This window comes from Ziziphus jujuba, chromosome 1 (genome assembly GCF_031755915.1).
Source record: "Ziziphus jujuba cultivar Dongzao chromosome 1, ASM3175591v1".
NCBI lineage: Eukaryota > Viridiplantae > Streptophyta > Magnoliopsida > Rosales > Rhamnaceae > Ziziphus > Ziziphus jujuba.
In genome coordinates this window covers 21,409,534-21,481,622 of record NC_083379.1, presented here as the reverse complement: position 1 = coordinate 21,481,622, position 72,089 = coordinate 21,409,534, and the positions used below count along the sequence as shown (strand labels likewise).

The window sequence follows — 72,089 nt, the reverse complement described above, 5'->3', positions numbered from 1 at the left end:
GACAAAAGTAACAAGTCCAGATATCTCCATGATTATTTATGTAAAAACAGCAGAATTAATTAGCTCATTCTGTTCACAAAGTACTTGTGGCAAAAGTTCTACATTACTTTAAAAAAAAAAAAAAAAAATCTTCAAGATTTACTGAAAAATTAAGTGTATAATTTACATCATGGGTCCCCTGCAAAAACTGTCCAGAGTCCTCTGCAACAAGATTAACAAGAAGGAATTCATTGAATCTGGGTTTCCGTCTTCCGATATAGTTTATGAGAGTTTGTATAAGTTTGCAATTCTATTTTTCCTGAGAGTTAACATTTTATTAGTGTTGTTACTCTGACCTTATGATCGAGTTCCTATTTTTAAATTCCAGGGTTTTAGTTTTAGCTTTCTTCTGAGTTGTGCTATACCTTGTTCTCCTTGATACACGAGGAGTGCAAAAGAAAGAGCGGCGTGTCCTGTGACTGCGAGGTCTTGGACTCCATTTTGAAGCAAACACCACAAGAGGTAATGGTATGAAGCACTGCCAGTGGAGGGCATCTCTCACTCGCTTGTGAAAAATGACTTATTCTGATTTCCTTCCCATCATCGATAATCTTCTTGTTGTCGTTCTCTCCCGGGAAAATCTCTACCTCACCAAGAAACTCCTCCCCTTTATACACCACCGATTTATACATTTTCTCTTCTTCTTTCTTTCTCACCAGCCAAACACCCCCTCTTCCCTTCTCCTCCTCCTCCTCAAAGCCGTTTTCTCATCAAATTTCCGCATCATAAGTCATTAAACACCCCAAAAAATCAAACAACTCATGGAATTTTAATTTTTTTTTTTTGGGTACAAGTTTCTTAAGAAATCATCCTCATCATCGTCAAAGATGCTTTAAATTTCATCCCAGATTTTTTTTTTTTTTTTTGCTTTTTTAAAATCGCTGATCCATGAAAGAAAAACCAAAATATAAAAAACCAATTTAGGGTCTTCTCTTTCCTAAAAAAAATAAAAAATAAAAAAACCACAATTTTAGATCCCTGATAGATGATCCAAACACACTACAACTTCTTCAGCGATCAGATCGCTGGTAAAATCAAGCTTCTCAGTGTTTGTCTTTTTCTTTTTCTTTTTTTCTGTTTCACTGAATTTCAGTACTAGGGTTTGGTGGTGGTGGTGGTGGTGGTGGTGGTTTTTGGTTTCGATGATGATGATGATGAAGAACGAGTCGTCAAGAAAAGAAAACCCTAGATCCAGATAGCGAAAGGTCAAAAATAGCTCCCCAATGCGCAATAATTTTAAAAAATAAAATTAAAATTAAAAATTAAAAATTAAAAATCAAAACCGAGGAAAACTAAAACAAAAGAAAGTGGGGCTCTTTTATAATTTACAGATTTTTTTTAGGTCATAGTGGCAAAATTGCAATTATCATCAAATTTTTAAGGTATCCGATTTAATAGCTTCCTTCTAGATTTGCTGCTGCGTAGTAGTACGTGTTGGAAAATTAGCACAGGGGCACCAATGAAAAGAAAGTTAGAAAAACGTAGAAAAATAGTAAAACCTGATAAATTACAGCAGTTTGGAGATAGTTTGTTACGTGGCATGGTTTTATTGGTGCGCCGTATATTTGATTGTGGTTTTTCAGATACTGCTCATTTTGACCGTTCGAGCTTGGAGTTTGCTTTCGTGGGCGGCTTTTATCCACCTTTTTTTTTTTTTTTTTTTTTTTGGCCCTTTTTTCTTTTGGTTGTTTTTGGTTTGGTTTGGAGGCATTTTCAGTTTATCCACGCTGTTGTACTGCACTTTGCAAAAGTCTGTCCTTTTACACAATAGATCTAAAAAACTAATTTTTAAAAGTGTTCAAATTTTGTTTTTATAATAAAAAATCTAATATTTTCTTAAGTTTTCTTTCATTGACTGGTGGCTTCTAAAATTCTTGGCCAATTTTAGATATTCAAACTCTAAATTGTAAAAGGAGTTATGTCCCAAAATATATATATACATATATGATGCAAGCAACTTAAAATAATATTAAAATGTTTATTGAGAAAAAATATAAAAATTTAATTACAATTTAATATATTCTAATATGAAAATATTACATTTTGATCTTTAAATTTAAAAAATTTGTGATTAAGGGTTTTTTAAATTTCATTTGTTATGTTCTAGTATAATTAATATTTTTCACAAACCGAAGTTGAAGTTAATACGTGAGCATAAATTAGAGAATATCAAAATATAAATTTATGAAATTAAGGAGTTACATTACAATAAATTAAAACTAAATTGTCTAAACTGCAATAAATTTGAACAAATTGCATTTTAAAACCTAATAAAATGAGATAAAATCGTTAGCTTTCATAGTTCAAAAAAAAAAAAAATCAACTTTAATTAAAAGACAACAAATTGAAACTTTGAAAATCCGAAAAACAAAATCTTTATGGGTCCCATAATATTATCAAATATAAAATATCATCAATTGTCAGCTAATAAAACAAATAAAAATTACAAAACTTCAATTAACTTTAAAAAATATGCATTAAATAATCATCTAATAATTTACACAACATTCAAAAATAAAATAATAATAATAATAATAATAGTTTACCGGTGCCAATCATTTCCAAAATAACAATTTGTCTTCGCCATTTAAAGTGCAAGGAGTTCTTGAACTAAAACTTATGGTGATATAGATATATTTTTTTCAAAAAATTAAGGCAGTAGTCTTTCGGCATCAGATTTAAAATCAAAATTTGAAATTATCACTAATAATCATAGCTAATTAGGCTCTTTCAAAATGTTATAACATTCAATACATTAATAAAAAGTTGATTATAATAGAGATCGATACTAAATTGTGCAATAAATTTTAAATTTTTTGAATACCTTTACGTTTAGACCCTTAATATAATTTGGAGTTTTTATAAATTTAATATTTGTTTATTTAAATATTATTTTGATTACCGGAGAAAAATGCATTATCCTACATTGTTTGAAGATTAAAAAAAAGGATTAGGATTTTGTGCACATATAAATTGAAAGGCAGGAAATTGGAATTGACATGAGTCGCACATAAGAATTGCAACAAGCATAGTAAGAAACTCCTCACCTGTATATTAAAGTTTCTTTAACATTTGAAATGATCTCTTTCTCCACACGTAACTAAAATACAATAAACAATCTAGTTAATTCTCTTTAAAATTTGCTATAGTTATTTAAATGCTTTTAGAAATTTTTAATTGAAATTTTGTTTTTAAAATATTTTAATTATTAAGGTAATTGAATCTTGTTGATTATTTTTCTACAATAATCAATAAAATCGTTTAAGTAGGTTGATTAAATTGACTTATATTTTTCTGTCTTTAAATTATTACCAATTTGAAGTAGCATACCGGCAAAGTAAGGAAACAACAGATAGTTGGAATTTTTCTCAAATATATATTTTTGGCACATCCAATGAAACAAATAAATTTCAACCCAAAACAATGGTGCAGACTCGATTAAAAACAATCTCAGCAACCCAACACCCATGGCAACAATAGAGCCAAAATGTATTGGGTAAAGATAGTAGGAATCAAACAATACTCTAGACACAATGGAGATATCCATTTAAGATTCGGCCCTCTAGGCTGCACCTTAATGTTATGGAGTAAAAGCTGACAACTAGTCTTATGCCAACCCATATGCCCGAAACTAAATTCATGGTAAAAAACATACTGAACATTTTAACTAAAACTTAAAAAATAGTCACAATGAGCCTTACTATTATCAATTGATTAACACCTCCCATTATGTTGGGATGGACATAATGTCCATAATTGGATGAACAACAATGAAGGCATGGATAGAAAGACCTTTGAGACCATCATCTAAAAGATGATTAGATCAACCTTGCACATAAAAAAAATTGTTCAACTTTTTTACACAAAGCTTTACCTCGATGTAATTGACCGAATCAAATTTCCAAAAAGATACAAGTTTGTTGACTTCACAATTCTTAGGTGAAAAGAGTCGGTCCACCAAGGAATACATTGGCCGATTTACTATCCAATATGTTGAAGCATCAATCGTGATACATCAAAGCTTCATTTGTTTACTAATTCTTTAATGAGTTCGGCTTTCCTTCAAACATCAACTTACAGCCAAACTAAATCAATAGATTGTAAGAACTGGAGCAAAAATTCATTGAGCAATTTTACACAATTGAGCCAAAGATCTCTATGGCCAGCTTATTGCGTCTTCAACAGATGAAAAGAGAATCGATGGACTACTTTATTACTCGATTTAAACTAAACAGGATAAAATGTTAGCTGAATACACTAAAGAGCGAGTTCATCAAGCTAGTTCTAGATTGAGTTACATGCTTTAAAAGAAGTTCGAAAGACAAAATTTCATGACTTATACAAGTTAGTCTCTCGAGCCATTCAGTATGAACACATCTTGAAAGAGGAATATCATAAGAAAAAATCATCTGAGGGGTTATAGTATAAAACTCCAATACAAAAATTTACTTAGTTGAGTCTAATGACCAACGAGGTGAAGAGGAAGTAGCTGAAATAGATACCAAAAAGGTAATGAAGACTTGACCATGCATATATTTTGCTAAGCCAATAAAAAATCAAAGGATTCTTTAATTGATCATGGATATAAAGAAGAATCAGCTGAAAAAAAAAATCTACGATGTTGACATCTCCAAAGCCAATCAAATCTTTTACCACCTGTTAATTGATAAGGTAATCAAATTATGTCTTGTCTACAACTAAAGAAATGAATAAAAAGCCATATAATAGATGACATGCCATATGAACGTATTAGATTATTCAATGTTGGTCTTTAGAAAAGCCATCCAAGCAATGATTTACATGGGAACTATAAAGTTTCCCACGAGAGGAGATAATAGCAGTTTATAGCAACTTTTCCTATTAGCCAAAATAAATATTGCTTTGATCAACATCTCAAGATTGACCAAACTTAGGGTAAAGGCTGATTCAAGAAAAATTTCATCTTAAAAGGTCTGAAAAAGAAATGTCACATTTAGAAGAGAATGTTCTATAAAAAAGACCAAACCACTCATTAAAGTGATGGGATATTGGTAGACAAGCACCTCGAACTTTATTGGGGTTGACATATTGTACCTTAAACTTTTTTTTTCCTGAAATTTTGCACCCCAAACTTCTTTTTTACTTGTACCATTGATTTTTTTGTTAAAAATACACGACAGAATGATCAGATACCTCACACGTGCTCATCAAACGAGGGTAGATCATGTAATTTCAATGTTTCCAATTTAGAAATTAGGATTTTATTTAAGAAATTTTTTCATCAAAACCCTTTCTTCTTCTTCTTCTTATTCTTCTTTCTTCCACGTCCATGTCTATTCTGTTTTATTCCTCACCTTTTTCATTTCTCACAAACTCTTTCAAATCTAAAACCCCTTCTTTTTCTTTTTCTTCTTCTTCTTCCAAACCACCACTCTCAGTAACACCAACAATTTCAAAGCTGCAATAGAATGAAGTTCTCTCTCTCCTCTTTCTCTGTATCTGTCCTCTTTTTTTTTAGGGTGGGGTGGGGAGTGTACTCTATCTTTCTCTGTAACTCTCTCTTCTTTTTTGGTGTATTCTCTCTTTCTCTGTAAGTCTCTCTATCTCTTCTCTTTCTCTGTCCTTTTTGTTTTTTTACGTACTCTCTCTTTCTTTGCAAATCTCTCTGTCTGTCTGTCTGTCTTTTTCTCCTCTTTCTCTGTCTTCTTTTTTTTTCTTTTTTTTTTGTACTATCTCTTTCTCTATAACATTCTTTGTTTGTCTCCTCTCTCTAACTGATATTTAGAAAAGCAAAACTCCATTTTAGCAATGGATCGAAGCTTCCCCCTCCCCTTCTTTTTCCCTTAATTTTTTTTCTCCATATTTTTGAATTCCAAACACAACCTAAAAATTGTAAAATTACTTGATCTACCCTTGTTTGAAGAGCACGTGTGAGGCATCTAATCATTCAATTATGCATTTTTAACAGAAGAATCAATGGTGCAAGTAAAAAAGAAGTTTGGGGTGCAAAATGCCAGGAAAAAAATTTAGGGTGCAATGTGTCAACCTCGATAAAGTTTGGGGTACTTGGCTGTCAATATCTCTTAAAGTGATTTATATCCGGTGTAAGCATAAGATCAAGGAGGAAGAGAAGAGATGACTTGCTAAGTCTCGAGAGATGAATATTGTAGAGTTGCTTCCCAAAAATGGCAGGCTTTATAGTCCTAAATCAGTATTTTAGCTTCATGGGCCTAAGGTGTAGAATGAAAGTGTGAGACCAAGCAACCAAAGTCAAGGGAAAACTAAGCCTAAGATCCAAGTCACAGTTTCTAGATACCATTGGATAAGATTGGTTTCATAAAAAATCAAGAAGCTAATGACTTTTAGGCCATCAATCACAAAGGTAAGTCATTGGTACCGTTCAAGATATAAGTCTTAATAATCATTTACTAAAATCCAAAAGAAGAGTATGCATTTACTAAGATCCAAAAGAAGAGTATGCAACACCAGCATACCAAGATCAAGAAATTGGTTGAGGTAGTAAAAACTTATAAGAAGGTTGCTGAAAAACAACTTATAGTGACAACTTAACCAGAAACTGAGAAAGATAACAATGTGTTGAAGTAATTGGGGTTACATCTCTGCGGTGCATAGGGGAGATCAAAGAATGTAAAGAAGTTTGTTAAAGCCTTAATTAAGAAGGTGGCACCTTCATTAGGAGCCTACACTTCTGGAGTGATGAATGACTTAACGTGTAGTTTAGAAAATAAAGTGCAAAAATTATCTCATGTTTGAAAGACTTGGATGATGATATAATGGAGGAAGACATGATATTTTTTTTAATCGACAAACTTTGATGCTCAAGTTTGGGACTATTGATAAGTAGCTTGCAACATGGTTGTTATTTTATCTTTGATGTTCAAAGCTCATCTCAATCAAGTAATTATGATGGAAAAAAGATATTATCTAAATTGGAGACATCAAGGCTGAGATCTTAAAGGTGTCTGAGCCTTTAAAATAATTAGATTGTTCTAGCCCCTAAAGGATAATGTTTAGGAAGCCAACCAAAAAGATGATGCAGCATTTGAAGCCTGTTTAAATCAATGCTCATTTAGATAGGATGCCTATAAACAAAGTTCTAGTGGACAATAGAGCTTAAGTAAATGTACTACTAGTCTCCATGTTCGTTAAACTATGTAAAAGTGAACAACACCTCGTTCCAACAAAACTAACAACCAACAACTTTTAAGGTGAGGCCACAAAAGTAAAAAGCATTTTACCTGTAGAGATTACCATAGAAGAAAATCCACCATAACCGTGTTTGTGGTAAATTCCTAATCTAGCTATAACACTTTATTTGGTCAAGACTAATGCATGCAAATTTATTTGTACCTTTATCATTAAACTAAGATTAATGGCTCGGGAGTGGTAAGAAAGTGAAGGTAGTGATCATTTTTAGTTAACACCAATGCAGTTGAGATTTGGTACTATGAGGATAAGATTAGTCTTGTCTTCTTTTTTTTTTTTTTTTTTTTAGCAAAGATAGACACGGCTATGCTATAGACAACGACTTGGAAAGATATAAAGGGCCTTCACAAAATGATAAGAGAAGTATACGAGTTAGCTCGACCACTGACAGCCCAGATATTAGAGTTGAATTCAAAAAGTATCACAGACATCTCAAAATACTCTACTTGGGCATGATGGTTTTTCTAAATAATTGTTGTCTTTGCTTGCTAGTGTAAATTGTGGATTAATGCTGGCAATGTAGTAACTATCTAACTTGCCTGAAAACTATTTTGCAATACCATTTGCCTGTGGATGAGATATACTGGACCCAGAAGCTCCTACATCATTAAGCACTAGAAGGTGACACTCCATCTTGAAATGGTGAAACTATCCACAATAACAGCATCCATTGTCTATCTAACAAATGTCAAAGTCAAATATGCTATAAGAACTACACAAACATAATAATCTCATCTAGCTTGTCCATATCTAGTGTCTATAGAGCTGTCAAAAGTGATGAGAACACTATTGCAACCAACTAAGAATAGACTAGTATCATGCACGTAGGTACTCCATAATTCTACAACCACTAACATCAATATTATCACCTCTAGTAATGTCGTTACTAGATAACTCATAAACTATAGTAACTCCTTTGGCGATACTCATAGAAGCACCAATAAAAAATTGACATCAAGAACTAAAACTTGGATAATCATAGTCAAAATCTCAGCTAAACAATCTATAGAATTGATCCTAGGTATAATCTCATCTTCACCCTCATCTATCTTAAGTTGATTTTTAAATCTTCCACGTCCACGACCAGGATGCATCTTTAGATCAATATAAAAGAAAGGTAAGTTCAAAGTTACAATAGAACTAATCAATATAACCGAAAAAGCATATATATATATATATATATATATGTACATATATATATATATATATATATCTCAGAAGAAAATCAAACATCGAAAGACAAAAGGTTGTTGCTATTCAAATATAGTAACTTAATCAAAAAATATTAACGTAGAAGACAAATTTCCATAATGATAAAGCAATATCAAAAGAAAAATGATGATGTAACTCAAATATCACATCATCGTCAAACCAACATTAAGAATGATAAAAAATGTTGAAAACGATGACACAAATATCATAAAGAAAATGACGCATATGTAGGTGTGAGTCCACAAGAATAAGAAATCTAATGTTCTAATACCAAGTTGACATAATCGCTCGTGGATCCTTTCTAGATGCTGGAAGTGGTCCAATTTAAGGAAGTCCTACCAAATTTCCTATCAAAAATCCAGTAAAACATTCCATAATTTGGTTGTAACCCAACAATATAGATAAAATATCATAAGCATTTTTAATAGAATTCTCACAAAATCATTAATAAAAAAATATATAAGTCATACATATTATATTAATCTACCAGAGCAATCTAGAGTATAAATGAACAAATATGAAATATCAAAAATGCTTAATATATTTATGCATTAGGATCAGTAAAAAAAGAATATTTACTATCATTAGAGTGTAAAAAAAAAAAAAAAAAGAATAAAACATCAGTGTTGTTGCACAAATGTGTCCTAGGGATTTTGATTTTAATGAGAAGAACATTCATAAAAGGTTGCTCGCAAAAGAATAGAAAATATAAAAATCTTGCGTTACCAATGTAGTACCAGCCAAAGACGAGTCAAATGCTCAAATCTGTATATCATCACAAAGTTGATGTTCTTTGTAAACTAAATATATGCGTAGTTGTAAGACGATCTTTTATAGATTGCCTTCTCGATCTGCAAGATTCATCACTATTAGGAAAAAAAAAACTTTCTTTACTCCAATTACTTGATACCTAACATTCATATCCTACCCCGAGATACTCTGGATATGGTAATGTTTCCTTATATCGATGACTTAATTTGTAAAGAGACAATCTATTCCGCATTCTCTTATAAAGCATAAGATTAGAACCGAATAGATCAGTGAAGTTGGAACAGATATATAAGTAATGAATATGAATAAATAGTTGGAATACTTTATTTAAAAAGGATTAACATAGCATTGGTTAGAATTAACCATAGTTTGGAATAGGATAAAAGTTGGAATAGGATAAAGGTTAGAATAGGATGAAGGTTAGAATACGATAGGTGTTAGAATTGGATAATGGTTGGAATACGCTAATGCTTAGATCTTTCTCGATGTTTCATCATTATAGTTAATAGACATTATTATCCAATCATAATATCTATTTCTGAACTAAACAAATTCACTTATTCAAATAAGAAGGATAATCCAGAAAGGATTCCCTACTAAATGGCTTTTTAATTCATTTTTTCTTTAATAAATATTTTATTCCATAAAATTAGCAGCGGAATAATATATAAACTACGAAGATACTTGAACATCATGAATGTAACTTGTCAGTTAACGCCTAAAGAAACAGTTTAAATTAAAAATATAAGTCAAACTCAATAAGTGCAATAAAATAATAATATGAAAAAAATATTTATCTTCAAAATCCTATTTTTACTCTTTTAAAAGTTCAACTATTTTAGAAAAAGTCTTTCACAAAACCTATAAATTTTCTCAAAAATATAGCAAATTTTATATTTCATATGAAAATATATGTAAATATGATACCAGTCATAACCTCATGTACTTATATATAAGTCAGAAGCAAAATTAATAGTTTCATAACTATAATTCACATAATACCAAAACTTGTATGCTATTCCCAATAACAAATCTTGTTATTTAACCCTAGTATCGTAGAGCATCATCGAGCCAATCGAAGAGAAAAAAATTGTCGTATGAGCCTCAGTATAGGCATCCTTGAGGTATCGTAGAGCTTTGACCTCTCAACCAACCTCTGGATCACATGATGATAGTATGGGTTAGGTAATATATATATATATAATTGTAATTGTATCCTTAATTAAATTTATATTTATATTTGTAACCACGGTATTTCTTATTACACAATATCACAAATATATATCCCATATATGTCCACTATTCTTTTATATCCATATCCAAAAACTCAAAATAACTATTTAGCATATCATATACAAATCATATATAAATAAGTTAAATAAAATAATCAAATCATAAGTTTATCTTTAATGCCAAAAATATTATCATAAAAGTTATATAGTAATAATCGACCCAACTACTTAGACTTTTTAAATACCAAGATTCAAAATTTTACTATGAGCATATTATAATTTGGAAACATTTAAAAAACTTGCCAAAAATCACATGAAATGATAACTTTTATATATATTCACCTATAATAACATATATAATTTTATAACCAAGACTTATATAAAATTTTATAAACTTCAAAAAAATTATGAACCATCAATTTAGCATGCCCCAAAAATACTTAGGATAAATAAATCGATTCACAAAGATACAGCTCTTTCATGATTCATTGTTAGATCATCGATAGTCTCTATCTAGGTGCTTTGGTCCAAAAGCATCACCAATGATTGGAAAATGCCTTCAAAGTTTTGATCAAACTTGATTTCTTCGTATCTCACAAACCAATTGGAATTAGGTAAAAAATATTGGAAATGGATTCAGGGATTCAAAAATGATGGGTAAGAATGGGCATATGACCTGAGATTGCCAAAATCTGATGAGATTCAAGATCATTAGAATTTCACACCTCCATTGGAATATGCCCCGATTCGGGTTCAACCAGCAGTCTTTTGATCATAAAATTTGGTGGTCTAATTAGAAAATTGAGTGTTTAAAATAAGATCTGGCATATGATCCTTTATTTGGCTCGGAAGAGCTTCAATTTAGATGAAAACTCTGGATGCATAATGGATGTGCAAATTCTAGTGGTTGTTGAAATTTCTTCCAATCTAGACATGTGAGTAAGTAAGCTGGCCTGAAATTTTGTGTGTGATATCGCCAAGGGATGCATCGGTCAAAAGGCTAGCTGACTCATATAGTAAGAATTGGAGAAGCATGGGGTCAATTATGGTGAAACCCAATGGATGGTGGTGGTGGTGCGAAAATCCGGCTCATGGCACACTTTACAAGGTATATATAGACCTTTGAATCACTAACAAATAAAAGTTTAGGACTATTGGATACAAATAAAATATTAATGCTCAAAATTTCTCAGAATCATAATTTTTTAATTGTACTTCAAAATTAGAGTGCCGCCAATTTATAAACTTATATTGATGAGCTCTACACAATGATATAAAAGTTAAAACAAATATCCATCTCCAAAGAAAAATCAAACTTGATCCTACTTAAAAGTCCAATTTGATTAAACTTAGTCAAATCATCTAAAATTTTAAATTTCAAATGTTTTCTCAATATGGGTCATTATATGTATACTTTTCGAAGAGGTATACTAGTAACAAAAGGTGAAAAGCTCTTTAAGGACCAATTTTCTAAGAATAACAGCAATAAAATGGCAATGAAAGATGTCAACTATTCTTTTACAGTTGGTAGTTTAATATACACCTAAGTTTGCGTATGGTTTGATATTTATGTTATGGATATATTTTGTAGATTTATGAGTAATCTTAGTCCCTATTTATTATCAAGTAACTAAGAAGGCTTTAGACATTTTCAAGGTGTTAAAGATCATAAGTTGATATACTGGCACACCAACTCTCTTCATGTAGTTGACTGTAGTGGTGCTAATTATCAAAGTTATGTGGATGGTAAAAAGTCTAATATTGGATATACATTCATCATGGCAGGAGAAGCTATGTCTTAGCAAAGTGCCAAGTAGTTTGTGATATCATTTTCAACTATAGAAATAGATATATGATGTTTTTTAAGACAACTTGTCATGTAGTCTAGCTTCGGAATTTTGTTAATGATTTCAGAGTGGTAAACTTCCTTGAAAGGCCTATCACGATATATTATGATAATACTATAGCATTATATTTCTCTAACAATTGAACAATTTGAAAGGTATACAAAGTGCAAGATACATCAATGTAAAATATTTTATTGGAGGAGAAAGTTGCAAAAGGCCTCATCATTGTTGTGCGCACGCCAATTTACAACATGCTAACAGATCCATTGACCATGGGCTTGCTAGTAAGTATTTGAAAAGCATGTATCTTGCCTAAGATTATTGAGCAGTTGATCCTTTTGTAGTCTAAAATGACATCCATGTTGTGGATCTATTTGAATCATTATTTATATATGAGATATTCATTGCATATATTGGACTCCTTAGTTTTTACAAGCTTGTTTTAAGACTTTTAATATTCATATGTGTATGTTTATCCACATGCATCATGAGGAACCATTACTATCTAGTTTGAGTGTGCTATACCTTGTTGGTACGCAATGTGCTAAAATGAAATGGTATAGTGTGTGAGAGGATTGCACATTATAAGGTAAATTTCTATTATCTAGTCTAAGTATAAAGCATACAATATGCTTATTTGGAATGGTATCTAGTTTTAAGAGATTTAACAAAATAATTTTACTACCTATTTTGGTATGTTATTGTGCCCTATAGGCATACAGTATACTTAGATGGAATTTTATTTCATTGTAGGAGATCTTGTAGTAAGTGAATTTTTATGCGATGATTATGGATCTAAGTGGGAGAATGTTTGATATTTCGTGTAGATTATCCATAATTATATGATTACTTGAAAGCTTATTAGTGTTAGTAATGGGATCGGTTTGTAAACTGACTTATACAATAGGGCCCTTAGGCATACACTCTTTTTAATACTTTAGTTGGTTTATTAGGCTAAATGAATAGCTCTTTTTAGAAGCCTATTTGGCTTGTTCTAGTTTTTTTTATTATCATTATATATTATTATTAATTATATTCTGGATGTATTTAAAATTATGGATAAATCATGTGACTTGCACATGACATTAACCTTTTGAAGGATTGAGATTTGTGTTGCAACAAGTGTGTGAATACGATAAGCTACATATCACAAAAAGCTTTCGGATCATATTTTCTAGTTTGTTTGGGAAGCCTAATATAAAGGGGTTAGAAAGCAGTGTATTTAGTAGGCACTAATATTTTGTCACATTTGTTTTCTTTTTTTTTTTTTTTTTTTTTTTTTTTTGTGGCAAGATTTAAGGTTGCTTGTATATGTTAATGGTTCTAATCTATCTTGTTTACAAAATGTAGTTGATATTGTATGTTAGATAAATGGGTTCTATAGTATCAAAATTGCGAGGGAAATTAATTTCAGGTATTTGGTTTCTTAAGAATTAGTTTTTTGAGAATTAATTTTTCTCTTGTTATATTTAGTGAGTAATAGTAAAGTTGAGACTTGTAAGTAATTAAATTTAATATTGTATGATAAATTGAAGACAAATATATATTTTTGAAAAATTCCAAAACTATTTTATCCGAAATTTTTAAAATGACATATTTATATGTGGGAATAACTTTTTCATATATTTTTCTGCATTGATGAAAATCTAATTTCCTGGGCTCATACTTTTCTACCTTACATTAAATATCCAAACAAAAAAATTCACCACTTTCTTAGAGAATTAAATTCCCATTAATTTTACCGTTATCCAAATATATCATAACAGTTTGAGAGATTTTTTGAAATATCAAGAGTTATTTTTAAGTATCAAATGGTTTAAGAAGTTTTCTTTTTTCCAATAATATATATAATTTTGATACAATAAAGAGTTGTACCCTTTTTTTTGAATAAATATAGTAAAAAAATTAATAAAAAACTGATAGAGAGGACATTTTTATTTTTCTATTAAGATATGAAAATAAACATATTGTGTTAGCTGCCACTCATGAACAAACTTTTTAATCAATTTGCCCACCTAAATTTTAGTGGTTATTGTGTTTTTATTTAGATTTTATTTTTAATAAAATCAATAAGTATTTAATTGATACATTTTTATTTGAATGATGTGCTTTAACGCATAGATGCCGCTTAGAAATCCTTTCTCATAAATTTTTTATCAAATAAAATCCCACTGGATATTATTCAAAAGATTTTTAATTTTGGTAAAATTATGTATCATTTATAAGTTTGGTCAAATAAATATTGGCTTTTTTTTTTTTTTTTTGGGGTGGTTGGGGGGTGGCTGAGAGTCAAAAATGTGTTGTTTTTGGATGTAACACAATATAATAATATATAGAAGATGATTTCCGAAGTAATTATCCCTCAGCTCGCCAAATGGAAAAAAATATTATTAATGCCAGTAGAGCGGCTTGAAAATCAATACCATTGCTGATGTCAGTCAAAACACTACTCATTACTCATTATTTAAGCAAGGGAATATTTAACATCATAATTTGCGTTTTCACCTAAATTTTTTGTGTATGAAACAGTAAACCTAGTTCACAGTTATACATACTTCATTAATGAAATTATATAATATATATATAGAACAAACTTATATGTTTCAATGAAAGTTTAGACTTTGTATATATGAGAATATGTTATTTTCTGATATTTGAAATGACATAATGGTCATGCTAAGGGCATAAAGCTTACTATTTTCTAAAACAACATCAATCATTTGCATAAAACGGTTTTAAATTTGGAGAGAAAATATATAGCAATGGCATATATTTTTAGTAATTAATCTTACTATTAGTTTAGCCTGCAAAGTTGATTTAGAAGAAATTCATTACAATTTAACATTTGTTGGATTATATTAGGTTTTTTACAACGTTAGCATAAAAAATAAATAAATAAATAAAATACACTTTATGTTAATTTGTTCTTGCTTCTTGCTGGATATCTGCAACGAGCCAATGCACCCACAAAATAGATAAGCTGAAAGATGCTATCTCTTTGTATCTTGAAAGGCTTTTACTAATTATTTAAAAAATTAGATTTTGGTAATGGGATTAGTTTTTAGTTTTATTTTTTAAATTTGTTTACATCAAATGTTAGTTAATAGTAATTATAACTTATTAGGATAATTAAAATAAGTATAAATATTTTTTTAAAAGAAAACAACTATAAACTTAAAAACAAAAGGGAAAAAAAAAATTTCCAACCACATTACAATTTAAGATTGTGTTTAATTTATTTTTTCCTTTAACTTTATAATCAATTTATAGATCTAATAAACTTTTAACTATCATCATGTTACCAATTGATTTATTTATTTATTTATTTTGCTCTAATTCATTAAGTTAAAAGCCCATGGCTTGGACGTGTAAATTTGGTTGTCGATTTATAAAGATTAAATAAAGATCGATACTGTTTGGTAAAAGTAATCAATCCATTGCAAATTTGAGATGGTAAATTGAAAGGGAATAAAATTATTAAAAAAAAAACAAAAAAAAAAAACACACCGATTACTTGGGATTGATGCCAATTAATCTTGATGGGCAGAGCTAAACACATCATTCATTTGGTGAATACCCAACCAAATGCTGGATGAGTAAGCTGGATGAGTTGATTTTTACAGATCACGTAGACTAAAAAAGAGGAAGGCTCTGGCAGCCGGGGAAGAAAGCCTAGGCAAAACATCGCTAAAAGCTTTCAGAGTAAAAAAAAAAACTAAAAAATAAAAAAATAAAAAAGGAAAAAAATAAAATAATAATAATAATAAAATAAAAATTGTTAAAAGCTTACCTGGATTTTTAAATTTCATTTGTAAATAGCAATACGTATATCACTATTCCGGATATATTACCCAAAATAAATAAATAAATAAATAAAAATTGATTTTGGAAACATAGTGTATTAAAAAATTGCTCCTTGTCACATCATCTGCCGCCGCCATAGCCATATGGAGAAGATGTCGCAAATTTTTTCCTTTTTAAGAAATTTTCAAATTTGGCTTCATTTTTCCAATTGAATTCTGTATGTAATCTTAATGCATGGTGAATCATAGCATTTACATATCATATGAAAAATATTTTAATAAATTTAGTATGTTTTAACTCTTTGCATTTTTTTTTATATATAAAAAATGTAAATACTAAGCATTGCCATATAACATATGCCATTTGTTTTTATTTTTGATATTTAATTTTTATATCTAATTATATGTAATTTATTTATTTCAATCTATCAGATATCCCAATTAACTTAAATTTTGAAAAAAAAAAAATCAAACACAAATTTTATTTTTATTTTTTATGTTGGAGTTGAAAGATTCAAATTCAAATTATTATGGGAAGAAACAATGGCTTTTATCAGTACTCTAGTTTTTGCAAATGGTTTTTTATTTGATTATTAATGTTTAAAAAAAACTTTTGTATCATGCAATAAAAATTTTGACAATAATATGCTTAGCCACACTGATTTTCTGTTTCATTAAATAAAATTTTTTATGTCTACTCTTTTAATGGTGTGGATTTTTTACATGTTTTTATATCTGGACATATATAAAATAATATATTACTTTATATATTTTCTTAAGCAATATATTATTTGATATACATCTGCATTATAAAATTTTTATTTTTATATCTTAGATGGTTAAGAATATCTTGAATAAGATATGGGCCGTTATTTGTTAGGCTTTGTAATATGTTATTTAGAAATTATATGGGGGAATGATCCTGTGTTTAAGTAACCAGGTTAGCTTATTTGGAGCTGCTCGCATCTCAAAAATAAAATTAATAATAATAAAATTGAATGCCACATTGAATACAAACCGGGTCCAGTGTTTTGTGACCAGCGGCGGTTTACGACACCATCATTCTTCAGTACCATTAAAATTAAAACGTAATTCGGTATACTTTATTTCAATATAGCTTTTTAATTATAAGTTGTTGCAATTAGAATTGTTTAGTTTTAAAAAGTTGCATTTTACTATTATTCAAAAATTTTGATGGAACGAAAATGAAATAATTGATTTTTTTTATTTATAATTTTTTAATATTGAAGACAGATGGATTCAAGTTCCAAATAGTCAATTGAGAGAGTAGTGATTTTGTTAATAAATTGTTTCTAAAAAAGATTAATAAATTAAAACTGAAGTGTTTAAATTGTAATATTTTATAATTGTGAATTGAAAATGTAATTCCCTCCTATAAATAGATATTAATTTGTAATTAACTTTAAAAAAAATATAAAATCATCAAATTTTTTTTTGCATGTTGGATTAGATTATTAAAAAGGTTAAGAATTAAATGAGTTTCAATAACACTCCTTGAAGTAATTTTTTTAATAAACAGTCCACTGTTATATATATATATATATATTTTTAATTATAATAAACAGTTCAGTTTTTAATACTAACCAGATTTTGAACCCCTTTACTTGTACAAATGCAGTTAATTAATTTTTATCTAATTTCTGATTAAAAAATTAGATCATCAATAAATATTTTGTTTTCCAATAAGATTATTTGAACTTGAATCAATAAGATTATTTGAACTTGAATCCGAACCATATAAAATTTTTAAAATTAGAGTATGTTATCAAATCGATCGTAAGTTTATGTCAATTTTTCTTTAGAATCTGTTTAAAAAGTATTAAAATTGAAAAGAAAAATAATTTTTATGATTTAGTTTTTTAAAATTTAATTTTTTGAAAATTAATTTTTTTTAATTTATTTGATAAATAATAAAAAATTAAAATTTATAAGTAATTAAATTTAAAATTATATAATTAAATGAAAGATAAATATTTAATTTTAAAAAAATTTCAAACTAATTTCTAAAATAACACCTATATATATATATATGAATAATTTTTTTATATTGATTGAAACTTAATTATCTGAATCTATAGTTTTTCCATCTCTCAAAAAAAAAAATTTGTTTTTTCATTAATTTTACTTTTGTTCAAATATACCGTTAGGGTTCACCAGTATAGCCTAACTAGCCGATCCGGCGAGCACAAGATCCCAAATTCTATGTCAAATGACGAAACTATCCTCACTTCGGATGCAACCGAAGCGAAAAGCTGATTGGAGGAAGCAATAGAAACAGGGAAAGATCGCACAGAATTTCAGAAAACAAACCGGACCTTTTGGAAATCGAATCAAATCGAAACCACCCACCCAACCGAAAACCTTCCCACATCGACACACAAAAATCATCTCTCTCTCCCTCTAAACCTTCTTCTTCTTCTTCGTCTTCTTCTACAGACTACAGCTGGGTTTGGGAGAGAGAGAGAGAGAGAAAGAGAGCTCAGCTACTGTCTCTCATTTTCCCAATTCTATCACCAATTCCAGTCCTTTCATTCCCAAAAAAGCCCCTTCTTTTTTCTCCAAATGCCCCTCTCGTCCCCTTGGAGATAAGGGAGGAACAAAAACAAAAAAGCCCAACACCACCGCCATCATGATCGTCAGGACTTATGGTCGTCGAAACCGAGGCCTTCCCAGAACTTATTCGGATACCCTAAACGACGCCGTTCACGAGGAGGATTCATTCAGAGATTCTTTCTCCTCCCAAGAGGGTGGTTCACAGCAAGAAGGTCTTTACAGCAGCCTCGGGTTCTCTTCCCAGGACTCCACTTCCCAGTGGGCCTCCTTTGAATCGGACCCGTACGGTCTCGATTCGTTATCGCAGGGGTCGTTGCCCAAGAGGGTCTCCTTTGACGATTCGTTGAACGGCAACGGCGGCGGCGGAGTCGTTAGGAAGTCCAAGAAAGCGAGGATTGGGAAGAGGGAATTGGAGGCGCCCAGGAATCACAAGCCGTCGATTCAGCCGACCTCGACTCTGATGGAGGCCCAGGAGTTCGGGGAGATGATGGAGCATGTGGACGAGGTGAATTTCGCGCTGGACGGGCTCAGGAGGAACCAACCGGTTCGGATCAGGAGGGCTAGCCTGTTGTCTTTGTTGTCTATCTGCGGCACGGCACATCAGAGACGGCTTTTAGGGTCTCAGGGGTAGGTTTTTTCCTCAGTGAATCCTTTTTATGGGCTTTCAATTTAAAGCGGGATTTTTGGAGATGTGGGTAAGTGTGTTTCAATGATATTCTTGGTGGGTTTCTAATCTTTTTGAGATTTGGGTGTCTGAATTTGCAAGTAGTTCTTGATGGGTTGGTGATTGGGATGATAAATCCAAGGAGTTCTTTATGGGTGTAATTCAAAATGTGGTTTTTGGAGGCCCTTTGAGTTAAGTAGGCTTTTTTAGGTAATATTTTGATATTCACACGCATTACTTCTTACTTTATGCTAATGCGTCAGTTCAGTTGTGGATTTGCCGCTGGATATGAAAGTGTTTAAAAAGTTTCTTTTATATCAAAGATGGAGCTCTGATTTTCGAGTTGAATTTATGGTTTACTATGTTTAGAAATGAAATGTTACATAAATAAAGGTACAGAATTTTGTGAAACTTATCATAAGAACAAGTTGGGTTTTTATGGCACTGATTTTTTCAAGTTGTTTTGTTTCTAAGTACCAAAACCTTGCTAACTACTCAAAGTTCTGTTTGTTCTTTCCCTTCTAGAATGTATATTGGTCATTTGAAGCACATTTTTCTTATTTGATGCCTCTTTACTTCCTGTCTGTGTTAGTTTGTGAAGGTATTGGTATAGGTAATGGGCCATGGACTATCATATCTTAGCTTAAGTACTGTCAAAGCATCGCTTTTATACTTGTGGAAGTGTTTTAAGTAGGTAAACTACTAGTAAAGGGATGGTGCCAAGATCTATTAAATCTTATGCACATGAAGAATCCTTAGACTGGATGATTTTTGGTTGAAAAAATCTTGTAGTTCATCAGCATCTATGAATTACATAGGTTTTCTAAGATTTTGAGTAGTTTCTTGGTAGCAGCCTCTTTCTATCTGAGGCAACTAAGAGGCTAGATAGTGGCTCGCGGTTACGGCCTGATTAACTGAATCCCTTATTTTTGTCCTTTTTTATTAAGTGGGTATACTCTTCTTCCTAATCAAAGAGTTGGTTAAGGTTTGTGCTTGTGTTGATTTATGAATTACCTTGTTTTCAGGATGGCAAAGACAATTATTGATGCTATTTTGGGTCTTAGCTTTGACGATTCACCCTGTAATTTGGCTGCTGCTGCTCTTTTCTATGTCTTGACAAATGATGTAAGTTGCAAAGCTCATATTTTGAATCGTTAACAAAATGATTAGCAATTTCAGCATGTGGAAATATAATAAGATTGCAATTCTTTCCTGTTAAGAGAATTTCAATGGTCTGTTTAGACATTTGAAATGCCTTCTTGGTATTAACACATTATGCCTGTTTCAAGAGTATATGCAATTTTTGTTAGAAATTAATTTAACTATATATGTATATATTTGTGTAAATGGTTACTTGTCTATATAAAGAATGTTATAAAGAGTTATCTGCTTTCTTTATCAGGGTCGAGATGATCACCTGTTGGAATCACCGAATTGCATTCGGTTTCTAATTAGATTGTTGAAACCAAATGCCTCTACTGCCTCAGAAGACAAATTACCAAAAATAGCTTCTAAGCTTCTAGCACTACGTCCAGGTGCTGACGCCATGCAAAAGACCACCAAAAAATTAGATTCTACTTCTGCTGCGATTTTTTCCAAGGTTAATGAAATTCTTGTAAGTTGCAAGGAAATAAAACCAACCTGTGGGGATGATAGTGTAACAGTAAAGCCTGAGTTATGCCCAAAATGGATTGCTCTGCTGACCATGGAGAAAGCTTGCCTATCTACTATTTCTCTTGAAGGTCTGTTAAGTATCATTATTTTCTAGTTCTGTTGCAAATGAACATATTCTTCTGTTTTCTATGGACTACAAACATTTATAAGATTTATGTGGAAGAATAATTTATCATATGAGGAATACTTCCTTATACAGGTATAATAGTATAAGGTCGTTGAGTCAGTATTATTGTCCATATGATTCAAATGTGGTACTGTTCTTCATTAAGTGCTTGTCAAACTTTGATTTTTTGCTGATTGCAAGTCATCACAGAATTCCCTTTACTGCATTTCAGATTTCTAAACCATCTTGCTTAGTCTTATACATTTTAGAGAGATAGTTTCTGCTGTTGTATGTTACGGACATAAATCACAAGTTCCTTTGTACTTGATTTGACCTTTTGATTTTTTTTTTTCTTTTTCAAATGACCAATTTTCAAGTGATGTTCTTCTAATTTGGGTTGGCATCGGTAGATAAACTTTTTCTGTATTTACACACACAATAATATGTTCTTTTCCTTTCTTCCATGCTGATTGTACTTTTTTTTTTTTTCCTCCCTGGATTATTTTCTTCAGAAACCTCTGGTACCGTGAGGAAAACAGGGGGCAATTTTAAGGAAAAATTACGAGAGCTTGGAGGTCTTGATGCTGTTTTTGAGGTCGCTCTGAATTGTCATTCAGATATGGAGGTGTGAGCCTGTATGTTTGTTTTATCTCATTATCTGTTTCATTAGATTAGAAAGAGAAGCATATCAGTGAAAGGATATCAAGCAATCATAATAGTTAACTACTTGTGAAAGTCTGTTATTGACATTTCTTGTTACAAACATATTCTGTAGAAGAGGCTTGATCATTGTGTAAAATATAAATATTATGATAAGGTGGGGCTCTACTTGCATTCATTGTATGACACTCCCGTTATCTTTTACACTATGTCTAACACACACAAAAGAACACATATATATATTTTGATCATAACACATATGAATATTAGTTTGGTTATCAATGATTTTGCATGCAGTATTAGCTTTTTATCGCTATTGGACTGAGCAATTTATTTGTCCTTGGATTAAAACTTTATTTCAGCGATATAATTTATTTATTATTTTTTTATAGTCCAGTCATATATTTAAATTATTTGGGATTGATGGGAAATTAATGCATTCTAAGGCATAATACCACACACACACTTTTTATTTATTTATCTTTTTAAGTAATACAGTCATATATTTAAATTATTTGGCAATGACAGTAAATTAATATATTTTTAGGCATGATTCCACACATATTTTTTCCGCTCTTAAATCATTTGCTATGTGTACTTCCTCTTTTTTCAAATTATATTTTTGATTTGAAGTACTTGATTGTTGTTTAAGGAAGATGTCTCTTTAAACGCACTTATTTGCAGGGTTGCATGGAAAGTGTCTCACCTTTTACTCGGGATACAAAAGTTGACAAGGATATGCAAAGCCTGACTTTGCTTTTGAAATGCTTGAAGATCATGGAAAACGCAACATTCTTAAGTAAAGATAATCAGGTAGATTGAAATTTGACATGGGTCTCTCCCTCTCTCTTTCCTATGTTGATAAGATATTGGCTTCCTTTTTCTTGTTAATATATGAAACATTTGTTGGTTCTCTGGTCTTGAATAGCAACTAAAATGTGAGGGAAACAAATGTTGACATTTTTTCTCTTGTAACAGAGTCATTTGCTTGAAATGAAAGGAAACAAGGATCGTATTGGAACCCCTTTATCTTTCACGGAACTTGTTCTAAGTGCAATTAAGATTCTCTCAGGTAGCTAATGCTCAATGCTGCATTTTCTTCAAAATCTGGTTTTCAGTCTAATAATTTATGGCCTTGATTTCCAGCTCTTTATTTAGTCAAAAATTCATCTGATGCCTCCAATAATGAGAACTCTTGTAATCTCTCTGATGGCACTGGCACTGCTTCTGAAGTGGCTTGGGCTTTAGGTGCAGACTGCAAAGGTAAATGATAGGATAATTGGCAGAGAATTTTTTGTAACCTGCTTTCAAATCTGGAATGATGATAAATATTGAATATCTGAATTGATCATTTTAGTTAATTTTGCAGGGGAAAGCAAAGAGAATTCATCCATTAATTCTTTTAAGAGGCACTGCACCTCAAAGAAGTTTTCAGCCGAGAAATGCTCAAGTATGAGGCAGAACCACCAATTGGTGTCCAATGACGAGTTGGAATACTCTATATCTGAAACTACCAGCACCTCCATTGCAGATGCATTTTCATTGAGGACGAGACTTGATTCTTCTACATCTGACTCATGCAGTGGGACACCGAGGAGTTTACTTAGTGGGTTTCATGAGATTAATAATGGTTCTAGGAATAATGCTGACCTTGGTCAGAGATGCTACGTTACCGAAGATGTGAAGCTTGAGCTTTTACAGGATACACAAGATCCTTTTGCATTTGATGAAGATGAATTTGAACTCTCTAAGTGGGATGTACTATCTGGAAAGCAAAAAAAATATCGGACTCAAAAAGTTGGGTTTACATATAGAGAACTTGAGGATGGTAGTCAGTCTCAGATGATAATGAGCCAGCAAGAATCGAGTAATGGGGAAGATCATAATTTGCATGAAGCTTCCTGTTCAATAGCTGTTAATGAAGAGGGTTCCAGTCTTCTTTCCGATTGCCTTCTCACTGCTGTGAAGGTAATCCTCTGACCCAATAATTTGATATATTTTCTCCTTTGCAGTTTTTATCCTTGAATTCCATGCACTGGAAATGTCACGTACAAATATAAATCTCCTGCACTTGTAGGTCCTTCCAACAATGAGACAGAAATATGAGTCTTACACATGTGATACAATTCAGACACAAAGAAACAAATAACTAGGTCTCTGGTATAACTTGTCATTAATTGCAAAAGTTTAAGTTGATAGGAAGTGTCCGAAACTATATATATCAAGATAGCATAACACAAGGCCACATACTTGACACAGTTAAAAAAGATTCTAGTTTCACCTCATTTTATACTCTATTAGACCCAAGACTTGCAGCATACTGTTTTTATTTTGAGATTTCTTAGGTTTCTTTTGCACTTTTCTTGGGATGTGCGGTAACCCTTGTCCTATATGCCATTATAACTTGTGTTTACTACTCATCAGCTCTTTAATTATTGTCGTCTCGGTTGATGATAGAGGGGATATAATACAGTACACTTCATTTATATGAAACTGTCCTGGTTCCCTCTCATGGATGGGTTTCAATCCAAATTCTTGGCAGGTTCTAATGAACTTAACGAATGACAATCCTGTTGGCTGTCGGCAAATTGCTGCCTATGGAGGATTGGAGACCATGTCTTCCTTGATTGCTGGCCACTTTCCTTCATTCAGCACATCATCATTTTCCTTCAGCGAGATAAAAGAGAACAATTCACATTCCAAACTTGATCATCAAAATGATAGATCACTAACTGATCAAGAGCTAGACTTCCTTGTTGCCATTTTGGGCCTGCTTGTGAACTTGGTAGAGAAGGATGGTCAAAACAGGTTAATTTTACCTCACATTACCTTTTCTGGTCCCTGTACATTTTTTTTTTTTTTTTTCTGGAAGATATTTTTGCATGAAACATTATAGTCTTAAATTTCCTGCACTCCCCCAAGCTCTCTTGTTTGTTTTAAGTCATTAATTGGAGATGGATATTGAAGTTTTGATTTTTATACTATGAGCTCGTGTTGTAATATATTCATCCTCGCGGTCTTTTGTATTTGTTATTTAAATTGACTTTTATATTTCTTTTTGCAAGTTGTCGAGTGCACTTAGTATTACTTTGATTATTAAAAAAAAAAAAAAAAAGAAAAAAAGAAGAAAAGAAAAGAACAAAAGAAAAGAAAAACAAGTACCTAGCAGATTGGCTTTGTTTGTTATGGTGGAAAAGTGGGAGGAGGGAAAATAGGTTAGTTGTTTGGTTAGGAAGGAGAAGAGGATCGATGAAAAATTAGGGAATGAGTTTTCCATCCAAAACAATCCCTCCCTCCACATATGGAGGGGTAACTGGAAGGAAAAGCATTCAGTGAATACAAATCAGCTAAACTTACCTAATACTTTTTCCTTCCGTTTTTCACTTCCTGATTAAACAAAGGATAGAAAGTTGTTTTCCATCTTTCATTTCATACCAAACAACAAGAAGGGGAAATATGAATTCTTGCATCCCTCTAGTTTTCCATTTCTTCTCTGCTTCCATCCTTCCATTTTCCATCTCTCCTGCCAAAAAAGGGCTTACTTTTATGTAAATTAAATCATAGATCTCGGTGGAAAGGAATGATGAGTTTTGTTTGTCAAAGCTTACAGTTAAATTTCCTGCAGATCAAGGCTTGCAGCACTGAGTGTTCAACTGCCTAACTCGGAAGGGTTTGAAGATGAGAGTTGCAAAGATGTAATTCCACTACTCTGCTCCATATTTTTGGCCAACCAAGGAGCAGGCGAGGAAGGTGAAGAAGGAAAAGCAGTGCCATGGGTGAGTAACCCCTTTTCATTGTGTATTGGAATCTTATTCTTATGCTAATTCTATTCTTTCTATTTGTTTGCGGTCTGATTGCTGACAATTTATTTCAAAGGATTAGAAGAATTTAACTCTTTGAAAGTCATGGTTACAGGCATGGCAGTGGTAGTACTAGGATTTTCTATAATATGTTAGTACCATCCCTCTTTGGGGTTTGTCTACCTGTATGTTGGGGTGTTTCACATTCTTTATTTAAATTGGCAAATTAAAATTAAGTGAAAAGTTATAATGAAAAACTTAAAAGGCTTTGCATACTGGCTGGCTGAAGGGTTTCTGATCATTAATTGATACCTTTTGACTTATATGTTGCATGGTACAGAATGATGAGGCAGCCATGCTACAAGAAGAAAAAGAAGCTGAGAAAATGATTGTAGAAGCTTATGCAGCACTGCTTCTAGCATTCCTTTCAACTGAAAGGTTTTATTTTCTTCATTCCTTTTTATCTATTGGTAAATTCTTATATTGCATATTCTGAAAGCAAAACTTTCTTGCAATGTACAGTAAGAGCATACGGGCCACCATTGCCGACTGTCTACCTGATCGCAAACTGGCAGTTCTTGTACCTGTATTGGAAAGATTTGTGGTATGTATTTGTTCTGATGCAGTATATTTTATACAGATGAAGGATCTTGGATGAAAAGAATATGAAAGCTGTATATTGAATCTTCTTTTCTTGTTTGTCTCTAGGCATTTCATTTGACCTTGAACATGATCTCCCCTGAGACTCATAAAGCTGTGAGCGAAGTAATTGAATCATGTAGGATACCATGAGAGATGTTGTACAGACTCAGCCTTCATCCCAGACAAAACCGCCATTATACAATTTGGACACAAGCTTGGGTTTTTGGTGCTGCAAACTGTGACAAACTGACCATAGTCCTGTGTGATAGTCTGGTTGACTTTTGTTAGGTTTTTTATTTTAATTTTTTGGGGCCCTTTTTTTCTTTGTTGCCGTGTTATTCTTTTGTAGGCCTTTTATTGTTTTGTTTCGTTTTTGTTTTTGTTCTTTGTTTTTCTCTTGCACCGTTTTGGTGCAGAGATGCATGCATACAAAAATGATAGTGAAATGAAAATGTTTAGATTTTAGGCATTGTCCATATAAATCAATTAGTATTTGTAGTTTTCTTGTATTCCTTGGTTCTTTCTCAAGACGTATTCTGATGTTTGGGCATATTGTCTGTATCTCACGAAGCATTAAAAGAGGAACCTGCTGCGGCAAACAGTCAAGCCACTGCACTACTTATTTACTCCCCTTGATATTTTTTCTTGTAGGAGACGATGCCATGCCTATTTAGTCCCAAACTGTCAAGCCCCTACGCTACTTTGGCTTATTTTTAATAAGCTTGTTTATGACTACACATATAATAAGCTTAATTGTAGTTTGGTGCCTTCAAAATGCAATTTTTCAAATTAAAAGGTACCAAACTACAATTAAGCTTATTATATGTCCTTAAATTGCAATTTGTAGGGTAGGATCCAATCAAAAATTTTGACCATCTACAATTAGTGCAAATCATAAATTACCAAGAACGCAAATCTACAAAAGTAAGGGGCCTTAATTGCAATAAATTGGACCGATTACATTTTAAAATCGCTGGAGTGAGATGAAATTATTAGCCATGTTAGTTAAAAAATCAAATTGAATCAAAACATACCGAAATAGAAATTTAACAGTTTAAATTGTAATGTTTGAAGTTTAAAAGCTCAAAATGCAATTTTTTCCAAAGTAAAGGGCACTAAATTGCTATTACCCTTATATAATATTACTTATGAAGAATCATTTTTAGCTTTCCAGAACAAATCATGTCATTTGATAACATGTGATGTAGGACGAGATGGATTAAAAAACCTCTTCAAAGCCATTTGAAAGCCATTCATGAACATGCTTAGTTTTCATTATCAAATTCCAAAAACTTGAATACATTATTTGAACATTATTGGAATGGTTTGAAACCGATCAAATATGTTGGCTAAGGAAGCTGACGATAAGCTGATTCACCTGCTCTGGCAATTGCTCCTGCATGAAATGTGTTCCATCTGCCAAGAACTTCACCTCTAAATCTCCAACATATTCTCTCATTTTCCCACTTTTCACGTACTCCTCTATCCCTGGAAACTTTAGAAAGTAGTCCTTTCCACCCATGACTAGCAATACTGGAGCTTCAATTTTCAGGTTTGTTATTACGGATTCTTTACGCAATCCCCTGAGTTTTCAGCATTCCACAAATATATAGCTTTAGTTGGTTGAGAGAAAAACAGAAAAGAAAACCACAAAATATGATTTGTTTTTATATATTTAAGATCATAAACTTGAAGTTCCTTACTTGTAAGGGACTTGCATTGGAGAATCAAATCCGGAATTTTCATACAACGTTGCATAGGTTGCAAGATCTTCATTGGTGAACCACGGTGGTAGAGGAGTAGAAGAGTCCACCATATCCATGATCTCCTCATCCTTTTTGGCTATTGGAATTTCACTTCTTGAGAAGAGAATGTAGATGTTGCGCACAATTGTTTTCACATCGAACCGGCTGAAATCAGCCTCAGCTCGTCCAGCTTCCTAATAATGGATATCCATAATATATATATATATATATATCATGTTCAAATTGTAGAAGAAATGCTTAATTTTGCTTCTTTCCTAATTACTATTAGCAGTTTAAAATAAAGGAGAAGAATGAATAATGAAAATTGAAGTACCTTCCACCTGGAAATGTAGAAACCTTCAGGAAGGTCCTTGTACCTTTGAGGGTTAGGAGGTAAGAATGGCACACCCAATGATATGATTCCAGATACCCTTTCTGGATGAGTGAGAGAAAACAAATAAACTGGCCAGGAACCAAAATCTTTTCCCACCAGGAAAGCCTACAGTTCTCCAATTAAACTCAAATCACATTGAAATATTGTTGAACAAGTTGTGTAAATAATCACGCATATGGAATTGCTACGGTGAAGGAAGGTTCTCAGCAATTGGTGAGTGCACTCACCAAGCGGTGAGCCCTTTCCCTTATGATAGATGGGCTGATCATGCATATACCAAATCAAGCATAAAAATATAGAGACAGTATAAATAATACAGAGAGTTATTGGATTAAGTTGGATTCCTTAAGATATTGAAGGTAGGGGATTCGAGCTCGTCATTGTCCGATAAAACAATGGATTTCACCGTTGAATTGTCCCACAGGAACTGTCTAGTTGAATTCCTTGAATATGTACACACACACACACACACACACACACACAAATCATTGGTTTACAAAAAAAAATAAAAAAAATCTGCATTTCCCCTTTTAACCTAATATGGCATTGTGTCTTTATCATAAAATAAGCTACCTTACCTATTTCATCAAAATCATATATATGTATATATATTAAATGATATAGATACGTATGATAAAATGACCTTGTGAATGTTAAGAGAATCAAGGATGGCAAGGATGTCCTGCACAAAATCATTAAAGGAAGCATTTTGAAGATTTGGGTGTGGGTGAGATAGGCCATAGCCTCTTAAATCAGGGGAAATAGCTCGGTAACCAGCTTTTGCTACTGCAATCATCTGGTGTCTCCATGAATACCAAATCTCTGGGAACCCATGAATAAATACTACCACCTTGGAGCCTGCAGTGCAGTGCAGCGCAGCAGAGAACAAGAAAACAGGGGAAAAATATGAACATATGAAGAAATCTTCTTGTCAAGAACAAAGAAATTAAAGATTTTGAAAGAGACCCGTTCCAATCTCAGCAATGTGAAGCTTCACTCCTCCGGAATCCGAATAGATGTACTTGTGCTGTATCTGATCCATTTGAGAGGAGAGAGTTGACTGGAGATCATCAACCTCACAATTTTAAAATCAAATGTACAAAGAGAGGAATATAATTTGTTGGGGATAGATAGGAAAAGCATCCTATGGAAGGACAATCCTTGTCTCACTACAGAGTGGACTAATTAATTAATATTAATAATATTTTTTAACAGTTGTCTTTAACATATATTTAATTTAATAGTACCCATCAACTATTAGCTTTCACATTTTTGTTGAATACATCGTACTTAGGGCCTTAATGGATACATGTTTTTTAAAAGAAGAAAACATACAATATCTGAAAAAAGGTAAGAGAAACGGGACCTCCTTTCACTCCTCTTTCACTCCTTAAAATATTTTCTTCCTCCTTTTATTCATGTAGTCGTGCATTACCATTACGGGTTTCACATGATTAAACTTTTTACAAACTTCTCACCTCTTATTCTTCATGAGAAATTCCTCTTCTTTAAAAAAATGAAAAAAATTGAAAAAAAAAATTTTCAATTTGCATAACATAAAACCCATCTTAGCCAAGTTTCTAAAAAAGGTATTACCTGATAAAAGGTTTTTAAAGAATAAGATGGCACCTTTCTTTAGTTGATGCTTTCACAAGAAACAGGTGAAACTACTAATTTACTGCATTTCTGTAAATAATAATAATAAAAAAAATCTATATATTTACTTGGAAACAGCAAAAAGGATTTTACGCAGGAAAAAAAATTAAAAACAGAAATTAACCATGAAAAGAAAGTCATCCATGCATGTGCAAATATCTATTGTCGGAGCTGTTGAGTAACAAATAGATTAAGCAGTATTTTTTTATGCACAACCAAGTGAAGTGCATGCCTCCTGCGAATGCATGTGAGAAGGTTCTAACGAGGGTTTAGTTGATTACACTGGCAGAGATTTCTCAAGCAACTCTGTGTGGTGATGTCTAGGTACAGGATTTGATTCCTGTTTTATGAGTTTAGAGCACCAGTGATATTTGATCAATGAGATATCATGAACCCAGGGGACAACTCCGGTAACAACCATGAATTAATTCTTCATCTCGAACTCATCATGGATGAGGAGGAAGCAACAAGGAAATCTAATATGACATTGGTAGGAAAGTTCATCTCAGAAAAAACAATAAAGAAAAACATTGTACAATTGATCACCAGACGTATCTGGTTTATACAAGAACCAGTCAATGTGGACTACATCGGCGAGAATACCTTTATATTTTCTTTCAGGAAGGAATCAGACCGAGCTCGTGGTTTGGACCAAACGGCCCTGGACGATAAACGGAGCACACCTAGCGCTCAAGGAATGGACTCCATAGATGTCGATGAGCAACTTCGATTTTTCTTACTCCACTTCCTGGATACAAATACATGGATTACCATTATAGTTTATGACCACAGCAAATGCATTAAAAATTGGAGGCTTATTCAAAGATGTGCTACAGGTGGAACATCGCTCATGGAAAAATGCAATGGGGTTGAAATACATGAGGATCCAAGCGGAGATCGACATCACAAAACCTTTACTAACAGGTTTTTTCCAGAAAATAGGAAATGACAAATCATGGATCCAATTTCGTTATGAAAAATTGGGTGATTTTGCTATACCTGTGGTATCCTAGGACATCTCAAAAAATCCTGCATGGCCAGAAACCTCACCTCGTCGGCTTCGGAAGGAGACAACTATGGAGTATGGCTGAGGGCAGAGGATGGCGCTTTCTTTGTGGTCCGGGAAGGAAATTCCCTATGCAGGTCCGAAAACCCTAGAGGGGATTATTTTGACTTTTTCTCCAGGGATGAGCTCGAAGGGAAGGAAGAGGGGAAAATGGTCGAACACGAAGTTGGAAATATTTTCAAGCACGTTTAGGCGAAACGAGGAACGACATCTCAAAGGGAGAGTCCGGCACCAGCCAACGGAAATGATTAGGGAGAACCATGTGATCTCCAAGACACACCGGTCTCCTTGGATTTCGGCTCACCTACGCACCATAACCCTAGGGCTATAGGTGGGATAGGATTGGTGTCAGATGAATCTGACAATGAAAATCATGCTCCGGTTCAACATCTACCTAGTGATCAGGACGCTTTGGATTCAAATTCAAATCTCTCACAGATTCAAGGCGGAGCGGAGGAAGAGATAGGAAATGAACAGGTTTTATTTGACATGCAAGGGAACCCTAGGTCAACTCTGTGTGAGATACAGCAAATGAGAGTTAGAGGCGGGGAGACAATAGTGACTGAGGAGGCATAATCAAGCTAAGTAGGGGTTTTTAGATTTGCGGGCCTCAAAAGAAAGACCAAGGAGCATGGGTCTCATACATCACTTAGCGGGCTTGGCTTGCTACAGATGACCCTGTTTCAATCGTGGCCCCCACTTATGAGCCCACTCATAGGAATGTCTTAGGTCCAAAGAGCCATAATAATTCAAGTGACTCGGGTCTCAAAGTGGCACAAGCCCATCCAATACCTATATCACTCAGCCTAGAGTCAGCACTTGCAACTAGGGATGAGACAAGATCCATAGGGCTTTCAAATCCAGATCCATATAACAAAGGCCCATTTCTAAGGGGAAAAAGGAAGCAAGTGGATCAATCCATCCTCACAAGACATGGCATCCACAAAAGCGCTCAAGCCCTAATAGGTGAGGGCAACGAGAGAAGAAGCCAACATCTAGCTAAGAGTTGCATGACCGAAGAAGTTTCTTCCTTCAACGTAATTCTACCCACTCAAAGGGCGAAACTAAAGGACTTAGAGAGAAACAAGTCAAGCTAGGTATTACTATCTTCTAATTCCTCTTTCGTGAAAATCTCAAAACAGCCAGAACCAACAGAATTGGATCAAAACCATGATAATTCTTTGATCAATCCAAAACCAGAGAGAGAGAGAGAGTCAACAACAGGGGAAATTCAAATGGCCAAGGAGGCGGGCCTTATCAATCCCCCCCCCCCCCAAAAAAAAAAACAAAAAATAAGCTTATTATCGTGAAACTACCGAGGCCTTGGAAGAGCCTCAGCAGTGCGAGGTTTGATACACCTCGTTAGGAAATCTTCCCTACTTGGTCTCTTCGTGATTGAAACCAAAGCGGTGGGTACTCGAGTACACAACATTGCAAAACAATTACCCTTTGATAACATAAGTACCATAGATGCGACTCATACAGCAGGGGGACTTGTGCTCTTGTGGTCTAAGGACTTGGACTGGACAATTGTTTACAAATCAGATTGGATAATAGGGGTCAAAGCCATAATCAATACCAGAGAGGTCGTTAACTGCTGGTTTTGCTACTGTCCCTCCAAATGAACGTTGAGGAAAGATTTTTGGAATGAGTTGGCAGAGGTCATAAATTCAGATAGCCACATATAGATGTGCATGGGAGACTTTAACGATGTCGTGAGTCAAGATGAAAAGTCAGAGGGTTGTCTGGTCACCAGCAAATCAAATCGCTTCCTCAGAAATTTAATGTTTGAATTAGGTGCCATAGATATTGGCTACAGTGGTTACTCGTATGCCTAGTGCAATAAAAGGTGGGGTACCATGAACATTAGAGAACATATAGATCGAGTAATAGTGAGTCCTGATTGGAGAATCATCTTTAACCAAGCTGGAGTTGTTCATTTGCTGCCCTCAGGATTTGATCATTTGCCAATACAAATCTTCCGGAATCATGATCATCCTTTTTGCCCCAGACCATTTCGTTTCTTTGAAGCATGGACCAGGAACCTGTCCTGCGAAAAATTTATTCGCGATGCATGGAAGTGTGATTACTGGGAGGGCGGTCGAATTCCCCTATACATAAGAATTAAGAATACAACAAAGGCTTTAAGGAAGTGGAATAAAAACAATTTTGAATTCTGTCAACACAAAATCCGAGATCTTAAGCTCCAGATTGCTCAAACAGCTAGTCTCCCTGGCATCAAAGACCATATCAGACTCCAACAAACTCTTCAACGTGATATAGATGAGTGGAGATTGAGAATGGAGCTTGTTTGGAAACAAAAATCGAAAGAAATTTGGCTCAAAGTAGGAAACCGTAATTCTAAATATTTCCATGATTCAACGATCGAAAAACGAAGGAAGAATTTCATAGCCTCTTTAAAAGATGACAACGGAAATTGCTTGAGTTCTAGAACAGAGATTGGAGGATTTTTGACTCAGAAGTTCGAAGATTTATATCAAGACGAGTCTCTCACCATCTGCAATTGTCTTCAGGAATTCATACAGGAAGGAATTTTGGCCTCAGACAACGAAAGACTAGGCTCAATTCCTTCTCCAGAAGAAATTCATGGTATAGTTAAGAGCATGCATCCCATCAAAGCCCCCGAGCCATATGGGATGCTTGCTCTTTTCTTTCAATCTTATTGGAACACAGTGGGAGCAGCTACAGTCAAAATGATTCAAAATCCCTTTAGATCAACCTTTGTGCCTTGGGCCATCAATAGAACCTTTCTGGTGCTCATTCCCAAAGCCAAGCAAGTAACCACCTTCAATCACATTCGGCCAATCAGTCTTTGCAACTCCTCTTACAAGATCTTAGCCAAGCTTATAATAGAAAGACTCAGACCAGTAATGGACAAGATCATATCCCCCTTTCAATCCGGCTTTATTCCGAGGAGATGGATTGGAGAAAACTCGATTCTAGTCAATGAGATCATTCATACGATGAAGAAGAAAGGCAATGGAAATGGGATAGTTGGCTTCAAGATAGACATGATGAAAGCATACGACAGAGTAGATTGGGGCTTCCTAATCAGCCTCCTTGCCAACTTTGGATTCTCCTGACAGATAAGAGATCTAATCCTTGGATGCATCTCTATTGATTCAGCCTATCTTTGGCTCAATGGAAGTGTGTTCAGCAAAGTGGCTTTTCACCGTGGTCTGAGGCAGGGTGATCCTCTTTCTCCGTTCTTATCCATCATGTATTTGGAGCTCCTATCGAGAATGCTTCTCAAACTAGAACGGGAGGGAAAAATTCACAGGTTGAAGATAGGTCGAACAAGCCCTGCAATTTCCCACTTGTTCTTCGTTGATGCCATAGTCGTTTTTTGCCGAGCAAATGTTGAAGAGGTTTGGAAAATTCAGAAGTGTCTAAATCTCTACTGCAGCTGGTCCAGCTAGAAAATCAACCTGACCAAATCAAGTTACTTCTTCTCTAAGCATACTGCAAGAAGCACTAAGATTGCCATCAAGAAAACATTTAGGTTAAACAAACTCATAGACGATTCCAAATACCTTGGAAATTTGCTGTTCACGAGGAAAAAGATGATTCATTCTTATGAGGAGCTAAAGAAGAAAATTGAGAGCAAACTTCTACGCTAGAAATCTAAACTCCTATCTTAAGTGGGCAAAGTTACTCTTTTAAAATCGGTCACTAGCACCATACCCCTGTATGCAATGTCAGTAGGCAAACTCCTTATTCTTTGGTGCCAGAAGATAGAACAATTGGAGAACCGGTTTCTTTGGGATAGAGGAAGATCGGACAAGAACCTCATACCTATTTCTTGGTCTCGAGTTTGCCGTCCAAAACCAACAGGAGACCTAGGCTCGAGAAAACTTAAAGATATGAACTTACCTTACTCAGCAAGCTAGGTTGGAGTTTAGCTACTGAAGAAAACAAAATCTAGGTCAAAGCCTTGAGAGCTAAATATTGTGCCGGTAGACCCTTCATGACGTGCCCCATCCAAAAAAACTGCTCTAGACATTGCAAGGGTATACTCATGACTAGAAACATATTGAAAAAGAGGTTGTGCTATCGAGTAAGAATGGGGAATAACATTGATTATTGGGAAGACCCTTGGGTTCCAAATAATCCGCAATTCAATCATACTCCCTTACTTGAAGAAACTTGAAACAAACTAGGAACGGTGAGTTCGCTTATGAGCTTGAATGGAAGATGGAATTCGGAGAAAATTCAACGTTTGTTTGATAGAGAAATGGTCAAGAACATTCTCAAGATTCCTATTGCCTCCTATCATTTAGAGGACAAAATTATTTGTAGTTAAAATGCTAATGGTTCCTTCTTAGTGAAATCAGCTTTTATGATAGAGTTTTGGAATGAGTTCACTCATTCTCCCTGGTGGAAATTCGTATGGTCATCCAAAATACACGAGGGACTGAAATTTTTCCTTTGGAAACTAATTAATGGGGGTTTATCTATGGCCTTAAATCTTAGCAGGCTAAACATTAAGGTAAGCTGTATCGACTGCATCCATGGATGTAACAGCAAAGAGGCAGACAACCATCTCTTCTTCCATTGCAATGTGGCAAAGGCGCTTAGCTCTCTTCTCCATGGCACTTCAAATGGGAAAGCTTTGCTCACCTATCAGTAGAGGAAAACATGCATCTTCTGTCTAACCTAAATGAGGCACTTCCAGTGCACACCTCTGACAAGGAGAACTTCTTTCTTTATGCTGCTATACTCTTGGATCAATTATAGAAGATCAGAAATGCAGTAAAATTGGAAAGCAATGCTTTCTCCCTCAAAAAGTCTATGAATACCCTTCACCACAGATTTTCAGAGTTTAAACTTACACAATCTAAGGAGAGTATTGAAGGCTTGGACTGTCATTATCATAGAGATCTTTAGACTAAAGCCCCAAATAATTTTATAAAGATCAATACCGATGCTGCTGTCAAAGATGACATTTATTTCGTTAGAATAATGGGACTACACAGGCAAAGTGCTTGCCATTAAGGCAGCCCAGTTTCAAACCGACCTTCTTGAAGTTGCTGAGGCTTATGGAGTTTTACAGGGTCTTGAACTACCCAAAGAGCGAGGATGGAATTTGATTTGGTTCGAGATAGACGCGAGGAATGTAATCCTACATCTAGAGAACCAATCTCTTTGCCTAACTCATCGGCTGACGAATGAGATTATTGCATACATTACAAAACTTAAAAAAGATTTCCAAAAAGTTACCTTTTGTTGGATCCCATGAGAAGCAAACTTTCTAGCTCATTACGTGAGTAGATGGTGCTTTACTAATAATTTTGTAGGGATTATTCCCCAAGATTCCCTTTCAGGAATACTTTTGTCTTTTGTTGCCCAGGAGAATGGCCTTTTTGCCAACTTCCTTTTGTAGGCTTTTGGGCCTTTGGGTGTTCAGGTTGTTCTCTCAACCTTTTTCCTTTAGCCAAAAAAAAAGAAAAAAAGAAAAAAAAAAGAAAAGAAAAATATTTCAATAGAAATATTCCTATTACTGAAGCTTGTATTGTTGTATTAATATAAAAATAAAAATGAAACTGATAATTAACAATAACAATTCATTTATTTGTATTCTATTCGTTCCTCTTATCTTAATGTTGATAATTATAGGGTAAAATGCATTTTGGTATTTTTAAAATCATATTATTTTGCTTTGGTGTGGTAATTTTTTTTTTTTTGACATTTGACATCTCTATTTTCAAACAGTTACATATCTGTCCAATTCTGTTTATTTTTAACAAATACCATGAAAAATGGGTCACAATAATTGATTTTCTGATTTTCGTTCCAATTTTCTTGAATTAAGTTTTTAAAAAAATTGTGAAAAATTGCAAAATGCTAATTAACACACCATTTTATAACCCAAATCAAATCATCACTCTTAATGCAAATGACAATGCATGAATCCAAAATCCCAAATTAGATCCTCACCATTTAGGGCTTCTTCTCCTTCTTCACCAAAAAAAGAAAAATCCAAAAGAAGAATGCAGACGAGAAGAAAATAAAAAGGGTCAAAGCTAAGAAGACATAATGGATACCATTGTGGTATAAAAAGATTGGTTTGGTTACTTTCGCTTTCATTGCTTCAATTCTTTTCTCTACTTACTTGTATAACGCCATGGAAGGATGCCTTTTGACCACCAATGAAATATAATTTCCACTTTAGATTTAGCTTCAAATATAGGATTTGATTGAAGCTAGTTGGAGATTTAATTAAATTTATTGTTTTTGAATGAAAATGGAATAGATACTTCTTGTATAAAGGGGTATCTTTTTAATTCAAAGGTAAAATTAAATAGGAACTTCTTTGTGTAAAAAATTACCTTTTTAATTTAAAAAGTACCCATTTGAATAAAAATGTACTTTTATATTTGAAAAGATGCTTCTTTATTTATTTATTTATTTTTTGAGCAGAAGATGTTTTTTTAATTTAGAGGTGTGACAACCCATTCTAAAATTAAAATTTAGAATTTGAATTTTATTTAGTCGGATTGGGATTGAATAATCGAATTGTTAGTGGGCCTTAACTTTGACTTTTTATTGGTCAGTAATTTTAATTTGACCAGTACACCTTAGTTTAAAGCTTATCGATACGAATTTGTAGGTTGATGGCATACCTAATTCTGAGTTACGGTTAGAAAATTATAGCTTTGGGAATGTTTTAAATATTAATACTTATATGTGTCTAAATTAGTCCATGTTTTTATTTTTCAGTGGATCCAAGTTTATATATATCTCGAGAACCAAACAAATTAAAAAAAAAAAAATCCAAAAAACCTTTCCAGACCTGTGGAACTCGAAACAGGTCAATCCGACCCATTTTATCACTAAACCGGGTTGATCAATATTTTGCCTTTTTAAGACCACCACTAGTTACACGTGTGGCTACTGTGATAAAGCATTGAATGACAACCAAAATTACCAAATTTCACGGCCTAACTCCACTAGATGCGACTAGATTGTGTCGATGAAGTCATGGGGGTGCTGTCACGGGTTGCCAGTGGGTCAGCTAAATTTTTGACCATTTTAGCTCGACTCTTATATCCTTCCTCCTATTTGGACCCTTTGAATCTACTGCCATCTCTGTTTGTCAAAATTTTTCATGGTTTGAGAGATTATCAATATAAAGTTTTGTCAAATTTTCCCATGTGTTTTTTAGCTACCGATGACTTGTTGGACCAAACTAAACTTATATTCTTATTACCCATTCCATAAGCTTTCTATTGATATAAAATTTATAAATTTTATACATCGTTTGATAATTTTTTTATTTTTAAATCAATTAGTTTAATACCGGATAAATTTGAATTGTGTTTGGATATAATTGGATAAATTAGATAAAGCTGAAGTTAAATTAATATAATTAGGTGTTAGTGGAACACAATAGAAGGTTTAATTTCAATTAATTTACCTTTGAATGAAAATTTCAATTTTAGGTATTGGATATTTAGGGCTCACAGTATAATTAGATTGTTCAGTATCCAATTTTAGAAATTTTAGAGTTATTAAAGTTATTTTTGCACAAGGGTATGCATCCAATATTTTTGGTTTAGTTTTTAGAGCCTAATAAATATTTTATTATTATTTTAGGCATCAGGATTGATATTGAGGGCGATCAGGTGGAGGAACTGATTTGAACTGTAATATGTGAGTAAACTTTATTTTTAAATGACTTTGGAAATTATAAATTTGTTTACATATAATATATAAATTACTCTATTATTATCATTTTTAGAATTATTTCAATTATAAGTTTTATCATATGCAATGAAATAATTATTTAATTTATCATATTATATTATATAAAAAAGAATGATTTGACTCAAATGAATTATAGGTTATGGTTGTACAAGTATATATATGTATAGAGTGGTTCTACTATGCGGATGTCCGGATTCTCAAACTTACGAATTAAAAACGTGTTAAAAATGTTGAGCATATTGTGGTCCGTTAGATTAAGTCAACGGCTCAGAGAGTTTGAAGAAAAAAAAATACATAAAAAAGTGAATTTCTGAAATTCAAGAAAAGGACTGTATCACTCATTGATGGAGTAAGGACTGAAGCTATCAACACTCAATTAGGCCACTAGATCACAGATTATAGAACCTTTGTGTACGTTATAGTCTTTATCAAAACCTTTGTCTGTCGGTCTCAGTAGGCAAGCTATGCTATAGAAGTCACCCAAAACCAAATCCACTTCCATCATTCATTTTTGTTGTTGTTGTTGTGTTTTGTTGGTTGGTTTACATTTTCATATTAGGATTGGAATTGAATTGAGATGTAGAGTATGTATGTGAGTTTAAGAGATGAGATCTCGTAATTCCATGATTCCTGCATTCTATTTTAGATTCATCATCAATTCAAATTCAATTAAGAGCTAGCAAGGTCCAATTCCATTATTCTAATGGATTCGACCCAATTGATACAAGGCCGAAGACAGTGAAGAAGAAGAAGACAAAAAGGAGAGGAAGAAGAACACGAAAATGGTGAAGGCAGTGAAAGGAGGAAGGAAGCCAGAAAGCATTTGGTGAAGAAGGTGCCAGAGCAGGAGATGCTACCATGCTACGCTTCCACATCGCTGCTATCTCCTTAGCTTTCCTCATTGGGGGACACCGCGTCTGACCAGTCCATTAAGGTGTGAGACCTTTGTAACATTCTGGGCTCACCTCCACCACCTCCTTCTCCCCAGATTAATGTTCAATGCGAATAATGCCGTTGAATGGGAGGTGTATCTTATCAGCCATGGGGAGTGTTAGTTGAATCTGAGGCCCGATTTTGTTGGTGGGAGGTGCCTAAAGGCCACATTAACCCTCAAAGGGAAGCGCCAAAGTAGGGCCCTTGTCGTCTTATTGAATTCTCAAGGCATCCGTTTCAATCTTGTTTACTCCTCTCTCTTGGATCGAGTCTTGTCCATGGCGCTTTTAGTCTGTCAAGTAGGTGCTTTTTTTTGATTTCCTACTTTTGCAAGTGGAATAAAAAGAACTTGGTTAATGGTTAGACCTTTTCTTCTCATCCCTGTATCAATCACCTGTTACATTGATTTTATACAAAATGCCAAAATCCAAAGAAAAAGGAGGGTAAATAAGATGCAAGAACCTGCAGCATAACGGTAATTATGGAAGAAGTGTTTATTTTCTCTGTGTCGATGGTAGATTTGGCACCTCCGACGTTGATTCAAGTGAGCCGGTGGTCAGATTGAGTATTGATAGCTTCAATCCTTCTTCTCCATTGGTGAGCGATATAGTCTTTTTCTTGAATTTCAAAAATTCACTTTTCTACTTTCTTTTTTCTTCAAATCATCTGAACTGTTGATTTAATCCAATGGGCCACAATACGTCCAATATTTTTAACATGTTCTAATTCTCAAGTTTGAGAATTCGGACGTCCGCATAGTAGAACCCCTATATATATGTTTATATTGGTGTATGTGGAAATGTTTTAATATGATGATTATGGATATCGTTTAAATAGCTATATAAATATAATGGGTTGTAGATTATTTTGTATTATACTATATCATGGATATTGATTTGTTGGACTATGATTACACGTGCTTATTTGACCATCTTCTACTTGATCACATGTTTTTTGAAATTGGATAGGAGGTCTGGGACGCCGAGGGTCTCATTGACATTTTTCCCTCATCTAATAGTTGACAACAAACTAGAATGCTAGTGTGGTTAGGTGATAGGTAGGTAATGGTGGTATATAGGGTTATTGTTATTACACTATGTTACAGAAAATGGTTCCTCGTTTTTTTAAATATTTTTTTTTTTGGTTATCGATAGTTATAATTCATAACTCATAAAAATATTATTGTATTATAAGGTGTAGGATATTATCTAGTTTAATTTCCTTATTCTATGATTTATGAAATTGTTATATTGTGGATAATTAAAGGTTTTGTAAAAACTGTTTGTTTAAACAAGATAACTTTCAAAGAGTGAAAATAGTTTTGAGATAAATGATTTTTAAGAATAATATTTATTTTCATAATACTGTAATTGTTCACTCATTAAACTCGTCTCATAATTTTAAATTTTTGTAAACTTGTTTACCAGGCCTCGTTTGACAGTTGGTTTATACTACGTCTAGGCACCGTTCTGTCATCATCATCTTTGTATATTTCATCATTATTGTATTTTTATATTCGACACTTTTCTGCTATTGATGTATTTTCTCTTACCTACTTTCTTATGAGATTATTATATTTTGTTTTATTTATATTTGTACTCATTTATTTTATTTTATTATGCTCTGGTAAATTGATCTAATTGTATATTTATTTCTATTTTTTTTTTCTCTTGAATTGGAATCTTTGATGGGTATGATTAGGATTTTAGAACTTCTATGAAAAGCAGTTATTTTTATTTTTCATTTTTTTTATGATATTGAGTTATATTCAATTTATGGAGAGATTACATTGAACTTTTGATATTATTCAATGGATTTTCCCCACGTGGGGTCATCATAAGTGTCGGAAAAAGACTTCGAGAGTGGTCCTATCAAGAGGATACCTTTTCATATAAATAGGCATCTTTTTAATTTTAAAGTTATTTATTCAATTTGAAAGGTACCTTTTAAAAAGGCATATGTGAAACCTTAAAATGGTATATTGTGAACTTTCTTTAATTTAATAGGTATCTATTTATTTTAAAAGGTACATTTTCTAATTAAAAGGTATTTATGGAAATGTATGTATATGCGTATAAATACAAGCCCTACAAGACATTCACTCATTCAATCTTTAACATTCAAATCTTAGAAATTACAAAGTATTAGCATATATAAAGAGAGAGAATTCTTTTTGGTTCATTGAATCTTATAAATTAGAGTTTGGAGTGCTACTTTTACAATATTAAAGCCATTGCATCTTCGGAGACGACCATCATCGGTCCATATATACATGTATGGAGGCGTAATTTGTTTTAAGGTCATTGTGTCCAACACAAGCCTCATCTTGATTAAGGTTTCTCTATATACATCATTTTTATATTTCTTTTGGGTTTTATTTGCATATTTTTGAGTTATAATTTTGTATGTATATATGTATATATTTATAGTTAAAAAAATATTAAAAATATTTTTTGTGAGTTTACTATGGTAATATTACACCTATTTTTCAACATAAATTTCATGTGATTACATGTGTTTTATTGCTATGGTGTAATTGTAAAGTTAGTCCCTATATTTTGTTAATCATATTATATTTTCTTAATGAAATTGCTTTTCAAATTCTTAATCAAAGTGAAACAAGTTCTCCAAGTAACAAGACTCAGAGTATAGATTCGCCTAGTTGTGACTATAGGCAATTTATTTGTGTTTTGACAGTTACTTATGCAAATCATGGAGAGAAGTCAGAAAAGTTCAATGGACATATTTTCAAAAATGGCAACAAAAGACGCTTTTTCTATTTGACTACTTTGAACATGCTAAGTTTTTTCAAAAGGATTCCCTAGCACCTAGCACAGTGTGGAATCTCAGGCTGCTGTTAATGCCTAGTACCATGCGCATTTTTTGTGCAAAATTGATATACTTAATAGATTGGATAATACACTTTATAATGTGTATAGTTCAATAAAAATTGTAAAATCCTTCCAAGAGTCTTTGGGCAAGAAATACAAGACCAAAGATGCTAGAATGAAGAAATTCATAGTGAATTGTTTTCTTGACTATAAATGGTGGACTTTGAGTTGGTTATTAATTAAAGTCCCAAAAAGTATGGTTTTTAGTGAATCTTTTCAAGTGGTTGCAATCATTGAAAAACTACCATCATCCTGGAAATATTTTAAGAACTATCTTAAGAATAAACATAAGGAAATGAGATATGAAGATTTGATCGTGAGGCTTAAGATTGAGGAAGACAATTGTAACTCCGAAAAGAAATCTAGGGAAATGTTTTATGGAGCTAAGGCAAATATTGTGGAAATTGGAGCAAAAAATAACAAGAAAAGTAATTATTTTGTAGAAGACCCTAAAAGTAACAAGAAGTCTAAGTTTAATGACAAATGTTTCAATTGCAACAACCCTAACCATAAAGCACAAGATCATCAGTGTAATAAATCATTTGGAAATCCAAAGAAAAAGCCTGATATTTTGGTAAATATGATAGAAGAATATAAGCTTTCCATGAATATATCAGAAATGAATTTGTCTGCAATCAGATATGAGGTCAACTTAATAGGGAAACACAAAAGAATGATAGGTGGATATAGGAGCTACATGCCATGTGTGTGCATACAAGAAGAAGGTTTTTACCTATCAAATATGATTTTGAAGAGAAACCTTGGGAAATTCATCTAAATCTAAGGTTGAAGGCCAAGGAAAAATAATTTTGAAGATGACATCAAGTAAGAAGATTACTCTCAATAATTTGCTACACGTATCTAATATTCGTAAAATCTTATTCCTTGATCATTACCAAGCAAGAATGGTTTCAAACAAGTTTTTGAGTCTCATAAGCTTGTACTTTCTAAAAGTAGAATGTTTGTGGAAAAATGGTGTCATAGTGTAATTATCTTTTCAAGATAAATATAATGGATTCTAAGCTTCTTTTCCTCTTTCTTTTATTGTTAATCATCGTTATCATCATTATTATTGTGGAAAAATATACAAAATCCTTTGTAGTATTTAATGGTTACACAAATAACAAATACAATCATGCTATAGCACAAAAATATTAACCAAATTTATTTAACAAATAATATTTGTAAACATATAGTATTAGTCGACATATTTATATAAGTTAAATATGAATAAGTGAATAAAAAAAATAAACCAATTAAAAATTGCTACATTATTTGATAAATAAATTTTATGAATGTTTTAGTAACTCTAGTATTGTTGTAAAAAATAACCCTTTATATTAGAGAAATATGTTACAAATAACACCGTAATGGGGTGTTTGGTAAAAAAGAAAGTATTGAAGGAAATTGATTCCAAAGAATTAATTTCTTACTATTCAATTTCCTGATAATGAATTTTTTTGGGATTTTTTTTTATAGTGTTTGATTAATTATAGAAGAAAATAGGACTTACAAATAATTAAACAAATTTATATATTAAAATTAAAGGATAAAATTGTATTTAAAAAAATACGTAAAACTAGTTTTTCAGAGAATTTTAGAATGACACCTCTTTAGTAGGATCTACTTTCCCTTTCAGTTTCCCACATTATGAGATTTATTTTTCATTAAGACCCACAAATTTCTTCTGTTTAAATTTATCCAAAAAAAGAAAATTTTATTTTAATTTTAAATTCCTACTAACTTTATCACTACCCAAATACTCCATAATATCAATTTCGTAATGCATAATTTTATTCACATTGCAAAACTTACTAGAAATGCTGCAATTTAAAAAATTTCTTAATATTATAATAATGCCCATTGATTAAAAAATCATGTATAACCTTAAACACTTAAAAAAAAAAAAAAAAAAAAGAGTATTAGATACACTACAAAACACAAACCTTTTTCTTTTGATTTCACATTGCATATTATCGATAAAAAAAAGTGAAAAAAAAAAAAGATTTTAAGCTGCATATCAATTGCTTCATCGAGTTTGCAATTCTTTTTTTAATCTTTTCTATCGAATCTGAATAAAATGATTATTAGAATCGATTCTTTTTTTTTGGGGGGGGGGGGGGGGGGGGGGGGGGGGGGGGGGGGGGGAAGTCAAAGATTTCACTTGTATGGTTCGGTTGCTTGTTTTTGGGAACTTGTAGTGTATTTAGGTTTCTTTTAAATTATTAAGGGTAAAAGAGGTACAATAAATTAGTGTCGATGGCAAAAATAAAGATTAGTGTGTATAGAATCTGTCAAATAACTTTTATACTATGAATAGACCTACCGTTTTGCAATTAAAAAATGGTTATAATAGTTTGTTAAGACAAAAACACCCTTATTTTTATAATATACATTATGTTTTTTTTTTCTTTTTCCTAAGATAATATCATTATATTATACTACATAAATAAATATTTTATATTAAGTTGACGTCTACTATGATATAATGACTAACCAAAAGTAATACAAAGTTATACTAGTAAATAAGAATATAAATAAATTTACAATTTTTTTGGCTATAGTATCATATTTCCCAAATATATTTATTTATATGTTACACTGCAACGTTAAAATGATTATTAGAATCAAAATAACTAATATAAAATTAATAAGTTCAAAAGTTTTTTTTTTCTTTCTTTTTAGTTTTTAGATGGTAATAATTTAATTAAATTTCAATTTTTAATAAAAAAATATTATTCATTTAATATTTAAAGTGTACTTACCAAAAATACACATTATATGTTATTTCTTAAGAGTAATATGGAGATTTTAATCATTATAGTCCTTATTTTTAACTTTTCTTCCATAGTTTAGGAGGGTTATTTGTAAGTCACTAATAGTTATTATTAGCGTTTTTTTATTTTTTTTATTTTTTTATTATGTATTTTACCCTCACAATTAACAAGTAAAAGCTGGAATAGAAGGCGCAGGAAGAACATGTGCCCATAGATAAAAGCCATCAAGTCGAGAGGAATTAGGGACTGTTGATAAAACTCTTCTATGTTTTCATCAGTCTTTAAATACATACCTTGCCAAACAAAGTCTTCCTCTACAATACATTCAATTTTCCAAAGGATATTCATCATAAAGCTCAGCCAGCCTAAGACATTACCTTTTCATTTATATATTATTATTATTATTTTTTCATTGATATCCAGCTTTCATATAATAAGACTTGATACAGTCAAATGTGCTTACCAAGGTAGCTGAGGATCAGCTGATTCACCTCCTGGGGTGATTGCTCCTGAACAAAATGGGTTCCTTCAGGCAAAAATATAATCTCCAAATCAGGGACAAACTCTTTCACCTTTCCACTAGTTATGTAATCTTCTATCCCCGGAAATTTGAACACATAGTCCTTGCTCCCCATTATGAGAAGTGCAGGAACTTTAACAATCGGATCTGTTATCCCAAACTCTTCATGCCATGACCTGCAATTTCATGAATGCACTTGTCATAAAATAAGTGTACCAACTTCAAGGGGCAAAAATCCAGTATTCATCACAAAGTTTCTAAATTTAAAATAAAAAAATGTTGGCGTTGTATATATATATATATATATATATAGGAATATATTGGGAAACATGACCATATCTGAACAATATCTCAGGATCACCATTTACAATTTTTTACCTGTATGGAATTTTTAAGGCAGTTCGAAACCCGGATTTCTCATACAAAGCTCCATAGGCCGAAAGATCTTCTTCAGTGAACCAAGGTGGAAGAGGAGTAGATGGATCTACCAAATCCATGATCTCCTGGTTTTCTGCAGCAATGGGAATCTCACTTCTGGAGAAGAGAATGTAGACGTTTCGGACTACTGTTTTGGCATCAAGGCGACCAAAATCAGCCTCTGCTCGTCCAGGTTCCTGGAAAAATCAAAGTAATTACAAATTAGTAATAGTAAGCAATTAATTAGCCCCCCAAAAAAAAAAAAAAAAATAGCAGCTACTTATATTGTGACCATAACAAGTGAAGTAATTAAGTAAATACCTGCCATCTTGAAATATAGAAACCTTCAGGGAGATGGTTTTGGAATGTTGAACGACCAGGGGGCATGTAAGGCACTCCCATTGTTATAACCCCAATGACCCTTTCAGGATGCAAAAGTGCAAAAAGGTACGCGGGTCGAGCTCCAAAATCTTTCCCGATAATGAAAACCTTTATATATATATATATATATATATGCCCGCAAAAATTTGTCAAAAAAGAAGATGAACATTTACATGTAAAATATATATAGTAACAGAAAAATAGGCATTTTGAGACAATTTAGGTTGATGGGTTCTCAATTTTCAACATCATTTTCTTTACAAAGCAGGCTTCTCTGGTCTAAAACTAGCTGTGATATATGCTAAAAGTTGTAAATTTGAACAAATGGGTTTGAAAATTTCAATGAAAAGCTTCAAAATTTTATGCTCTAATACATTCAAACCTGTAAAATTTCTGATTATCAAAAATGGAATTTTCATCAAACTGCAAACTAACAAACAATAAGACAAACAAAAGAAATATATACATAAATATATATATATATATATATAAACAATTAGGAGCTTGAATTAAAATTTATAAACCTGCGAAAAGAAGTGAAAAAAAAAAAAAAAAAAGTAAAAAAGTTTAGGTAGGTAGCTGGTAGGTACCTTGGGAATACCGAGTGCGTCGAGAATTCCGAGGAGGTCATTGATAAGGTCACTGTAGGAAGCCTTCTCGGGTTCGGGAGGCGGGTCGGATAGTCCGTAGCCTCTGTAATCGGGTGCGATCGCTCGGAAGCCAGCGTTGGCTAGAGCGATCATCTGGTGACGCCAGGAGTACCATATCTCCGGAAAGCCATGGAGGAATACGACCACGTTCGGACCTGGGATGCAAATAAATTGAAGCAAGGGGTATTCCTAATCGAATTGGGAACAATGTGGTAACCGGAATATGGATAAGTAAGCAAGCGGAGAGAAGGATAAGTGGATTCTAAACCTGTTCCAATCTCGGCTACGTGGAGCTTTAGTCCTTGCACTTGGATAAACTTGTGCTGGATTTGGTCCATGAATTCTTTGCTTGGGAGGATCAAAGAGGCGGAGAGTGGGAACAAGTGAAAGATTATTTTTTCTTCTAGCCTTGGTTTCTTATCAATTCAACTTATGAGACATGTTAAATTCTGTCAAAAACCAAAATCAAAAATTAAATAAATAAAATTACACTATCACCCTTTTATTTTATTTTTTTGGGTGAATATTACACAATCACCCTTTGGCGGATTTTTTATTTTTTATTTTATTTTTTTTTATTTTTTTAATTTTTTTTTAAGTCAGCATTTTAATTTGGAGGAGAAGGATTGAGCCAGGTGACTAGTCACTAGCAAAACCTATGTCTACTCGGGATCTAGTTTGGGACTTCATTTTTCTTTTCTTTTCCTTTTTTTTTTGTTTTTTTGTTTTTTTTTTTTTAAAGGAACTTTAGCACCAACATTGCTTTCTAATTTCAACATTTTAGAACTTTAGAATGCAGCATTTATACAAAATTTTAATCAGTGAATTTTTTACTATTAAAATGCGTGCATATAAGGAAATTTTCGTAAACAGGTTAATTATAATAAAGATTTTATTTTTGTTCATATAATTTAATATGTAAAATGTATGGATAGATTTTGGATTGAGGGTCTATTTGGAAGTAAGGTTCAAAATTTCGATATCGATATAAATATTGAAAATTCAAAATATTTCTATGGAAATATAAAAAAAATCTACTATCAATAAAAATTTACAAAAAGTGATGGAAATCTATTTTAAAAAATAAAAATTTTTGTTGAAGTTTTAATATTAATTTATTTAAGCAACCAATTATCAAATTGATTATATAAATTGCAAAAATATTGAATAGATATTATATTTTTTTAATTAATTTAATTTATAGTAAATAATAACGATCATAACTAAACTATTATTGATAAAAATATGCAATATATATATATATATATATATATTTAAGAAATTATTTTTTAATTTTAGATAAAACAATCATTACAATTATATTATAATTCATAAATATCATCTCAATATTAATAGAATTTTTATATAATTAAAAATTATAAGTATCTTTTTCATTTCCATTTTGAAATATGAAATACGAAAAATAATTATTGAAATATATATCTCCTTAATAATTTTTAATATATCAACTATAAAATTTTTATATTAAATACAATTGTCTTTAATATTTAGTACAATATATTCTATCATTTTATTTTTATTTTTATTTGTTTAATGTTATTAATTTAAATGCTATCAATATCAATTCTACATAATATTATATTTTCATATTATTATTTTTCATTCTTATATAATCAATTATTAATTTGTAATTATGAAATTCTAATGAATTTATTTTCTACAAAATGTATAGTAAGTATATATATATATATTTAATCAATGAATAAAACTTATTAAAGTTATTGAATTCAATTTATTTTGTTTTATTTATATTATTCAATACTTTAAAAATAATTAAAATGTTAAAAAAACTATCATTAAAGTTAATTTGATAAATTAATTTACTAAATATCAACAATATTTTTGAATTTTTTTATAAAAAATTAAAAAAAATTATTAGATATTTTCAAAATTTTCATGGAAATTTTTAAAAATTTGCATGGAAATTTTTAAAATTTTAATAGATATTATAGATTTTTTGATTAAATTGTTAAGGATTTGATGTAAATATTTTGATGAAAATTTTGACAAAATTTTAAAAATTTTGATAGATATTATAAAAATTTTATCTGTTTCCATTTAAATCTAAATTTTATTTCAATATCTCAAAACAATGAAATTTTAAAAAAATTTCAGATATTTTAAACCGTGTTTAAGAGTGAGTTTAGAGGATTTAAAATTAAATCTACTGTAATTTTAGAAAAAAAAAGAAGAAAAAACACAAAACAATTCATAGAGTAAAGACAATATAACCGACTATATTATTGAGTATTTTAATATATGTTTTACTTTCTTTTTCAAAATTTGAAATAATGAAGTGTAAATACTTACTAAATTGCAATTAATTGACGAAGAAAGAAAAAAAAAAAAAAAAACTCTCATATCGGTTCCCTTTTTATATGGAGTAAAAAAATCAATGTATCGTTTTTTATTAATTTTTTTTATTTTAACGATTTTTTTAATAATGACATATAATTTTTTTATATGCTTTTTTTTAATGGTTTATTGGAAAAAAAAAAAATTTCACCATTTTACTATGGATTAAGAACACTAGATTATAATTTAGCCAAAAAAAAAAAAAAAAAAAAAACAAAAAAAGAAAAAAGAAAAAAACTAGATTATAATTAAGAACACTGGATTACGAGGCCCCTATATAGGGCAAAAATTGCATCGGATTCAAATCAGATAGATGTACGTGTACCTCTTTGCTTTCTCCGATTTCACTCCCAATTGCAAACCTCTCCGCCATTGTCAAACCCATCAGCTGCAGCTCGTCGTCGCCGCTTAACCGCGAGCCAACAAACGCCAGATCTCGGCCACTCCATCATCTTTCTTCCGTCGTCGTTTTCGTAAGTTTCCCTCTTCTCCTCCTTCTCCTTTGTTGTATCCTTAATTCCTCTTCCGCTCCTTTATATTACCCAAAATCCTAAAAATCATTAATTTCAAAAAAAAAAAAAAAAACTATATTGATTGGTTGCCTGAACAATGTTTGTTTATATTGTTTTGGGCTGATGGGTATTATTTTATTTGCTTAAATTGTAATTATTTTAATGTTTTGGCTTATGATTGCTTATATTTGCAGTGGAGACTATCGGTGCTGTATAATTTTTCTAATTCTTTGAGTATTGGTTTTGGTTTTGCTTAAATTGGCTGGTGCTATAACATTGAACTTTAGTTTCTCTGTTTGATCATTAGGATTAGGTTATTTTTTTGTTGCATCCCAAGGGAGCTTTGGCATAATATTAGTTTCTAGTGTCCGATTTTGAGTGTTACATGCAGTTTAGGATATTGAACATGGCTTGGTTGGACCTATTTTACTTACAAATGTGGAAGTCCTGAATTTGTTTAGGCCCAATTCCAGATTTCAACTTTAAACATTCTTGATCTCCTTTCTTTGATATTGGGAGTGCAATGTTATGACAGACAAGTAGAAAGATTGTATATTGTTTGATACATTGCGCATCATTCGTCACAGAGTATAAAATCAAGTGATGGCGGAATTAGAAAATTTGCTCTTGGAGGCCGCAGGAAGAACCAGTTCAGCAGGGAGAAACCGACATTCAGTGCAACCATCTAGAAGACGACATGAAGGTTCATCTTCTGATGGGGGAAGTGACTCTAGGGATGATGACTCAGATGATGATCGTGGTTATGCCGGCAGGAAGCCCTCTGGGTCTCAAGTTCCTTTGAAAAAGAGATTGGACCCTGCTGAAAGAGATGATGATCAGGGCAGTGAGGAGGAAGGTGATGATGATCGTGGTTCTGATCAGGAGGGTGACAGTGATGAATCTGATGTTGGTAGTGATCTTTACAAGGATGAAGATGACAGGAGAAAACTTGCAGAGATGACTGAACTAGATAGAGAGATGATTTTGTTAGATAGAGCAACCAAGAAGGAGGACAGAAATTTAAAGGAGAAATTGAGACCAAAATGGGAGAAAGGGAAGACCACACAGTCTAGAAAGGAGACTCCACCTCTTCCATCATCTCGAGTGCGGTCATCAGCCAGATCTGCTGACAGGGCAGCTGCTAAAGATGATGCATTGAATGAATTACGAGCAAAACGTTTGAAGCAACAGGACCCAGAGGCTCACCGTAAGTTGAGAGACGCATCTAGAGGAAGTTCTGGCAGTCGGAGTTTCTCACATACCAATAGGAAGTCCTTCACTGCTGCGAGTCTGAGTAGCTCTAGTCAGAGCGAAAGTGAAAGTGGGTCTGGCAGTGAGGATGAAGGGTCAACAGGTGATGGTGGGATGATTGATAGTGATGATGAGAGGGGCATGCCAGGTTCAGAGGGGCCGACATTTGATGATATAAGGGAAATTACCATTCGGAGGTCAAAACTTGCAAAATGGATTATGGAGCCATTCTTTGAGGAGTTAATTGTGGGTTGCTTTGTGAGGGTTGGTATTGGGAGGTCAAAGTCTGGGCCTATCTACAGGCTCTGCATGGTCCGGAACGTTGATGCTACAGATCCTGATCGGCAGTACAGACTAGAGAATAAAACCACATACAAGTATCTGAATGTTGTTTGGGGCAATGAAAACTCTGCTGCCAGGTGGCAGATGGCAATGGTTTCAGACTCTGCACCAATCGAGGAGGAGTTTAAACAGTGGGTTAGGGAGGTTGAGCGAAGTGGTGGTCGGATGCCAAGCAAACAGGATGTGTTGGAAAAGAAAGAGGCTATAAAAAAAATCAACAGTTTTGTCTACTCAGCAGCTACTGTGAAGCAAATGTTGCAGGAGAAAAAATCTGCTTCGTCAAGGCCATTTAATATTGCACTTGAAAAAGATCGATTGAGGAGGGAGTTGGAAGTTGCACAAAGCAAGCATGATGAGATGGAGGTAGAAAGGATCAAGACAAGACTGCAGGAGTTAGAAGCATCCCGCAAAGCGCATGAGAATGATGCTAAGGCAATTAGGCTGGCAGAGATGAATAGAAAGAACAGGGCTGAGAACTTCAAAAATGCATCAGAATTAAAGCCTGTAAATACATCTTTGAAAGCTGGGGAGGCTGGTTATGATCCATTTTCAAGGAGATGGACTAGGTCAAGAAATTACTATGTTTCAAAACCTGGTGAAACAAAAGAGAGTGTGGAGGCAAATGCTGCTGAGAATAATGGTGCATCTGCAGAAGTAGCAAGTAATGGAACAGCGTTGGCTGGGATGGTGGCTACTGTAGCAGCCTTGGAAGCTGCAGCTGATGCTGGTAAGTTGGTTGACACGAGTGCACCTGTGGATCAAGGGACAGAGTCAAATTTACTGCACAATTTTGAGCTGCCAATCTCATTGACTACACTTCAGAAGTTTGGTGGGCCTCAGGGAGCTCAGGCAGGGTTTATGGCGAGAAAACAAAGGATAGAAGCAACAGTTGGATGTCGAGTTCCTGAGAATGATGGAAGGCGACATGCACTGACACTGACAGTTAGCGATTACAAGAGAAGAAGAGGGCTTCTTTGAAAGACATTACCCATGCAGGTATCAGAAATATTGTCAGCTGCCCCAATTAGATCGAATGTGTGTTTGCTGGTTTCAAAGGTAAATTTTTCCATGTGGGTTTAAAGATGTGATGTTAAGCCCTTATACAAGTTTCACTTATAAATCTTGTTTCAGGAGTTGAAAGAGTGAGTGTGTTTGGTTGAGTTTCTTGACTTATGATCTACAGGATGTCGATGCATCTTGGTTTGTACTTTTAAAACATTATGTGATTATTTAGTAGAGACCAGGGAGAACGCAATAAATGAAAGCTTTTTCAAGATCTGGTGGGTAGAATCTTCAACGAGAGTGGTGTTTCTTTTAGTGAGTGAGGTCTTGGCTGCATTTTGTTTTCAGCAATTTTTGTATGGAATATTGGTACTTCTTACGGCCTTTCTTTTCATGTTTGGTTAAGATACCTATTTGCATTTCTTTTGGCCCTAAAAATATAAAAATATGGGTGAATATCATTTTACCCCCAAATTATGACAGGTTTTTCACGTTGCCCGCTAAAATATGAATAACCTTTTCTGGGTCGTTGTAGTCTAATCAAACTTATTCAACGAATTAATATGATGCAATTAGTTGTATATAACATACGTAATTTTGTTATTCACCAAAAAGTATATGTAGTTTTGTTTGGAAATAATTTTATTATGTTTTTTTATTTATTTTATTTGTTTGTTTGTTTGTTTTTTTATGCTTTTGTTTTGTTTTTTTTTTTTTTTTTTTAAATAAAAAAATTGTGTGTATGGCTAATCTAGTTAAATTGATAGAGAAAACTGCATTATTGGACTAAATGTGATACAAAAATAATAGTTTTGGAGGCAGTGTAGGGGCAAAATGAAAAATGTGTGATAATTTGGGAGTAAAGTGATGTCAACCCTAAAAAAATGTTAAGGTCAGATCAGCCACAACGTTCCTTTTTCTTGCAGTGTCACTTATGCATAGATACATATATATATATATATTATTATATGTAGGGCTGGTTTCTAAATAAATGGATTTGGTAAAATGTTTTTAAGACATAATCCTTGCTATTGGATGAGGTTTATCAAATTGTTGAAAACTGTTTTGTATTAAATGAATTGCAACTTCTAAGAAGTTATTTTTTAAAATAACTAATTCAGTAAATATAAGCATTTATTAAATATTGGATAAAAAAAATTTAAGGTTAGGATTATTTATTAAAAGTATTTGTCAAATCTCTTTATACAATGAACCCTCCCCTCTATATGTATATATAGGAAAATTTTCTTCTAGGAGATAGAATTCAAGATAACCTGAGCTCTTCAACGTCCCGCACCATGTTATGGGATGTAGATCTTCCGCAATATATTGTTCTGAGGAGCTTAGGTTATTTTGAGCTCATTTCTCCAAAAAAAAAAAAAAAAAAAAAAAAAGGGATTGTATATATAGATATCTATATATCTATATTTTTTATGTCATCTAATTATAATTAATTAAAATGAAGAAAATTTGTTAATCAAAATCTTGTTAAACAATAACATGGTAGTATATGAATGATTTATAGAAAATTCATGCTTTACAATCATGTGAGGTAAAAGCATTTGTATATGCCAACTCATTGTTTACTAAAATTTTGGTAAGTAAATTTAGTAAGTATAGAATTACTGAATTGGAATATATGTGATATTTGGATTTTTTTTTTTCCCATATATTCAATTTTGTATAAAATAGGTAATATGGGAGTCTTAATATTTCAGAATATCGCCAATGATAATTTCCACTAACTTCCTTTATAGTATGAAACTTTTGAACTCTTCGTTATTTATTTATTTATTTATTTTTTTGTCATATATATATATATGTATGCACACTTCATGTTGTTTCAATTTCTTCATTTTTTCCTAATAAAATATAAAATTGGATTAAAATTCTAATGGGGAAAAGCATGATCAGACAATTTTGTTCACACTACAAAAATTACTATGTACACTATCTTCTACACATATTCATATTAAATTTTATTTTTGCTTCCTATTCAAATAAAATATGTTAATATTTCCATTAAGAGTGCGGAATATATAAACTAGACGATATGAATTTGTTTGATACATATCCATTCGAGTGTGTATATTCTTTTGGTTTATACAATCAAAGTTTATGTTTTCATGTATCATTAAGAATAGACATACATAACCTAGACGATATTGGCCTATTCGGCATATGTATGGTGAAGTTCATACATTCTTTCAATTTATACAATTCAAACTTATGTTTTGATATAATGTTAAGAGCACAGTACACATAATCTGAATGATATTGGTTAGAGGTGATAATATACGTTAGCTGATTGTGTTTGTGTTTGTGTTAATTTATTTATTAATTATGTCGAAATCTCTCAACCCTAATCCATAACCATTTAATGTTCATGTTAATAGGTTGACCTTTTTAACTTATTTAAATAAAATAATATTATTATTTTATATTATTTTATTATTTTTTACATTATAATATATAAAAAATATATTTATTTATCAATAATTTTAATTTTTATATATTAATTTATTTTATCCATATCAATTCGTGTCAATTTCAAGTTAAGTGGGTTAACCTATTGGTAACCCATTTATAATTGTGTTAATCATGTTGACACCAATAGGTTAATTAACGAGTTGTTTTCAAGTCGAATTCTCGTGTTATGACCTACCTAATTGATTTGTTTAATATATATAACCTAGACAATATTTGTTTAAGTGCTTAAGGATATTTTTGGCCTTCTATTAATAAGTATTTTTGGAATATGAAAAAAAAAAAATTAAAAATGTAATGTGGGTGGTTCTATTCATACTATAATTTTTGATACTCACTACATTCTACGCATCCAAATTTTTACTACTTACACCAATTAAAATTTACCTAATTTACCCTTAAATATAAATAAAAATATACATTACATTTTATTACCCCTAAATCCCTTTGAAATTAAATAAATACATTACATACACCACACTACTACCTTAATTCCCAAATTCTCGTAGCTTTATCTTTAACAGTTCTTTTCGATCCAGATTAGTTCATCTACAAAATTAATAATAAATCAAAAAGTGAGAAAGATGTTTGTCCAGGTTCTATTCCTCATTTTGAACTATCCTTTTCGATCTACATTAGTTCATATGCAAAAACAACAATAAATCAAAATATGAGAAAACTGTTTATCTGGGTTCTATTCTTCATTTTCATGTATTTTTGTGTTTCTGTTTGGATTATATAACTCAAATATGACCTCCAATAGTTGGTATATATAATTTAGATGGACTTAATTCATTCAGGTTATATATATCAAATGTTTTTACTCATTTTTGTGTTTTTGTCTTAATTATACAACCCATATCTAATTGGTGTAGTCCGGCATACATAATTCAGACAGATACAATTTGTTAGGGTTATATGTACACCATACCGAATCTTTGTGTTTTTGTTCGAATTATATAACCTACCGGAGTAGTTAAGTATACATAATTTGGATGGATTCAATTTGTCCCAGTTATGTATGCTAGGCAACTTCCATCTGGATTATATAACCTGGATATGACTGGAGTATTTTGGTATACATAATTCAAACTGATTCAAATCCTTTGGAGTATGTATACCAAAAGGCTTTATGTATTTTTGTGTTTTCAACCGGATTATATAACCCAGATATTGGCTGGAGTGGTATGGTGTATATAACTTCGACGGATTCAATTTATCCAATTATGTATATTGGACAACTTTACAAATCATTGAAACAATTATTTTTTCTTGTTTATAGAACCCAGATGTGATCAACTGTCCGAGCTACATATACCAAATAATTTAAGAGTATAATATGATAAGAACAATTTGTTGGAATAACGGACATAATGAAAATTAAAAAAAAAAGATAAAGAAAGCAAATAAATGATAAAAAAAGCTAAATACTTATATTTTTTTTAGGATTCAAAGGAATGGTTTATCAATTTTTTTCCTCTTGATCATTAAACTTCATTTTCTCTATTTTTAGGGTTTCTTTTTCCATCTAAAATTCTATTGTAGTGTATGTAATAATTTTTTTAAATTTTTTATTTTCTTATGTACTTAAGAAATTTGTGACTTTTTTAATAAAGAATATTTTTGAAATAATGAAAAATAATTAAAAATGTAGTGCGAGTATTAAATTAAAAATGTAGTGTATGCATCAAATTTGTAGTTTTGTGCCTAGTATTTCTCAAGAAATTAAATTTTTTTGCTTCTAATTATTACTTTTTTTAAGTTTAAAATATTTACTATACTATAATTATTTTATTGGTCCATCCATTACTTTTGGTTAAATTTTATATTTTATACTTAAAAAAAGAGAAATTGCAAAAATGATATTCAAAAAGAAGTTTATGCTAAACATGGAACTATAAGGATGGGTAAGTATATACAACCAATTTTCAAATTATAGGTGTCGTTTCTAATATATATATATATATATATATAAAGGTAAACGTGCACAAATTTTAAATTAGAAAGGACCTTTACAAAATTATCCCTATGTGTTTTGTTTTGTTTATAAAACTTATAAAACATTAAGAGTTGTTAAAATAATATTTATCTTATAAATAAATAATTTAAAATATCTCTCCAATAGAAATGTGAATTACTATCTATGGGACATAAAAAATGAAAGAATTTAGTATTTATATGGTGTTGATTTATCCTAAGTTGATTTATCTAGCAAATAAATAAATAGAAACCAAATAAAAGACTAATTTCCTAAAACAAAAAGTCAAAATCAAATTAGGAAACTATTTGACTATATTTCTAACTAAGCTATCTTTGACCAATTTAAGTTCCAATTCAGCCTCCATATGCCTTGTAGGATGCCAAATAAGATGATCATTGAGTCCCACACGTTGCCCTTGATTGGAACAAAGAGAAACTGTCAACTCATCAAAATATAGTAAAGCCAACAAACAATACAGCAAAACTGCCCATGTCTTCCCCCTGTGCTCACAACCCTTTGTTGTTTGTCTTTGGTTCTAAATTGACTTGATTTCATGACCTCCTAAATATATTCATTAAATCCATGAAGTGTTGGAACCATTTCTTGCTACCTAAAGTCCATATTTGCACGAAAATAGCTACCTGGGTCTGTATCGGCCTCCACTACTCGGATGCTTAAAACGGGTTTTGTATCTTCGGGTATTGATAAGCCCTTTTGAGAATGAATTACTCCCTGTATAAAGGAAGCTAGTTTGTCCTTGAATCTCTTGGCTTGAGCTCTAGTGATTGGCCCAGTCTTCATCCATATTGGATTAACACCCCAGTGGGTAGTCAGTTGTGCGGGTTCGGGCGGATTCTCATCAAGGATGAGGAGAGGAGATGGATCATTAAGAATTAATTAGGAAGAATCCATGCATTCAAAGGTGATTCAAGAGCAATGGGAAGTGGTGGCGAACATACTGACATGATGGCGATCATGGAACAACATTAACGGATGAATGCTCACTTTGATCACCTAGATCAGAGATTGGACTAAGTTGAGAAGTTACAAGGTGGGCAAAATACAAGGTTTGATGTACATGGAGGCCAAGGTTGAGGTCAAGGAGGCTGAGGGCGACCTAGAGAGGTGCTACCCTGCTTTGAAGCAAAAATTGGTCCGCTTGGTTGGTCATGGGTCTGTTGGTTTTGGGGAGTGGTTTTTGGGAGTTTTTGGGTATTTTTCAATTTCTTTAATGAGGCCACAATTTTTTAGATATATATAGACCTTGGATCCACTAAAAGATAAAAATCTAAACTAGTTTAGACACAGATAAAATATTGATGCTTAAAACTTCCTATAACCATAACTCAGAATTAAACTTGTTGTCATTCAACGAACTCATATGGATGAGCTCTACATCATGGTATACTGGCGAAACCAAAATTCTCTACCAATAAAGAATTCAAGTTTAGGGCTCACTCACAATCTAATTAGTCAATCCCCATCAAATCATATAAAAAATTTAAATTCTAATTTTTAATTTTGGGATGGGTCGTTAAATTGGATTTTTTAATGGTAATGATGGTTAGAACCTATTGGTCTGGATGGTGGTTTATTTTTCAGAATTATAGTGGTTGAGGATATTAAAGAGATTAATTTGATTTCTTAAATTGAATGATAACCAAGTTGTGGTTTTTAGAACGAAGAATCTACCTAAGCTATCGTTGTAAAGATTGTGATTGATAATTGAACATTACTTAAATCCTCAGCAATAAGGCCAGAAACTAGGATTGATTCAATTCCTACAATGGCATGGATCGCTCAACTAATAAAGTGAATTGAGTAAGAAAATTATACCAAGAGGATTAATTATTATTAAAAGTGTAAATTCTATTTTAACTAAGTGCTAAATATTTCACCAATTAATTTTATCTAGAAAATTGAAATAAAAAACAATTTAAAATAAACTAAAGAACAAATTAACAATTAAAATGCAAAATAAAAGTAAAAGTCATACATATCCTTATGAAATCTATGAAATAAAAGCTCTAGGACCTTGAATTCACTTGAATCTAAAATGTGAGAACTTAAATTGAAAATTAATGACCAATTATCTCTCTAATTATTGAGAAAGAATTTCAAGTTTCATTCATTTACTCATTTAAGGTAAGCAAATCACATGGAAAATTGGTTTAACTAATTTCTATTCCAATTACTCAAGCCACATTGGTTCTTTCAGACTCAATTCTAGCCAAGACTAAGGTTGCACAAGAACTTTTTTAAGCTCAATTGGTTCTTAGATTGTGTGTTTCTAATGTTGGAGTTTGGTGTGGTTTTGGATTCACTTGGCCAAGAGTGTTGTACACAAGGTGTTAGTCTTGTGCACAACCTTTAATCTAATTTAGCTGATTTTTGTGCTTGTTTTGGTATGGTGATATTTTGGATTATTAGGGTTTTTGTTTTGAAGGAGGAAGAAGAAGATGAAGAAGAAGAGAAGATGTTAGAGTAGGCCACACAAAACTAGACAGCACACTCATTTATTTGTTGCATATATAGATACAAAACTTGTCTAATACATGTGAGGTGTATGTGGAACCAAACGGAAGCCTTTAAAATTCAAAATTTACACATTTTCCATTCAAAATTATGATACATAACCGTTCAACCATCAGCTCACATGTGAGTGCATAATTATGACAAGGGTTGGTGAGATTTTGAATTTAAAAAAAAAAACTGTCTCCACCTAATCCTGTACTACTACTTTGACCAGATGGAAGGCTGGGATATCTTCATCCAAATTGCTTGAATTTTGGCATGTGGCATGTTAAAATATTAAGGATTAAATATAGAGAAGACCAAGTCCAAAATAATTGGGTAAGGCCTCCAATTCATCTCAAACCCGTGGGTCATAACTGTTGGAAATCTCAGCAGTTATGCCAACTTGCAACTTGCATATCTTGGGCTTCCCAAAGCCTTTTTGAGTCATTTGTTTTTCTATATTTTATTTTACAAGTATATTACAACATATCCAAAAATCATAATCTTGTTCTAAAATCTCAGAGAACGCCAGCCCCAACAATGGACCTATGTTGCTGGAAACATTGTTTCCAGCACATAGCCATTTTATAAAATAAAATCAATACCCAACAAAGAGACAATTCCTAAGCTAAATACAATAAAACTTAGACATTAAAAAGACATTAAAAGGAACATAAAACATAGACATAAATATGGCATTAGGTCATTCAATAAAATATTTCTTTTAAAGAAAGAAAGAGGGTGCAAACCTTGGTTGATTTTGATTTGCACAAGGTGGCAAGATTACCACATTTTCAACATCTAATTCTTCTCGATTTACTAAATCAGGCTTACCTAAGTTCTAATTGTTCAATCTAAAGAACTACCAACCAAATTCTCATTCAAATTAAGTATGCTCTTTAATTAATTCTAAGAAACACAAGTAATTGGATAGAAATTAAACCATAACAAACCAAATTAATTCATCACTTTCAAGAACTAAGCTATATTAATATTCTAGTGCAAAGACATAGCCTCTTATAGAAATTAAAACACCAAAAGACAAAAACATAATATAATCCATATATCTGAACATTGTTGTCTTCACAAAATATCAAGAATTCTACTACAAAACATTAGAAATTTAGAGAAGAGATTAAGAAGAAGAAAATTCTCAGTCGGTGGCCCTCGAAGCAAACCCAAAGCCTTGGGCACTTCAAAATCCTCCAAATCCTCAGCGCTTCTCTTTAAAAACACTTTCTCTTTCTAAGTTTTGATGTCTCTCTTCTGAATGATCAATGATGTGTAGTTTTGCCTCTTTTGGTAAATATACAGCCACCTCCTTAAGAGCCTTTCTAATCCTTACCTTATTAAGCTTAATCCCCTCCTTTGATCTTTGTTTATGGAAAGGCATATGCAAGTCACGTGCTTCATTATAGATCCAAGCCTCTTTCAACACTAAGTCCAAATTGAAGACCAATAAGGGGAAACAAGTGTAGTTGACATGTATCACCCTTAGAATAGGTTGTACATGCCACTTTCTCATTGTGGGAGAGTGCACACACTTTGCTTATTGAATTTTCCCTTTTTGAAGGCTAAAAATAATGTTTTTCCTTACTTCAAAGGGTAGTTGCTTCAACTCTTTGCTTAGCTTTTAAGAATGACTTAAAAATGTTCCAAAACTTCAATGTTTTAGCAAATAATCATCATATTCCTCAGTTTATACTTTTTTCACAAAAAGAGAACAAAACATATAAAAATTAGCCAAAGGCTTGAGTAAAAACAAAAAAAAAAAAAAAAAAAAGAATTAGGCTTGAATAGGCTAGACTGATGAGTAAAATGCTCATTAATCAAGCAAAATCCCATTTATTCAAACAAAAAACTAAACTACTAGAGCTAGTAAGCAGCATGATCATGGTGGCCTTAAACAATTCAATCGTTAGTGTTAAACAATAACTTCAAAATATATATATGCAACCCAACAACCTATTTTCCATTTTACAAGCTATTGTTCCCAAACTTATGTGTGTAAAAATCAAGTTAAAGCACTCAATACCAAGCCTTTAAATGGAATTACACATACTAGGGCTTTAAAATTAAGATCTAGTTTCATATGGTTGACATGATTTTAAACTCTACATTAATGTAGAATGAAATGTAAAAATTGGGATCAATAGGTATTTATCAGCTTGTAACAAAAATGTTAGAGGGCAAAGCTCAATAAAGCAAGGAAAAGTAAATAAATGTTAGAAAAGAATTTTATATTAAAGATCAATGACAATATGCTCAAGTAACAAGTAGTCCTCAAAATGACAAACCATTCAAAAACAAAACATTCCTCTACACAATTATTTATCCCTATTTCTTGCTAACAACCTATCCAGCTAATCTTCAACGTCCCCATCACTCAAAATACCACTCAACACTCATTGAAATTTAGGGTTTTACCTTCTTATAGCAAAACAGCCCACCATATCATATGCACTTGCATAATTTTCTAACACAACCAAAGACTTATTAGAGAATTTAATTCTCTTCGCCTACAATATTTTTCTCGAAATGAACATCCCCAAACTTATTACTTTTGACCTTCTTTTTTTTTTTTTTTTACATACACACAAACAAAGCAAAACAAATACACATTTTTACTTTTCTTATCCTTATCATGTGTTTTAGGACAAGATTTTAGAATATTGTAAGCATACATAAATATGAACATATTTTTCACAAATCCCCAATATTGAACATTATGTTCAATTAAAGCCAAAAGAAAAAAAAGCTCACATAAACGCAAACCAAACCTAATCCTCTTACTAACCATCATCAGTCCCCTAAACTTAGTTTACATTTTATCCCTTCTCCAACATATTACAAGTATATTCTTATATGAATTTAATCCCAAACTTTCTTCAAAATGTAAAGGTAGGATAAAATAATTATAAAAGGTTCATAAAGGTAAGGAAAATGAGGTTGAACATGCAATTGTGCATCCTAATAAACTTAAAATAGGTACTAGCGATTATAATGATATAGGCAAGTCTAATAAAAGATCTAAACGAGACAATAATAGCCTAAAACATTTACCAAATCAAGCAATTATCTAGAATTTTGCCTCAAGTAAAGATCATGCAAGTTCTAAAGCTACATTAGATAATGTACTATTAGCTATTGCAAAACTTCCCTAGAAAACAATTTAAATCATACTCAACTTGATTATGTTCTCATAATATGATCGGAAACAATAGCAAGATAATTTACTTAGGGTAACTAAATCAACATATAACCAATCCATTTCTACTTAAATTAGCAACATCCTCCAATCTCATCATCAACCAATCATATTACTTACAAAAACCAAAAATAACTAAAAACACAATTAAACCAAAATTATTTTGGATTTTTAGAAACTAAACGAAAAGCAAAAGCAAAAACTCTCTTTGGATTTTCAAAACTAAAATGAAGACAAATTATTTTTCTTGATTTTTGCATCTTTTCTTTCTTTTTTTTTTCTTTTTTAACAATTATTCAAAAGCAGTAAAAGTATAAAAGATAAGCACATATATATTTTTTTCTTAATTTTCCTTAAAAACTTAAAATCTGACAAACAAACTCCAATGTATTGGAAGCTTTTCAATTTAAGTGCATAGTACCAAATTATAACCATCATCATCAACAACAATCAACAATCACCATAATCAAAGCCATGGTCATAAATATGGAATAAAAATTTAACTAAGAGCCAAAAGAATTCAACAATGAATGGCAAAGATAACCAATAGTAAAAATAAACAATACAAAAAAAAACCAATAAAGAAAACCCTTCATCGAAACTTAAATTGGACATTGTCTTCAATATTCATACAAAACTAAATAAATTTAAGTAAGAAAAGAAAGTGTACTCGGAGGTGAGATGTTCATCACCCCGCAATGGGTATCCTTATTATCATTATATTGAAATTCTTCTATCCCACTTTGGTTATCAACCATTGTGTTCTTGCGACGATTAACTCCTTGATTCTTTCCTTAACTACTTGGAATAATGGAAATGGGTGGAGAAGACTATCTTTGTAAGGAGGAATTAATACCTTGAACTGCCATCCATTTGTTGCCTTAATGCATCGAAAAATTGAGCATATGCAGACTTCTCAAGGAATTTTTATTGCATGAGCACTCCCATACTATTAACTTAAGCAAGCATTCCTATTAACAACCCATGTTGCTCCATCATCAACTTTTGCATTTCAACCATAAAAAAGAACTTTGGCTTTGAGAGGAGCCTATCTTTTGAGAACGAATGTGAAAAAGCTCTTGCATATGTTATTCTTCTCGAACTTCCCAAGCTTGCACTTATACCACTTGCTTGGCAGTGAAATCATTCTTGTAATCTTTAGTAAATCTTCTTTGGCCATAAAGGTCATGAAGTGGTGGTACACTTAAATCTAGATCAATAAAGCCCATACAAGATGGTTCATGTTGGCCTTCCATCCACATAGTATAGTTAGTAATGCTTCTAACATTAACAATCTCTTTTGGCACATTGGGATCACGGATGGGATTAACTTTAATCCTAGCTTTTCTACATAACCTAATAGTCAAAGATGGATTAGTAAGATTGCCCCATGTCTTGCCATTTATACAATGAAGAATTGAGTCGCTAATGACCCTTCCAATAATAATGGACATACTTGATCAAATAATTTAAAAAAGCTTGCCCTGTTGCTTTGTAACCTCATTCTCATGAGAGGTAGGTAAGAGTTTAGACCACATGAACCGATTCCACACCTTGGCGAACTTGTTCAACTGATTGTGCAAAAACATTTTGCTAATCAATCCTTTCCTTTTGCTCTTGAGAATTTAGTTCCGTGAATACACATCCACCTTGTAAGGTATCATAATCAAGCTCATTATTCACATATTCTATGAATCACTCATCCTTTGATGGCTCAAGACTATAATACTCATTTATGGCTTCAATGGAGAATGAGACCATCCTTCCTTTAACCATCACATTTTGACCATTTCTTTCACTTGCATTAGCAAAGAAATCATGAACTAAAGTGGCATCTATGGTCTCTGGTTCACTTATAAACTTATACTATTTTCTATCTAAGATCATATTTTCTATGTTCCCAATATCTTCGTATTCATTCAATGGCATATTTCTCGCTAAATTCTCAAAAGGCTTTAAAGCTTTTTTCATGATTATAGTCCTTATTTGCAAACAATAATTTACTATAAAGCTCCTATGTTCTTTCACTAATAAACTTATTGTTACGCTGTGAAAAAGAATTTGGGTTTGGAAGACTTGGATAAGTTTTTCTATTCTTAGACTTAGGATCTAAAGATTGCCTATTAGCACAACTTTCCTACCCATTGCAAAAATAAGCACAAAAAAAAAAAAAAAAAAAGGAACAACAAATCCTCTTCAACTTTGAAAGAATAAAAATGCATAAGGACTTCCAAACTCTTTAAGAAAATCAATCCAACACTTCAAAATAATCTCTACAATTCACCTTAAACTTTATGTAAACACCAAGAAGGCATAATTCTTCAACTTTTTCCAACAAGCAAAATTCAATTATTAATCTTCTTCAAATATAAAAATTAAAAGTAGAAGAAGAAATTCAAAGCTCAAAGACATAAATGTCAACAATTATCCAATACTCAATCCAAACAACATAAAGAAATTCAAATTCTCCACCTTGCTACAAAATTCTACACACCCACTTAAATTTCAAAAATTCATCACAAAAATTCAATTTCATCTTTATTCTGATGAATTCAAAGCTTAGAAAAAGGTCACTTACTTGACAACTGGAACCTAAAGAAGTTTCAAATGCTCAAATCCTTGATTGCCCAAAGCTTCTAACAACTTGTTGTAATTTCTCTTGAAAAATTGAAAATATGAGATGAATACTTCACTAACACTTAAATTTGTGAAAATCTAGTAATGGGTCTTAATTTCTTGAATCAAATTGGGTAAAATCTTGAATTTGGAAGTGAAATTTAGTGTTTATGGCAATGTGTAATATGATTTTCAAAGATTTGGAATGGTTTGAGAGAAGAGTATAAGAGAAATAATGAAGAACACAAGCATAAATAGAAGAAATGAATCATTTGGATGATTTTTCAGCTTTTTTGGAGTCAAGTGGTGTGTGCCCTTCAATTTAGAGGGTTCCCATGCCTATAAATTGATGGTCTAATGAAAGAGCTTTATGGCATGCCCATTGATGATAATAGAGTACACAAGCCTTTGTACCTATCTCACGTAGCCAAAGAAAGTAAAACTAGCATGCCCACCATCGTTTCCATTGTGTACATGCCATGGCCACTCCTAAAAAGGAGGGCACACACCCAGCTTGCTGTCCCATAGGTTGTTGCTTCAAAATGTTAAGTATTTTCACACTTTTCTTCATTAAAACTTCAAATATTGAACTTCTAATGCTCAACTTCGAAAACCTTGATTCAAAACTTGAATAATACTCTTACTTGATTGATTTCCACTCCTCATAACTTAAAATGGTTCTAAAACTTGAAAAGCAAAGCAATTAAATGATTAAAATCTACAAAGAAAAAAAAACAAATTTTCACGATAACTAAAAACAAGTAAAGCAAACAAATTCAAAACATTATTTAAAACTAAAGAAACTTTAGAAACTTGTCCAAAATTATATAAATAACTTAAAAATTGAAAAAGAAAGGGTTTAGAAACTTGGGTTATCTCCCAGTAAGTCTTGGTTTAGTGTTTCTAGCTAGGCTTATCAGAGAAATGGTCTCAAAGAAACCAAAGAACTTCTCATTTGCAAATCCAACTTGACATTAGCTCAACCATTGCTGTCTTTTATTTTCTTAGTAAATACCCAGAACAAACCACCATTTTGTCCTTCAATATTTAAGTATCCCAAAGAAAAGACATCATGAACTTCTCTAAACTTTTGTCTAGATTACTAACAACTTGCACTTTCAAATTTGGAACCAACTTAGAACTCGATTTCTTGTTTTTCTTACTTGTTTTATGAAGTTTTTCTCTTCGCTAAAATCCATTGTATGAACTTGAACTTACAATTAGGCTTTTTTGATATGCTTCCACAGTTGGCTTTTCTAAAGACTTTCTTAAATATTTTGCTTAGACTCAATTTATAAAACACCAACTTCTTTAAAAGATCAACTACTTCAATCTTGAAACACCGAAAATTTCCTGTTATGTGAAATATCAAACTCAACCTCATCGTCTGCTTTCAAGGTGAGATTGCTACTTTGAACATTTATCAATGTGTTGCATGTAATTGAAAATGACCTACTTAAAATAATTGATACATCTATATCAACCTTCATAACCGAAACCACAGAATCAACTGGAAAGATGAATTTATTAACTTTCACAAGAACATCCTCATCAACTCCATATGGTACTATTGGTATGCTTTATCTCTCCAAGGGCAGCACATAATTGATACTTGTTCTAAGATCACATAACACCCTCTTGAACTACAAATCACCAGTAATATAAAAAATTGTTGAACTTCCCAAACTTTTTAGCTTCTTAGGTAACTCTATTTAAGATTATAGTTACACTGTCCTGTCAAAGGAATGGTTTTATACTTTTCTAACTTTCTCTTCTCGGACATAATCTTTTTAAAAAACTTTGCACAATTTGGCATCTTTTGCAAAACTTCAACCAATGGTATGTTGATGTGAATCTTCTTAAAAACTTCCAAAAACTTGGTAAATTTATCATTAAAAGTTTTTCTCGAATATTCCTTAAGGATAAGGCAATGATTGGGTAACAGGAGGTTTAGAAGAAAAAGAAAAAGAACTTGAAGCAACATTAGAATTGGTCTTTAAAGGCTCAAAACACTTATGCTTATCCTCCTTAACATCAATCTCCTCAATAACCAACTTCTCATTAAAAACAACTCCACCTTGCTCATTGTCATAAGAATCACTAACAACAATAGAATTTTTACCAAGCATACAAGGGTTTTCAATAATAAATCCATCCTCGGCATGATTATAGGTATCATCAAAAACACTTTTCTTAAAACTAAAATTCCTTCTAGATTTTTCACCAACATCAATAGATTTTGTTTCAATCATATAATGTTACTCAACAAAAACACCATTGTTAAAAACAACAAAATTTTTTCCAACACTGATAAGAGAATCCTTTTCAACAAAAGACTTCTTCTTAACAACTTCCTAACCATAAGAATTCTCACCAACAAGGGTTTTACAAAGAGAATCACCTCCTTTAGGTAACGGAGCTTAGTAGACTTTTCCATTTCTTAACTCAATGGCTATAACTTGCTTAGGATTAGAGCCAGTGTCACTAGTAATAGATCCTATAGACTTGCCTTTAATTTCCTTACAAGTTATCCTATTTGTTGCTCAAAATTCTTCATAGATGCTCCTAAATGAGAACAATGGGTTTCAATAGCATTAATCCTAGCCTCATTCTTGTTAACTCTTCTTTTTGTCTCAACAGCAAAGGATGTATCAACTCCTTAAGTGATGCCTTCTCTTTTTCAGGTTTATCAAATCCCGGTGGTGAATTCAAAGTATTCATTTGATTAGATTAAGAAAAATTTTCATAGTTCCTTAAATCAAGATTATAGTAGTTAAATATTTTGTTGCTAGCCTAAAAACATATGTGGGTTCACCAAAAATTACATTGCTCAATTGTTGAATCACTTGGAGGACTAACAACACAAGAAACATTCTCCATAGGTTTAGAAACTTGATTGAAAGAAGTTAGTTAGTGTGACAAAGTATCAACCTTAGATACCAAGCTTGTGAAGGCTTCTAACTCAAATACACCACAAGGTTTCTTTAATTGCCTCTCTGTTGGCCAATTATAGGAATTAAAAACTAACTTCTCCAACAAAGAAAATGCCTTATCAACTATTTTCTCCATAAAAAAACCTCCACTTAAGCTATGTCAACAATAGATTTAGCTTGACCATAAACCATTATAAAAGATGTCACAAGCACCCAATCTTTAGAGCCATGTTGTGGACATCTCCTCAACACATCTTTGAATTACTCCTATGTCTCATGCAAAGATTCTCAATCTTATTGCTTGAATTGTTTAATCTTGCTCCATAATTATAAAGACCTGGAAAGTAGAAAGAATTTGTTTGAGAAATTTTCTTCCATCTTTCCCATGGAGTAATGGAATTTAGTTGTAAAGTATGTAACCAAATAAGAGCTTTTTCCCTTAAAGAAAGAAGGAAAAAACCTCAAGTATTTGCAACTTGTCAGAACATAACAAGATGAGTATTGAGGTCTTTTCTAGCAAAACCACCAAATTGATTTTGTTGAACCATGGTGATAAGAGTGGTTTTCAACTTAAAACTATTCTCATTAATAGGTTGCCTAGGAATTTTTGAAAGATGATCAAATGCAGATGGCTTGAAATAGTTAATGACTCATTCTCTGTCTGATTATTACGTAAGGGCCTTTAATTTCATTTAATCCCTTTCTCAATGTAAGCAAAATATATGGAAAATTAACTTAAATTGGAATCTCTTCATAATTCTACGAATTAGCCATACAACTAATTCCTCTTTCAATTACCTAAGCTAAATTGCTTTTGTGAAACTTAGTTCTAGTCAAGATTAAGATTGTCTAAGACCTAATAGACTTTCTCAAGCTAAGTTGGTAATTAAATTGTGTTTTCTTAGTTCTTAATTTAGCAAATTAGGCTTATCCAAGCTCTAATGTTCAATCTAACCAATCCCCAACAAAATTGTCATTCCAATTAGGTATGACCTTCAGTTAATTCAAGAAAAGACAAACATTTAGAAAGAAATTAAACCATAAACAAACCAAATTCATTCATAACTTTTAATATCCAAGCTATGTCAAGGTCTTAGATAAAAGATCTAGCCTCTCATTGAAATAAAAACAACAAATACAAAAACATAATAGAATCCCATAAATCCAACACTATTTTTACAAAATGCCAAAAATTCTATTACGAAACATTAGAACTCTAAAGAAGAGATTTCTTGCTAGTTTATGGTACCTTTTTAACTTATGATTAGAAACCTTGGTATATGATGAAGACGCCACAATAGGTTATGGATGTGCTGTTAATAAGTCAAATTAAAACACTTGATTTCTTTTAAGTGTTTTAGGTGTTCAAAGAGAATAGAGAGAATTCTTTCTCACAATTAATTTTTTTGTATGAATAATATACTCCATATTATGGAGAAATTAAGCCTTTAAATAGGTTTGAAAACACAAAATAAAACCCTAAACAATTAGGTCAAAATCGGCCAAGAATAAACAATTCTTACTATGGCCAAATTTCAACTTCTTTTCCTAAACTAATTTGGCTTAATTAATTCCTTTATTTTGAATTAGGAATTAATTAATTTACAAATAAAATAATAAAATATCAACTTTCCTAAGTTAAGTTTTCCAGCATATAAACAAATAAAAGCCAAAATAAAAGATAGTTTCCTAAAACAAAAATCAAACTTAAATTAGGAAACTAGTTGACTAGTTGACAACTAGGCTGTCTTTATCCAATCTCCAGCTAGTTTAGGCTCCAAATCATCTTCCATATGCCATTTAGGATGCTAAATAGGACTAATAATGATTCCCATACATTTCCCCTTGATTGGAATAAGTCAAACTTGCTTGAACAACAAAAGAAGTCAAAGTCAGCACCAAAATGAGTATTTTCAGCCAAAAAGAAAGCTTATGCGTACAAACTGAATTTGGATGCTTTTTTTTTTTTTCTAAATTGATATGATTCCATGGCCTCTTAGTGATATCAATTGAGTTCATAAATTGTTAAATCCATTCCTTACTGCCCGGGGTCAAAAAATATACCAAAACAGCTTGCCGGGTCCATTTTCGCCTTCGTAACTTGGATACACGAGACGGGCTTTGGATTTTCAGGTATTGTCATGCTCTCTTGGGATTGAATTACTCTTTGGATGAAGCTAACCAGATTGTCCTTGAATTTCCTAACTTGTGCTCTAGTGATTGGTCTCGTCTTCATTTGTAAAGGATTAGCATCCCAGTGGGTAGTCGGTTATACAGGTACTGGCAGATTCTCATTAGCTTGTCCTAAAAAAAGGACATATAACACACCCTCCAAACTTATCTCTTTTTCACATTTGAGTTTCCAAAGACAAATACATATCAAAACCCCAATTACCTTCTTCTCTTACCACACTTTTCATCTTTCAAAGTAATTATTCTTATCAGTTTAATTATATGTTCTCAACGATAACAAATGTAAGTTAATAATTTTTAGGCCAAAAGGATAGGTAAATGAGGTTCAAAGAAATAAAAGTTCTCTAATATGCATTTTAGCATCCTAAAAAGCTCAAATAGGGAACTAAGGAAGCAAAAATACAACAGTAGGCTTGAAAGATTCAATTTAAACAAAAATGGCTTAAATCATGTCCTAAAAACCATGTAGTCTAAGATTTTGCTTTAAGTAACAATCAAGCAAGTTCTAAAGTCCTATAAAATAAAATGCTTCACTAAGTTCACATTAACTTTTTATAAGCCACAATGATCAATTGTAGGTTAAGTGCATAATATGTCAAGGAAGTTTTAGTGAAATAAAGTCATTTTAGCATCTAACATATGCACAAACATGACACCTCTTCCTTTTCATGAGCTATAAAATAAGTCAAATCAAATTCTCATAATTGGTTTAAGTTTTAACAAGTTTTGTTATTGATTTATCTATTATATGTTAGTTAGACTTTCATTTTGTAGCAACTGACAAGCATTGCCTATTTTAATACCAAAATTATCGCAACTTGGTAATATAGAAAGCTTGTTAATAATTGCACGTAGTCTCCATGACTCGCATTTTTTTTCAGTATTTTATAGATAATATTCAAATGGTACCAACATGATCATTTTTATGTATTTTATATTAATTAAATAAAAGAAGAAATCACAGCCAAATTGCTGTCAGCATTCAGAAAGATATACATCCCTTCTAAGTCAATGCCTTCTGGGCAATATAGCTCTATAAAATATTTTGTTACAGATTGATATCTTCTAACATTTCAATATCCGATACATATATTTTTTTTAACTCTACAAATTTTTACATCCACATCCACATCCACATCCACGAATTTGACCTTGGTTTTTAGTGGTTTCTTGTTGCAAATTAATTTTGTTATAAAAATCCAAATATTGATGGTCCAAAAATTCCAACTTCCACCTTCCACCATAAATTAAATAAAATAAAGATTGGTTTTAATTAAGTTTTA

The 72,089-nt window shown here is 32.0% G+C and overlaps 5 protein-coding genes across 13 annotated transcripts in view; 2 read left to right on the top strand and 3 right to left on the bottom strand.

Moving 5' to 3' along the window:
* LOC107424816 (RNA polymerase II C-terminal domain phosphatase-like 1) overlaps nucleotides 1-1,274 on the bottom strand; it is a 12,698-nt gene extending 11,424 nt beyond the window's left edge. For all 9 annotated transcript variants that reach the window (XR_009638801.1, XR_009638805.1, XR_009638793.1 and 6 more), the window contains exon 1: nucleotides 405-1,274. Coding sequence is in view for 1 of the 9 variants with exons in the window: in XM_048472624.2 (XP_048328581.1) it covers nucleotides 405-671 (267 nt within the window). In the remaining 8 variants the exon portion in view is untranslated. The remainder of the gene's footprint in view (nucleotides 1-404) is intronic.
* Nucleotides 1,275-18,316: 17,042 nt separating this feature from the next.
* On the top strand, nucleotides 18,317-26,739 carry LOC107424848 (wings apart-like protein 1). Its single transcript, XM_016034730.4, has 13 exons — nucleotides 18,317-19,311; nucleotides 20,374-20,473; nucleotides 20,751-21,090; nucleotides 21,641-21,753; nucleotides 22,473-22,601; nucleotides 22,767-22,860; nucleotides 22,935-23,051; nucleotides 23,158-23,756; nucleotides 24,331-24,596; nucleotides 25,414-25,564; nucleotides 25,929-26,026; nucleotides 26,111-26,192; nucleotides 26,297-26,739. Exons 1-13 carry the CDS (start codon nucleotides 18,761-18,763, stop codon nucleotides 26,378-26,380), a joined length of 2,724 nt encoding a protein of 907 aa, XP_015890216.3. The 5' UTR covers nucleotides 18,317-18,760; the 3' UTR covers nucleotides 26,381-26,739.
* A 710-nt stretch (nucleotides 26,740-27,449) lies between these two features.
* Nucleotides 27,450-29,661, bottom strand: LOC107424812 (uncharacterized). Its single transcript, XM_016034679.4, has 5 exons — nucleotides 29,336-29,661; nucleotides 29,013-29,227; nucleotides 28,310-28,474; nucleotides 27,934-28,169; nucleotides 27,450-27,813 (listed from the first exon to the last, which is right to left on the bottom strand). Exons 1-5 carry the CDS (start codon nucleotides 29,409-29,411, stop codon nucleotides 27,567-27,569), a joined length of 939 nt encoding a protein of 312 aa, XP_015890165.1. The 5' UTR covers nucleotides 29,412-29,661; the 3' UTR covers nucleotides 27,450-27,566.
* A 15,988-nt stretch (nucleotides 29,662-45,649) lies between these two features.
* LOC125420735 (uncharacterized) lies at nucleotides 45,650-47,834 on the bottom strand. The gene is made up of 5 exons (XM_048467662.2): nucleotides 47,657-47,834; nucleotides 47,329-47,543; nucleotides 46,679-46,846; nucleotides 46,319-46,554; nucleotides 45,650-46,116 (listed from the first exon to the last, which is right to left on the bottom strand). Exons 1-5 carry the CDS (start codon nucleotides 47,724-47,726, stop codon nucleotides 45,870-45,872), a joined length of 936 nt encoding a protein of 311 aa, XP_048323619.2. The 5' UTR covers nucleotides 47,727-47,834; the 3' UTR covers nucleotides 45,650-45,869.
* A 2,157-nt stretch (nucleotides 47,835-49,991) lies between these two features.
* LOC107409101 (protein RTF1 homolog) lies at nucleotides 49,992-53,145 on the top strand. The gene is made up of 2 exons (XM_048479694.2): nucleotides 49,992-50,237; nucleotides 50,864-53,145. Exon 2 carries the CDS (start codon nucleotides 50,880-50,882, stop codon nucleotides 52,845-52,847), a length of 1,968 nt encoding a protein of 655 aa, XP_048335651.1. The 5' UTR covers nucleotides 49,992-50,237; nucleotides 50,864-50,879; the 3' UTR covers nucleotides 52,848-53,145.
* Nucleotides 53,146-72,089: the final 18,944 nt, after the last annotated feature.

Coding starts and splice junctions, on each gene's coding strand:
- LOC107424848 (XM_016034730.4), top strand. CDS start 18,761: ATGATCGTCAGGACTTATGGTCGTCGAAACCGAGGCCTTCCCAGAACT. Junction 19,312..20,373: donor CGGCTTTTAGGGTCTCAGGG/GTAGGTTTTTTC, acceptor CCTTGTTTTCAG/GATGGCAAAGACAATTATTG. Junction 21,091..21,640: donor ATCTACTATTTCTCTTGAAG/GTCTGTTAAGTA, acceptor TATTTTCTTCAG/AAACCTCTGGTACCGTGAGG.
- LOC107424812 (XM_016034679.4), bottom strand. CDS start 29,411: ATGGATCAGATACAGCACAAGTACATCTATTCGGATTCCGGAGGAGTG. Junction 28,475..29,012: donor ATTCTCTTAACATTCACAAG/GTCATTTTATCA, acceptor GGAGAACTGTAG/GCTTTCCTGGTGGGAAAAGA. Junction 28,170..28,309: donor TCTACATTTCCAGGTGGAAG/GTACTTCAATTT, acceptor ATCCATTATTAG/GAAGCTGGACGAGCTGAGGC.
- LOC125420735 (XM_048467662.2), bottom strand. CDS start 47,726: ATGGACCAAATCCAGCACAAGTTTATCCAAGTGCAAGGACTAAAGCTC. Junction 46,847..47,328: donor ACGCACTCGGTATTCCCAAG/GTACCTACCAGC, acceptor ATATATATAAAG/GTTTTCATTATCGGGAAAGA. Junction 46,555..46,678: donor TCTATATTTCAAGATGGCAG/GTATTTACTTAA, acceptor TGATTTTTCCAG/GAACCTGGACGAGCAGAGGC.
- LOC107409101 (XM_048479694.2), top strand. CDS start 50,880: ATGGCGGAATTAGAAAATTTGCTCTTGGAGGCCGCAGGAAGAACCAGT.